Source organism: Chenopodium quinoa, unplaced genomic scaffold, assembly GCF_001683475.1.
Source record: "Chenopodium quinoa cultivar QQ74 unplaced genomic scaffold, ASM168347v1, whole genome shotgun sequence".
NCBI classification, from domain to species: Eukaryota; Viridiplantae; Streptophyta; class Magnoliopsida; order Caryophyllales; family Amaranthaceae; genus Chenopodium; species Chenopodium quinoa.
This window is the reverse complement of record NW_018742418.1, coordinates 6,390,096-6,461,549: the sequence shown is the minus strand read 5'-3', so window position 1 is coordinate 6,461,549 and position 71,454 is coordinate 6,390,096. Positions and strand designations below refer to the sequence as shown.

At 34.0% G+C, this 71,454-nt stretch overlaps 7 protein-coding genes across 8 annotated transcripts; 1 reads left to right on the top strand and 6 right to left on the bottom strand.

Annotated features, from left to right (window-relative positions):
• Positions 1–15,856: 15,856 nt before the first annotated feature.
• Positions 15,857–17,852, bottom strand: LOC110711575 (NAC domain-containing protein 41-like). The gene is made up of 3 exons (XM_021889987.1): positions 17,258–17,852; positions 16,827–17,155; positions 15,857–16,541 (listed from the first exon to the last, which is right to left on the bottom strand). The coding sequence occupies exons 1-3, from the start codon at positions 17,436–17,438 to the stop codon at positions 16,164–16,166; spliced, it is 888 nt and encodes a 295-aa protein (XP_021745679.1). The 5' UTR covers positions 17,439–17,852; the 3' UTR covers positions 15,857–16,163.
• A 9,654-nt stretch (positions 17,853–27,506) lies between these two features.
• Positions 27,507–28,346, top strand: LOC110714013. Its single transcript, XM_021892472.1, has one exon. The coding sequence runs from the start codon at positions 27,507–27,509 to the stop codon at positions 28,344–28,346; it is 840 nt and encodes a 279-aa protein (XP_021748164.1).
• Positions 28,347–47,832: 19,486 nt separating this feature from the next.
• On the bottom strand, positions 47,833–50,208 carry LOC110707240 (cysteine-rich receptor-like protein kinase 8). Its single transcript, XM_021885259.1, has 5 exons — positions 49,651–50,208; positions 49,126–49,336; positions 48,806–49,043; positions 48,576–48,726; positions 47,833–48,246 (listed from the first exon to the last, which is right to left on the bottom strand). Exons 1-5 carry the CDS (start codon positions 49,768–49,770, stop codon positions 47,932–47,934), a joined length of 1,035 nt encoding a protein of 344 aa, XP_021740951.1. The 5' UTR covers positions 49,771–50,208; the 3' UTR covers positions 47,833–47,931.
• On the bottom strand, positions 50,058–51,527 carry LOC110714002 (putative cysteine-rich receptor-like protein kinase 9). Its single transcript, XM_021892461.1, has 2 exons — positions 50,324–51,527; positions 50,058–50,230 (listed from the first exon to the last, which is right to left on the bottom strand). The coding sequence occupies exons 1-2, from the start codon at positions 51,183–51,185 to the stop codon at positions 50,058–50,060; spliced, it is 1,035 nt and encodes a 344-aa protein (XP_021748153.1). The 5' UTR covers positions 51,186–51,527.
• Positions 51,528–52,587: 1,060 nt separating this feature from the next.
• On the bottom strand, positions 52,588–55,559 carry LOC110713991 (putative receptor-like protein kinase At4g00960). The gene is made up of 6 exons (XM_021892449.1): positions 55,531–55,559; positions 54,413–55,134; positions 53,860–54,066; positions 53,516–53,753; positions 53,238–53,388; positions 52,588–52,902 (listed from the first exon to the last, which is right to left on the bottom strand). Exons 1-6 carry the CDS (start codon positions 55,557–55,559, stop codon positions 52,588–52,590), a joined length of 1,662 nt encoding a protein of 553 aa, XP_021748141.1.
• Positions 55,560–60,856: 5,297 nt separating this feature from the next.
• LOC110711524 (putative receptor-like protein kinase At4g00960) lies at positions 60,857–64,426 on the bottom strand. The gene is made up of 7 exons (XM_021889935.1): positions 63,404–64,426; positions 63,149–63,310; positions 62,723–62,847; positions 62,161–62,371; positions 61,816–62,053; positions 61,562–61,712; positions 60,857–61,300 (listed from the first exon to the last, which is right to left on the bottom strand). Exons 1-7 carry the CDS (start codon positions 64,236–64,238, stop codon positions 60,992–60,994), a joined length of 2,031 nt encoding a protein of 676 aa, XP_021745627.1. The 5' UTR covers positions 64,239–64,426; the 3' UTR covers positions 60,857–60,991.
• Positions 64,427–64,811: 385 nt separating this feature from the next.
• LOC110711542 (glycerophosphodiester phosphodiesterase GDPD1, chloroplastic-like) lies at positions 64,812–70,630 on the bottom strand. 2 transcript variants are annotated; one of them, XM_021889963.1, is made up of 8 exons: positions 70,052–70,630; positions 67,940–68,151; positions 66,467–66,526; positions 66,268–66,348; positions 65,972–66,172; positions 65,764–65,862; positions 65,469–65,665; positions 64,812–65,370 (listed from the first exon to the last, which is right to left on the bottom strand). In XM_021889963.1, the coding sequence occupies exons 1-8, from the start codon at positions 70,080–70,082 to the stop codon at positions 65,124–65,126; spliced, it is 1,128 nt and encodes a 375-aa protein (XP_021745655.1). In that variant the 5' UTR covers positions 70,083–70,630; the 3' UTR covers positions 64,812–65,123. The 2 variants fall into 2 exon arrangements, with proteins under 2 accessions (XP_021745655.1, XP_021745649.1); XM_021889957.1 differs by lacking the exon at positions 70,052–70,630 and adding an exon at positions 68,245–69,188.
• Positions 70,631–71,454: the final 824 nt, after the last annotated feature.

Sequence of the window (71,454 nt, the reverse complement as noted above, 5' to 3'; positions counted from 1 at the left end):
TTTCGTCTCATTGTAAAAATAAATTGCCCACTTTTCAGTCCACTCGTTATACACATGTCATGGTTTTTATCCTACAAAGCCCAATTTATAATATGACCCATAGGCCTGAACAACCAAAGTCCACTCATGTTGCTAACCATAAAACACATGGACTTTAATGTATCTTTCTTGGGGGTTAAGGTAAGGGAAGACTACACTTCCAATGGCAATGGTCACACTTCAACACTCTCTCTACTCCACTCTGGCTAACTCATTTTGGTTATTGATCTGAATGTCGAATTCTATGCCTGGCGACCACTCCACGACCCGTAGTTCATTTGCAAATTTGCAAGTGCATCATTTAGATCCGATACCTGATGGACCTGCAATTATATCAGAATTGTTCGGGTATTGAGAAATGGTTTACAATTTACATTAAATGTTTATGTGACATGCTTAAAGTGTTTCATGTAGGTACTATAGAGACTTTATGGTGCTTGTTATGCAAATGCATAAGCTAGTAGTGATTGAGACAGGGATGCTTCATTGCTTTGTTCCCTAGCAACTATAAGATTTTATTTTAGATTGTTACGTTGCTTTGTTTTGTTGTATTCATGGTCATACACTCGTTCTAGATATGTTGAAGTAAGGAAAGTAATTTGGCATATGGTGGGATCAAGACTTAAATGTATCAAGCATGTTAGACTGCTAATTGAAGGAACCATGATTCCCAATGAGCTGTCGCGAGTGTATATCAAGGTTTCCAAAAGAGAAAGAGAAGGCCAAAGATGATTATAGGAAGTCGACTTGCTCATTTGATCTCATCAAGAAAATGACCATTGACACAAATTTGTGACTTTTTTTGGGATTCTTGTAGCATTCTGCAAATAGGGTCTGTTGTTTGTAGCTTTTGTGCATTCAAATTACTCTTGAACATGATAACTATTCTCTACTGGCAGTTCTTAGTTCTTACTTATGTTAGTAAATTGCTTTGTGATGCCCATTTCTTTCCTAGTCTCTCTATGACTGCCATTTTTTATTTTACTTTTTTGCTATTAATGCTACTTTTTAACCTACTTTCTACTCACTTTTATTATAATTATTATACATTTATTGTCTTAAAATATTACTGTATTATCTTCACTGCTATTACAGTATATATAATCTTATCAATCTAATTTATTTGTTTCGTGGATCTATTGAAATTAATGTCTGCTTGTTAGAGGGAAGATCACCACTGACGATGACCATTATTCACTGCTATTACTCCCATTGTCTCAGTATAATTGACATGTTGGACTTTTTTTCACTATTCACATTTTAACTTTGACCATAATTCTTTTTAGTAACGTATTGAAAGCAAATTTATCATGAAATATGTAGTTAAATAGGTATTAATATAAAGTTTCATAATATTAACTTTAATATATTTTTTACTAATAATTAATTATATATATTTAAGGTCTAATTAATGTATTGGCATGTGTGCCATGTTTGACCGTGTCAATTATTCTGGGATGGGGGAGTACTATGGAGTATTTTGTGTTTACTCTTTCACTACATATTTTTTGAGGAAATTTTATAAGTAGCTTACCTGCTTGTTAGAGGTATGATCACCACCTAATAGTGGCAAGTTTACAACTTCACACTGTTTATGCTTGTACTACTTCAGTGTCTTTTTTGTTCAAATCACTTTCAGTTTGGGTTCGTGTTTTTTTTTTTTTTTTTTTTTTTCCTTTTCTTTCCCCCCCTACTCCTACGATATTTAAATTTAGGCAAACCCCCTTTACTATCGTTTCCTTCTCACCCCACAATACTTACACCTTTCTACTCACATCCTTACTTTATCTACCTTTTCCGTACACCCACCCACCTTTTTGCTCTATCTCTTACTTTATCCGTTTCTTACAGTCACGCTTTTTAAATTTTCTTACTCTATGTATCTACAACTAATTAGAATTCTCACCCCTTCCTCTCCCTGCGTCCACCAAAAGACATATTATCAATCATATTCTATGTATCTTTCCTGAAAGTTCTCAACAACCTGCAATTAAAAAGAACTTCAACGGCAAATCTTTTGATGAGAGAATCTTCTATTTGTGCTTTATCAATAGGAGTATTTTGTAGAGTGTATAGTCAACTAAATTGCTGCTATATAAGTTAACAGTCTTGTCTTCAATCATGTGCATTAATCATTTGCTTATTTAGGTGGGCCATAGTTTAAACTGCATATATTGCTTGGTAACAATTGGTGGTTGCTGACAGTCAGTTGCTATTGTATTCTGGAAATGTCCTTTTGGCAGATTTTCTTGATGGTACAATGCTATCAATAAAAACAACCCTGCAGCCACTGCCTTGAATGCTTGTCTGCATGTACTGTTTTATTTTCTACAAATATAAGTGTTATGCTATGTGGAGCCTGTGGTGTATCTAGTTATAGAATTTGGATGTTTGGCACTGTTTTGTTCATATTGAATTGGGTAGTCTGGATGATTTTAACCTATATATCTATCTGACTTTGTTGACACACATAACTGTGTTTTACTCACAAATAATTTTCACAGAACGAAGCAGTGCTTAAGGCTTGTTCGGATCAACCTCCTGCAAAATTAAATGGTCTAGACGATGGCATAGCAAGCAATGGGGAGACCAGGCAAGATTCTTGAACAAATTTGAGGAATAGAGGATGATCTTAAGGGTGCACAATAGTTATTGTTTTTGTATCTTTATGAATGTCTTTCCTGCTTGAATATTCTTAAATATTTACTGTGAAATTAGACCCCTAGTTCTTGAAAACTATGATTGCTTGACCAGAATAATCTTATTATTAGGTAGCCCTGTCAAAATCATAGTATATTTAAACTTTACCTGAAAGGTTAAGCCTTTTGCGTCAAAGCTCTCAGTTTTCACTTTGACTAGTAATGTTTCAGTTCTAACTTCAGTAGGCTGGTCAAAATAGTAACAGCTTGACGATTCATCCAGATGTCTTTTTTTGTATTTGCATCACTAGATGAAATATAATTGGTATCATTTGTGAATTCTTACCTGACCGTCTAGCATCGAGGGGTTGTTATTGTACATGGTTACGGCGTGGTAATTTTTAGGAGATGAACTGATTTGTTGGTTTGAATTAAAGATCATGCTGTTAATACTGGTGCTCTAGAACTAGTTTCTACTATCCATTTTGAGTTGTTAGAAGGGCTGAGGATTCTTTATGGGGATGTGAAAGAGATTTATTGCTTAAACATCGTTATAATCTGTTGTGAGCGGAAAACCTGACCGCATCTGGAGTATAAGGTATACTGGTGGTTGGATTGCCCTGTTACTTTTTGCTGAACTTGAGGTGTAATGTCCTGTAAAGGCTAATTGGAAATTCCACTATGAAGTGTTGGGGAATAGAATTTATATATTCCTATGTCTTTGCTTGTTTGGCTCAGAATCAAATGAGTGCTTTTTTGTCAAGTTGAAAGGCTGAGGTTTTCATTTCAAAATTTGGTATTTGTTGGTAGTTGGTCATGGGACGATGCCCCTTCCTAGTTCAAAAGGGTGTTGGAAGTTTGGGTCTACTTGGTGGAGTATTTGCCGTTTCAGCTTGTCTTTATGATGTGCATCAACTGATGTAAATTGGTGGTCCATATCGATATGAAATCGACTTTAAGGTTAGCCATAAACCTAAGAGACAATTCTCTTTAGACTAGGACAATTCCCTTTGAGGTTATTCTTGGAATTGGGGGGATTGATTTTGATATCTAAGATGTTCAAAGACGTGAAACAAGATTTTCTATTTCCCTTTATTCCAGCCATATAGATCTTTAGACGTAATCTATGATACCGATAGGTGTTAGGAGAACAATAAGTATGAAGGAAAAAGTATCTTTTTTCACAAAGAAAGCTATTATCTTTCATGTTTAAGTCTTTGTTGCTTCCACAATTCATATTATTTTTTCTGAGAAACTTTCATTACGGCACCCTTACGTTTGGCTTACTTATTAAGCAGATTTGTCCAATTTTGACTTTTGGTTTTGTTGTATTTTAAGGTTTATTGTTATCTCAAAGTTGTGGAAGCAGACCATATATAGTAATTACTTAATAATGATGGCTGATCACTATACTAGAGTTAGTGAAGGGAACATTAATAATATCCTAATCATGCAAATAATATGGTTGGTAAATTTGAGTGTTTTCTTTAATATTTAGATATATATTTGGGAGCTTTTTTGTATTCTAAAAGGAAAGAAGTATAATGCCATTATTTATATGCATTATTGCCCTAAGTTTTGTTTAACAAAATCTATCTTCACTTGTGCACAAGTGACACTTTATCAAAAGATCTATAATATGGTTTCTTAACCATATTCCAAGAAAGAGTAGAAGGCAAAGTTATGCAAACATCTACAGTAATCCCTTCGTTCATCAACCCCCCTTTTCATAGTATCAACAAAGATTAACCGAAGGAAAAATGTTAGCGGAAGTGGATTCCTTTTTGGAGTATTTAGTTAAGAGAGAGAAAATTGTTTAGAGACTTGGTATTATTGAATATTATTAGTGGACCAATGTGGTGGGTTAAGGGAGAAATGGAGAATTTGCTATAAAATAATATGCAAAAAAGAATTTGCTGTAAAAGAAATAAAGCAAAAATAAGAAGATTAATAACAAACACACCTCAACAACAACAAAACCTTTGTCCCAAAATGATAATAATGAACTTACCTAAAATAGGAAAATGCAAAATACAGACGAATGGATGGAGGGTAATTCATTGAGACCCCTTTGATTGGGAACTTGTCCAAAAACGACGAACCATTATGGTTGGGCTCTTCCTTAGGGTCCTTGCCATGCCTATGGACAGTAATGCTGGTAGTAGGGCTTGTTTCTTCTAGTAGATTTAATCAAATAGAGTTTTAAGTTCTAACCCATCCCCCATAACTTGTGGAAGTAGGCCCTGGTCACTAAGTTAAGTCGCTTGAACCTTGATAGTTGGAATTATTTGCCCTTTTGTGTTACAATGTGGTCCTATATCTCTATTTTACTGTGTATTCTATTAGGACTAATAGAAGTGGTAAAGAGTCTAAGGACTTGGGGAGTGAAACTGTAGGTGAACTATATTTCCTTTGTGAGATTAGAAACTTATAATGAATTATCTGTCTATTTCCAACTGTGTCATAATATTTTCTCTAATTAGTTTTGGATATTAATGAACTGAATTAGAATCTATTTGTCATTTAAGGGTCAATTAGAAATGACTCTTTTTGTTATCGTACGGATTAGGAAGTGTGCATCTATCCAACTCCCTTTATCTTGCATTATGATGCTAGAGCTCTTAGCATTAGAGTGACGTTAATGTTAACGTAGGTTAGAAACTTTCTTGATCAGCTAAATTTCTTTGAGTTTTGTTGGAAACTGCTCGAATAACCATAATTACTAAGTACACGAGTTTCTTTGATCTCGTTTCTCTTCCTACCCCGACTTCCCGATCAAAATATGGAAATTTTAGTTTCTTACATGTATGTACTACTCACTAGTCACTAATACCCTCTTCCCTTTTCCACCCTATTTCAATGACTTGGTATTCCTTCCCTTGCACCCACTTCCTTTGTCCAAAAGAAGTGTTAAGTAGTCTGTATACACTTCTCTCTAAAAATGACAATTTGCATGTGCACTTCCCTTGCTTAAAATGGTTTAGTATGTGCTGTATTTTCCGATTGCTGAGTGCAAAGTTTTGGTTCTTGCTTACATATAAAAATGTCACCTTTTTTAGGGCAGATGCAAAATATAGGTATACATTTTTATCCATATTATTATTCCATTTAATCATCAGACTTGGTTGTTGCCGACTTTGCCAGCTCCCATGTGCGAATCTTATTGATGAATTCATTTGCTTCACTTCTTCTATTTTTGTTTTTGATTGATTTGGAAGTAGAATTTTTCATTATGTCATTTGTTTGGTCTCAATTTTAAATAACTTTGTAATATAGTGAAGAATCTGATTTACTGAGGTGTTAGGAAAGAGTAATTTGGACTTTGAATAGTGAAGTAAATTCTTTTTTAACTCTTTTGAGTCTCTTCATCTTTTTTAAGATAGTTTCTACTCCGTACATTTATTTTTGAGCCGTTCCTTTTTATCTAGTGATATTATTTACTCTTTCCGTTTTATTGCTTTGGCAATTACCTTTATTAGGTATCCTATATTTACTCTTTCTATTCTATTCTATATTACGGTATAACCTCATCACTTACCTTTTATTAGGTATCTCAATTTCATCAAGTTGGTCTATCAATAACTTCATATATATGCTAATTGTTGAACAAGGTCATAACTAGGCCAATAAACTTAAATGGTAATAGAATATTTGAAATTTGGGATTGATATGCTTAGTTCGTGATCAACATGATGGGTAATATATCTTAAGTATCTGTACATTGACTTTGGCCCCATATCAAGGACTTAGTACGAGCTCTTGGTTAGTTATGACTACGAACACTAATGAAGGTAATGAAGGTTGAGAATTAAAGAGGGTCTTAGACTTAGACCTAGACCATATGTTGGCTTGTAGTGCACGATTGAACTACTATCACAAACTAACAAGTCACGACCATGGGAAGGGGCTATCCTTAGACGTTGTCGTTGGTGCTTTTGCTTCTTTTTCCGTTGAATTATTTTTTTTTTCTCTAATTTAATTGCAGATGAACTCTATAGTGACTTAAGGCTTTGCTCTATCCATTTGAATAGTGACTTATTTGAAACTTATTTTGATTGCTTGAATTTGGGTAAATGGATTACAGATAATACTCTCTCCGTCTCATAATATAAAATCTATTTTCCGTTCTGGGTACACACTAAATACAATGCCTGCTTCTATTTAGAGGTTGTACTTTTTGACATTATTTACCTTCTTTTTGATGAGTTGTTTTTTTTTTTTTGGTATTTTTGACATCAATTTTCAACACTTCCTCTTTCTATCTCTTTAATTATTCCCAACTACTTTTTCTTTCTCTCTATTACTCTCTAACCCCACATGCATATATGTACTTCTAATCGGGGGCTATTTGGTTCGCAAAGTGGAATCAGAATGGAATGGTGAAAGGGTATGGAGGGGAATGGAATGAAACCCTTGAAATTTGCTATGTTGTTTGTTTAATAACAAAGGGAAACAAATTCCACCACCACACCACCACCTAATTCCACCTTTTCCAGCCACCATCCATTCACCAAACCACTCACCGCACCTCCCCCCATCATTCGCTGCCCTACGCCACCCCTCCCCCAAAAAACCGCCCTTAGCCCAGAAAAACCCAAAAACCCACCCCCCTCACCGTAAACCTCATCGGCCGACCTTCCCCCACCCTCGAAACCCTAGCACCTAGGGTTTCGATGGTGGGGGAGGGCCGGCCAATGAGTTTTACGGTGAGGGGGATGGGTTTTTTTTAGGTTTGTTAGGTTTTTCGATGGTGGGTTTCGAGAGTGAGGATGGTCGACGAAGGGAGGGGAGAGGTGGCGAGTGATGACGAGGCTGGCCGTGGTGCGGCGAGGGGTGGGGGAGAGGCGGCCGACGGATCTAAGTGGAGGGGAGGGTTATGCGTGGGTGAGGGAATGATTTTCCGGTGAGAGAAGGGGCGGCGAGGTTTTGGTGAGGGGCGGCGAGGGTTGGGGGATGGCGGCGAGATTCCGGTGAAGGGCAGCGAAGTTCCGGCGAGAAGTGGCCTGGGTGAGGGTGGTTGATGTGGGTACGGTGGTTGTTGGGGAAAGGGAATGGGAAAGGCTAGGGGGGTGGGGAATGGGAGTAGAAGCTTTTTGGGTAATCAAAGGGGAAAGGGAATGATAGAAATGCAAAAAAAAAAAACAACAAAAGGAATGATTCCTATGGAATCTCATTCCCTTTGATTATAACCGTGAACCAAACGGCCCCTCATTAGTTTTAAGGAATCTACAATTTTCTTAATTCTTATGAATAAACCCAAATAGGCTTTGTACTGTGATATGGAGGGAGCGTATACACTGGTGTTGGTACTCTTGTATGGATCTAAATATAAATTATAGAAAATGACATATCACTGTTGAAGAAATACTGGGCAAATAAATAAAATTTGTCTAATCAAGTAGGCAATTTAAAGTGGGGTAAATTTAATGGAGCCAGTCAACCTACACCATTTGATGAATCAATTCCCTGTCTGCTAGGTTAACACAGTTGTAGAAATCTCAAACCTGCCCTTCTTTTGTCCAAGATACCCATTATTAGTAATCCCTTTTAGCCTTCCTCTGAAAAATTAAATATTGCTGGACCCTTTGTGGGCCCCCCTTTCTCGCTCAGCTCCTCTTCAGTGTAATTGACCTAATCACTTATTAATCAGGTTGATGCTTATGCCTAAACTCTAAAAGCTCATAGTATTACAGATATCTTATGCGTCTGTTGTATATCATACATTGCGCAATCAGATTATCCTTAATCAAATCAAATAGGTTTAGAGCATGTTTGGTTAGTGTATTTTATGGATTGGAAACGGATTCGATTATGCCAATACTGTTACCGAATGTTTTGTTAGAAGGTTTGGTAACAATTATCATAACCTAAGAATAATGGTTACCTCTCATTTGTTACATCTCAAAAACTTAGGGTAACAAATACCCTTACTCTCTTCAAACACAAACAATGGGAGTAAATTAAATGATTTCTTTCCATGGTTAAACCAAATAAATGAAAAGTTAAATGATTCCTTTCTATAGTTAAATGATTCTTTTCCCTCCTTTTATATGTTTCCTTTTCATTCCGTTTCTATTATTCTAACCAAACGCCCTCTTAATATTTATTGTAAATTATGGGGGTTGTAGCAAGGTTGTATAGTCACGTAGCATAACTGTTATCTAAGTTTTTTACATTTACGACGAGTAGTGTTTTTTTTGTGGTCTACCATGACGGCCCTGCCCACGACCCACGTGATTGACAATTGCACCCTTGCTAATCTCTATTCTCTATCTTTCTTTCTCTCTCTCCTATTGTCATGAAAATGAAATATGATTATAGTGTGGGTGACGTGAAGAACTCCAACATCCATATTAGATGACTCAAATCCATTGTCGCAAGTAACCTTGGTCGGCAAATTAAATTTCCTTTCTCCTCTTCCCTCCCACCCTCCCAATTCTTGCCTCTTGAACTCCACTTATTAATCTTGTTAAAATTAATTATTAATTAGTGTGATAAAGTGCTCTTAATTAACCCATAATTAAACACTTAATCGAGTCGTTTATTGCCGTCCTTCCTATGTCCCACATCCACTTGGCGCGTTCCCATTGGCTATTACTCCACTTTCATTCATAACCTTGTCTAATTAATTAGCTCTCTTAACATATACTAGTACTATGATGTTGAGATTTTATGTGCTAAGCATCATGTTCCAGCTTGATTATGATGAGTTAATTATACTTGATAATGTATAAACTATAAAGAATGGGATAGTCGTGATCATTTGATAATCTGATAAGTTATTAAATTTCTTAGGTTATGCACTAACACTAGGGGCAAGTCAACCAAAGCATTTTTTGATGCGTGTTAAGGGCATATACGCCACCACTTTAGGGTTAATTTTGGTACTAATTTACATGATACGGTGTTGTACACTTTGATTAGGGAATGGTTTTCCCTTAATTCAAGTCAAAGTTTTTATGTAGTTGGAAGATGGTGGGAGAATCTTCGTTCTCCCCACCAATTTCTACAATTTAATGTCCAAGGCTTAAAATTTGGCTTATATAGTAGTGCTTTATTAATATTATTATTATTGTGAGATTAATATCTATCATTTCCTTCCTGTTTTCACAAGGAACTGACGTCTATTAGCTATCTAAAGTCAGATGCAACATAAATAGGATATATTGGCTTTGTTTTGTGGGGTCGGACCATACAATTTTATGAATTTTGTTCATTTATACAAGAAATTGCATACTTATACGTGATGACTTTTTAGACCCAATTAGTTTAGGTTATTCCTTGTTTTATTTGACATACCTTAAATCAATTGTAAATTAGTGTAACTAACATTGTACAACACTCAACCTATTTTTGAGTTCCAAACTCGACTAAGTCTTGTGAATTTCAACCCTCCGTATTTTTCCCTCTTTCTTTTGTTTAAAACTTGGGACCCTACTTTGTATTGGTTTCTTGTGTTTGATGCTATGAATATGACAATTGTAACAGATGTTGAAAATTTGTCCTTAGAATGTTTGCTTCTGTAACTGAGATTCTCTAAAACAAAATTGCCCCTTCTTGTAAACGTAGAAGGTAGGTGAAATTGATGTTGGATTTCTTGTTATATGGGTGATAATTGTGTGCACCCTTGCATGTTTTGATCCTTTTCGCTCTACGAGGCATTGGCATTTTGAATGCTGTAGTGGTTGTTTGGTTGAGCACTAGAGTTGGGTTTGAGAGAGGAATCTCTAGGCATCAAGAAAAATAGGGGCCTTATATGGGATATACGCATGTTTGATGTCTTGGAAACAAAATTTTCCTCTCTAGAGGAAGTGGAGGGATGTGAAGTGAAAGATCGTTTTGTTTTTGGAAAAGTATAATGTTATCCGAATTCTTCAAGTTAAGTACAAAGTATTTACCGTTGGAAAAGGGTACGTTATGGTAATTGTGGAGTTATAATAGAAATAAATACATCTTCCAAGTGGTAGGCAATTCAATCAAAGCAACATGTCCTATCACGATATGTTCCGAAATGGCCAAATAACCTTTAGTTGTGAAATTGTGATTGTGTTAAATTCATCGCCACTTTATGCCGCACCATTTGTTACTTCTTTGGACACACAAGATGCTTACCATGGTAGTGTAGATAACAAGAATGGTACTTTGATATTGTACTACTGGCCCAGGAGCTTCATCGGATTCCAACCATTTAGCCTATACTTCAAGGAACCCGGTTCGATTCCGGTAAATGTTGACTTCTTTACTTTTCCTTTCTCTTTAAAGACCAAAAGATGCAAAAATGCAAAGCGTACCTCGTGGAAGGTATTAAGATCTTTGCAAAAAATTATGTTCTTATTCATAGACCATTTCCATTGGTGAGACTCAATTTTAAGTATTGAAATACAAAATGAGTTGTGTTTTACTTTTAATGATGATATCCAACCCACTTTTCAATTTAGCAATTCATGTGAAGTCAAATTTCCTAATGGTGAGACTCTCTAAAGTATAGTAATAGAGGTGTCCACCGTGCGAGTCGTGCGAGCTGGGTTAGGGTTAGGTGGGTCGCGGGTTGGGGTTTCATGACACACGGCACGACACACGTAGGGTAGGGTGGGCCGGGTCGTGGGTTGGGTCAGAGAAGTTGGACACACCAGGGTTAGGTTCGTGGGTTAGACGAGTCGTGGGTGGGTCGAGCTGGGCTTGTGGGTTAGACGGATCGTGGGTGGGTCGAGCTGGGTTTGTGGGTTAGACGGGTCATGGGTGGGTCGAGCTAGGTTCGTGGGTCAGACGGGTCAAGGTGGGTTAGTGAGTTAGGGTGGGTCGAAGGGTGGGTTAGTGGGTTAGGGTCGGGTGGGTTTGTGGGTTAGGTGGGTTAGGGTCGGGTGGGTTAGTGGGTTAGGGTCGGGTGGGTTAGTGGGTTAGGGTCGGGTGGGTTTGTGGGTTAGGTGGGTTAGGGTCGGGTGGGTTTGTGGGTTAGGGTCGGGTGGGTTCGTGGGTTAGGGTCGGGTGGGTTGTGTGGTGTTTTAATTTTTACAAAATTAACAATTTGATGGCTTGCTCTTAATTAAGATGCCTACGTATCCTTATATTATAAAATAAGGAATCAAAGCCAGCGTAGTTCTTATATTGTACTTCTTTTGAAATTTGGGGGGGGGGGCTTGGACCTATCTTTAGAAAACTAAAATTTAATTTTGCAATTAAATTGTAATTTTCGAAAAATAAGTTGCCTACGTATCCCGAAAGAATCAAAGCCCACGTAGTTCTTAGCGTACCTGATTTAGACTTTTCTAGCCACCCATGTTTGTTGCATCATCATCCCCGGAAGCTGCATCATCCGTTGACGACTCCAATATCATCACAGGATCATCTTCATCGTCTTCGTCTTCCTTTAAACCTTGAGTTCTTCTTTCAGCTTGATCCCAATCTTTCTTACAAACACAAATTTGAATGCTTTCCGGAGTTAAGCGAGATCTTTTTTCATCTAACACTCTTCTACCTGCACTAAAAGCAGACTCGGAAGCAACAGATGAAGCGGGAACTGCAAGTATATCTTTTGCAATTCTCGCCAATATAGGAAAACTTTTTTTATGTTCTTGCCACCATTTTATAATTTGAAAGTTGTTGTTGGTCTCATGTTGATATGACAAATAATCATTAATAGCAAGTGTTGAAGAAGATGATGATGAGAATGATGTAGATGCTTTGTGTTTTTTTTTCATAACTTTATCAAGAAAACCAAATCTAGAATCGGAAGTGCTAGTAGTAGTTGGTGTTGCCAAATCAAAACCATAAATAGATGCATAATGATCATAAAGGTCTCCCAAAACAGATTTGCATTTGTTAATATATTCACTAACATCATAATCGATACTTAAACTTGTATAATAAAATTCTAAAAGATTTTCCAAACCTTCAGCTTTGACACCGGGGTCAAGAATAGCAGCAATTCCATAAATGATTGGAAATTCACTAAAATAAGTATGCCACTTACGTTTCATGCTATCAAGAACGGGACGAAGTCCATCAATCTTCATATGCTCTTCGATGGTGTGAACAACTTTAACACACTCAATTATGACTAAATGAACGTTAGGCTCATAAATATAAGAGAAAATATGAGTTGCACTATCAAAAGCATTTAAAACATCACGAACAAAAGAAGCATTAGTCCAATGACTTTCGGTTATTAACTCAGTAGGATCAACACGAGTCTCATTGTAAAGTTGGGTCAAAATATCACGATACTTTATAGCATCACTCAACAACTTGAAAGTAGAATTCCAACGTGTAGGGGTATCAATAGACCATTGTCTTTTCTTAAGACCTCTCTCTTTACACATAGCTATGTACTTTCTTCTAACTGACTGAGTAATCCTAATCCATTTTATAACTGTTCTAATTGGGTTTAGCAATGGTTGCAACTCAGCGAGACCCTCTTGAACAGACAAATTCAAAATATGAGCACAACATCTAACATGCAAGAGACTACCACCCAACAACAAATTCAACTCGGAGTCATTTTTCAAATAGTCAATACACTTTGTGTTTGCAGTTGCATTATCAAGAGACAAAGAAAAAACTTTATTATTCAAGTGAAATTCTTTTAAACAATCCAAAATACGAACTTTGATGTTAAAACCGGTATGCCTTTCTTCCATAGCTTGAAAACATAGTATACGTTTTTGAATAAACCAATCATCATCCACCCAATGAGCAGTAATGCAAAGAAAAGGTTCGCCAAAACTAGAAGTCCATGTATCACTTGTAAAACTAACACGACCATCAAAAGTACGAAATAATTCAATCAAACCACTCCTATACTTATAATAAGAAGTTTGTGTATAACGTCTTAGGGTATTTCGGGGGACACGAGTAAATGCAGGTTGTAATGCAACTTTATTAAAATGCTCAACGTTTGCATTTTCACCGTAACTAAAAGGGTATTCATTAGCAATAACTAAAGTACTCATTTCATCAATCATTCTATCTTTATTATAAATGAAAGGTGTACCTCCGCCGGGTTGGTTCATGTATCCACCCAATTGTGTTTGGACGCCACCCCCCGAAGGACGGGGGCCATTTTCGAACAAGTCGTGTTTATTTTGCAAATGCCGACTCAAGGTTCCGGTTCCATCTCCCGTTTTCCAATTATATGACTTGACATTTGCACCTAGCGCCTTGCAAACTAGGCATGTACACGTGAACCTCTTTGGTTGACCAGGTTGCCATCCCGGGGGTGTGACCTCAACTCGTTCAAAATGTTTCCACACCCAAGAAAAATGTGCTCGACCTCTACTTTCACCGCCACCACCTTTCATAAATCAAATTATTAAAATTAATTTTTAAATGCTATTCATGAAAATAAGCTTTTAAATTTTAAATATTTTAATTATACTTATTTAAACGCATTTTTCATGGTAATTAACTAATTGTAAATCATAGAAAATTGGAAACTAAACTAACTTTATAATCATTAATAATAGTTTTTTTAAATATTCATAACAATAAAAATTTAATTAGAAATTACCTTGAGATGAAGGTTGAGATGTTGGTTGCGATGGAGGTGGCATAGTTGAACTTGATGATTGGTGGGACTCGTGGGAGAAATGTTGTGGTGGAGACGTTTGAATATTTTGCCTATCTCCTAAACCATAATCTCCATATTCATTGACAAATTGGTTTAAATTTTCCGTATTAATTTCATACGAAAAATTTGCACCACCACTCCTTTGGCTACCACTTCGACCACCACTTTGACTCCTTCCCATTCCTCCTCTTGAGCTCATTTTTTTTTGTATGATTACTAATTATAATATGGAGAAAAACTTTTTTTTTTTAGAATCTTAAGAATACTAATAATAATATTAAGGAGATTTTTTTTAACAAAAATATAACTCTATATAACACTTGAGAATTTGAGAACAATAAGAATTTTTAAGTAAGAGAGAAAGAAAGCTTGAATTTGTGTGGAAATTTGAGTGAAATGGAATTGGTATTTATAGGAAAAATAGAATGGATGATCATACACTTAAAAAACTAGCCATTAGATACAAAAAACTAGCCGTTAGATACAAAAAACTAGCCGTTTTTTTTTTTAAAATGGATGTTAGGCCGTGCGGGCCGTGCGGGTCGTGCGAATTGTGCGGGCCGTGCGGGCCGTGCGGGTTGTGCGGGCCGTGCGGGTTGTGCCGGCCGTGCGGGCCGTGCGGGTCGTGCGAATTGTGCGGGCTGTGCGGGCCGTGCGGGTTGTGCGGGTTGTGCCGGCCGTGCGGGTTGGGTGGGTCATGCGTGCGGGTTGGGTGGGTCATGCGTGCGGGTTAGGTGGGTTGGCTCGTGCGGGTTGGGTGGGTCATTCGTGCGGGTGGGCCGTGCGGGCTGGGTTGTGCCAGGTGGGTCGGGTTAGGTGGGTTCACGGGCTAGGTGTGTCGAATTAAATGAGTCAAAACGGGTTGTGCGATTTGGGTCGAATCAAACGGGTTAAACTGAGCTGGGTTGAAATGGGTTGTGTCGAAAATTTTGGACCCACGACACAACCCGGATTAAATCCGAGCTGTGCCGGGCTGTGCCGGATTGAAACCGGGTCGGACCCACGTGACCCACCAGCCGTGCGAGTTAGGGTGGGCTGGGTCCAACCCGGCCCACTGGCCACCTCTATATAGTAATATCACTTTCAATTTATGGCCCACCAAATACATATTGTAAGTTTTTTTAAAAAAAAAAACTTAAATATTATAATATTATAAGAAGCCCACACTTTTTGTCAAATGAGACTCAAATTGGGTATCTAAACTTAGCAACTTTTTTTTGGAGTTGCTAAGTTTAGATGCCAACTTATTGATATCCTTTGCAAAAAAATACTTTCGCTCTCCTAAAAAAAACTCCCTCAAATTTCATCATCGGAGATGGTTATGCTTCCTCACAAGAGAAAGCGAAGAAAAAAAAAACCACTCACAAACATACACGCATACAAGAAGTTTATAAAATAAAAGTGATTCACTTTGAGCAAAGTTTCTTTGTTACACACATGTATTCCATTCTTTTATAAAACCCTTTAGCCATAAAACTATTCCACTCGTGCCAAAACTTTCAATCTTTTAGAGCCGTAAGAATTGAGAATCACTCCCCTTTTTGCATGGACTTGGAAGCATCTCTAAAGTTGTGACAATACTGTACAACAGTCGTAAATTACAAGCAACAAATTTCAATTCAATTTAATTGACATTGCCACATCTTTTCTCTTACAACTGCCCATTACTTATGAAATTTGCCAATTGCCAATAATATCCATACATCTTTTTAACCATTAATTTCTTCTCTTCTTGTAAGTTTGGTTCTCTTTGTTGGACATTCATGACATTAAAAAAACTCTAAAACTTGGTTAATTGAAATAAAATTAAAAAAGAACATGAAACTTTTGAACTTAAAAGATTGGTTATTTTACTAGTACTAGTTGTTACTTGAAACTTGATACATCATTAAAATAAAAAACTGCTAATTTAGGGGGGGTTAAAGTTCTCTTCTAAGATATGAGATGCTATTGCAGCTACTGCTGCTGTCATCGCGTTCTTCCGATGAATCGATATCATTAATTCGATGGTGTTTAGCGTTGTCGTGACCGTCATCATCAGTGACTGCACTCGATCCCGAAGACGATGAACACGGAGCAGGGAGGTTCAAGTCTGCTGCAGCAGCAACACCTCCACTGTCTCTTGCCAAGAAATCATAGAAAACTGGGTTTCCAATCCGTTTGTTTTTAACAATGGCTTCCTCTTCCTCACAAATAACCCCTTCTTCTTCCTCCTGATCATTCTTGGTTGCTGCATTGTTCCTTTTCTTCAGGAAAATTCTGCATAACACCCAATCTCCTGTTGCTTCCCCTGTTTTCTGCAACACCCAAAAAAAAAAAAAAAGTCAATCACTTGGAAAAGGAGAAAGATTTGTTTAATGATGTCTGCTCAAAATGTGGGGACAATATCAAAACTCTAAAGATTCCCACTAATAATTTGCTTATAATTAATATCCTTAGTTTAGTTTATTAAGGTTCTATGATTTTTATAATCATTTTCATATTTTAGTGTGTCTGTTTCATTAACCCTTAATAACAATTGTATAAAATATAGTGGAGTGATAATAGACGCTTTCGTTTAACAAATTTGCATCCAATTTTACCTGCACTAGACCCCTTTTGAGAGGGGAATTCAGTGCTTGTGGATTGGTTTGAGTTTGATTCGAGTCTACGAGGCGATACTCGTGCATAATCCAATCAGTTCTTGAACCATTTGGAGGTTTTCCCCTGTAAAAAACCAGTGTTTTCTTCATCCCAACTATAAGTGGGCTGTTGTTGATGTTGTGGTGGTTGTTCTTAGCACCAGCAACAACAGCCTTGTCTTTGCCAGTAGCTTTCCAATACCCTGACATAGTTGCCCTGTTTGATCTGTTCCCATTTGGGTACTTAGCTTCCCTTGTGCTGAAAAAGTACCTCTCTTGCCCTTTATCGCCTGCAAATTCAAAAACCGAAAAGACCTGAGATCAAATCCCGTCTATTTTTACAAAATGCAGGGAGCGGAAATGAATGAGTATAAAGAAATGAAAAATTATACCAGGCAAATCCCAAGGATCAGACTTGCAAACATCAACTTCAGGAATAATGGAAGCAGGCAAAGGACAAGCAAAAACCTTCCTTTTCAAGTATTGTACAACCAACTCTTCATCTGTTGGATGAAATCTGAAACCTGGTGGCAATCTCAGCACCCCATTTTTCACAAAATTCATCCTTTCCATTCCTCAAAAATTGAGTCTTTTTTTTTTTTTTTTTTTTGTAACAGTAAACTCAAAGGAATTTGAATTTACTGTTATAAAAAACAAAAACTGAATAAGAAAGAGTTTGCTTGCTCAATATTTATAGGGGTTTGTTGGTTGTTTTGAAAAGTTACAAGTTCCTAGAAACACATGTTTAGTACATCTTGTTATAATTTTTTCATCAGAAAACAAGAAAGAAGAGTGAGAAACAGAAAAAGAGGAGAAAAAAAGAAGTGTTTGAGGTTTGAGGAGAGAGAGAAGAGGGAAAAGGGTGGCTTCTTTATAGTAATGGGAGAAGTTTGATGTTTGATAAAAAAAACCAGAGAAAGAAAGAAAGAAGAGAGTTTGGCGTAAACCAGACTCAACCTCTTTTCTCTTTGACGCGAACTATATTATACTTGCATATTAGTATACTCTTTTATTTATTTATTTATTTAATTATTTAATGGTTATATTTAAATTCAGAAAGATTTGTTTATTTAGGCAGTGTTTGGAGTCTCCTGGTAACCCCATTTACGTAGTATTTTGTTTATTTCTTTGACGAGGAAATTTTATATTATTATTTAATTATTAGCTGTTGGATCATTTGAGACGAAACTGATCATTTTGCATCTCAATAGACTCAATTCCCCTCCTTATTAAACGTATGTGAATTGATAGGTTCTACAGTGTACAGTCAGACAACTTCTATCTGGTTGGAGTTGTGGTTAAAAATTGAATTTAACCTGTTTGAATGATTGCCGGTTAATATATTACTCTCTTCCGTTTTTAAACAAGTGTTTCGGATTAATATTTACGGAATTTTAGGAGAAAGAGATGAATGCATTGGATTATTATTTAAGTGAGGGTGTGTTAACACTCCTATCACTTCTTTTGTGCCAATTAAGGTGTAACACTTAAAAAAAACTAGAGGGAGTTTCGTGTCACTTTTATCGGTTATTTCTTTTGTCCCTTATTTTTTGCTCTTTCAAGGTAAGGTTATTGATGAGGAAAAAAAAAAGTGGTGGGACCAAATGCATTATTTCAGTGGTTGTTAGAATAAAGGTGTGATCTCATATAAGTCTATAACTAAAAGTAACATGCTATTTAAAACAAACTTAGAAACAACGGGGTAAGTATTAATTAACTAATTATGGAGTAACCCTAGTATTTTTAATAGCAAGGACAAGGATGGATTAAGACTTGGCTTAGACCTCAACTCTCACGAAATTTTTTTGTCCAATATCTACGAGGTAGACACTTTGAAGTAGATTTGTGTTATAAAAACACTTGTAAATCAGTATATTTGCGTTACAAAGTAGTACATACTCTGTATAAAGAAAGTGTATCTAATTTACGATATATATAGGCATCGGCATCAAGACATATACATTACAGTAGCAAAGTGTAAATTGAACCCGCAACCACAAGGCAAAAAAGTGTATCTAATTTACCATATATATAGGTATTAAGACATACTTCCTCCGTTCTAGTAATATTGTAACAACTGGGCTTTTGCACTTTCATCATCTTTGTTTGACCACAAATTATAATTTATACGTAAAGTAAAATATAGTTATGTGGGGTCTTGTTAGACTCGTCTCATAAAATACTTTCACAATATTAACTTTTTATAATTTTTACTATTATATAATTATAAATATTTAACATATAAAATGTATTTTGAGATGCGTAATTTTATCTTGTTATAATATTTATGAAACAGAAAAAATATACAGGACACAATACACTATTACAATAGCAAAAGTGTAAATTGAATCCGCAACCACCAGGCTGGAATGAAGGGAATAAACACTTAGATAGGAGTTGAAAGTAAATGAAGCTGTAAAAAGTGTTTTGTTAAAAGGTTCCTTTAATTTAATTTTGTTTGCTGCCATTAAAAATACCCTTTGTGCCCTTTTCCCTCTGCTTCACGCCTCGTATCAAGTTGAAGGAAAGTGATATGTCGGAAATCTTATTGCATTATTCTCTAATTTATTTATGTCCTAAATTGTTTGATGGTTGGAAGGGTATATTAGTCTTTTAACAGTATAAGAGTTTTGGAAGAATGAAAGGGGTATTTTAGTTCCAGAAGAAAAATGCACGCTTCTTAATCTATCCCTGTAAGCCTGAAGTCACCTTATGTCATTACCCATAATTGGAGCATACAAAAGCTCTGTATCACATAATACATGAATATACATGAATAATAATATTTCCCTAAATATATGCCTTATAAAAAGGTCACATATAATTTTTGGCAGTGCTTTTGTTGGTGCATCTGCTACTATCATTTGATAAACTTTGAGGCTGTTAATGGGGAGGTTGCATCAATTTGATTGGGTTTATGTAGTGTAGCGTTCTTTTTGTTTTTGAAAAGGTATTTAACATGATTGAAGGATTTTAAAGTTTTCTTTACCTACTCCAATCTAAGCTCGATTTTGGTCAAATTATCATACTTTTCCCGACTTATCTTTACTCCAAATTTGGCGGAGCAAGATCTTTTCGATGTTTCAGACAAGTGTTTTTCCTCATGTTGTTATTGTATATTTAGGGTTTCAGTTTTCTTTACCTACTCCAATTCAAGCTGGATTTAGGTCAAATTATCATACTTTTTCGGACTCATCTTTACTCCAAATTTGGCGGAGCAAGATTTTTTCGGAGTCTCAGACGCGTGTTTTTTCTCGTGCTGTTATTATATATCTAGGTTTTTGAGTTTTCTTTACCTACTCCAATCAAAGCACGATTTTGGTTAAATCATCATACCTTTTCCAACTTATCTTTACTCCAAATTTGGCGGAACAAGATTTTTTTGGAGTTTCAGACACGTGTTTTTCCCTGTGCTCTTATTAAACCTTGGCTTTTTTAATAACGTACTACCAAAAACAAATCTATTTATACTTTGCGTGTAAGATGTATGGTATTTGGATATATGGATATGATCTTGATATGTTGTTGGAGTATTTAGAGTAATTTTGAGAATTTAGTAGCACATCTCAAACAAAAGATAGGTTTAAATTAATTTAAATACTATATTGTCAGTATCATATGCTTTAACATGTTTACAAAATCTAATACATTCATTTCTAGCCGTCTGTCCCATTCAAATGGCACTAACATGATATTTTTTTTGGATCTTCTCATCTTCATTAGCTCATTGAATGTCTTTATTATAGCCAATATATATAGAAATAATGCTCAAAGTGTCTACTCTATGTAACAAATATATGCATATATCACATTATATTTCCTTAATAACCAAAAGGTTTGGATATGTATGAATATAAAGAATGTATAATCCCTAATAGTAACATAATGTAATCTTCATCATTTGCTAAAACTTACATAATGTAAACAACAGCTAGTCTTTATCCCTTTTTTCATAAGAATCATATAAATTTGGAAACAATAGCTAATATCAGTCATCTTGTTGCTTATAATTACTAAATAAACTGTTCGTTGAGGCTACAATACGAGAAATGTATCATTAATAATACACTCAATAACGAAGAAAAAGAAAACAAAATTAATTAGGAGGAGAAGGAAGAGTGAAGACTAAGAAGCATCAAGAAAGTAGGCTTTAAGAGAAGGGACCTTTTCTCTTTAGATATTGACTATGTAATGGTGATTCTTTTTTCCCACACTTTAATTAGGAAAAGCCTCCTTTCTTATCCTTAAATTAATTTTAGTGAAAAAGAAGAATACTTCGTACATTGGGAGCATGTATACTTAAAAAGAAAAATTAAAGGGTAAAAATGTCATTTAACACTATGAGGGGCCTCAAGTTGAAAAAGAAAGGGTAAGGGACCTTCAAAACGACAGGCAATCACGTCGGATTGAAGGGGTAAGTGACAAAAAAGGGCACATTCAAGGTGATGCCCCATTTCAAGATTTCTTACGATCTTGTTGTCTCACTAATTTGGATCAGATAGCAATTTGTAAGAAATCATTTAAAGGTTCGCCTTCTCTTTGAAAATGACTAACATAGCCCTTCGTTTAAAGTTTATAACGATGTGCGTTGACATTTTTGGTGCTTTTCATAGTTCGACTTCCCTTCCTTTAACTCTTTTCATTTCTTTAAATTTAAATTATGTATTCTCCCTTTTAGCACGTACATATAGTATATGCTAAAGAGCTTACTTGTATTAGTTATTACTATCTCCGATCTAGTTTGCCTCGGTTTTCTTTTTGGTTTGTCTCTTTTTATTTTGCCGATTGCCCTTCATTACATGCTGACTCTATCAATTATTTTCTCTCATCAACTTCATCCAACTGAAAAACAAAAAAAAAAAAAAATTCCTATTTGAGGTATGCTAAACTGCTAAAGCGGATAAAAGGGGTACACTACTATATGAATTCATTTCTTATCATCTACTTCCTTCGTTTCAAATCATATGACACAATTTGACTTTGTGCACTATTTACAAAACTTAGCTTGTTTTGACTTTGTTTTGTGACTTCATGTTGAGAAAAAGTATAGTCATGTAATATTTTGTTAGATTCGTCACAAAATCTATATGTTAAATATCAAATAATTATAATTTTTGCTACTATATTATTAAGGATATTTGTATTAGAAAGTATGTATTGACAAACATGTCATCTAATAATGGAGGAAGTATTTCGAATAAGGGTTTTACAACATGCACTATTGTAATATGCAAGTAATTGCCGGCTCATTGAGTTGATCAAAGTTTTGGAGGGCTTGGTACTAAGACCCGAGACAATATCATTTGCCATTTGGGATTTAAAGAAAACTCAAAATTTGTAGTTGTAATGATTGATTAAATTGGAATTAGATATTTCATGCTCTATATAATAATCTATATTAGTAGAATACTAGGATGTAACCGTGCTATTGTACTAAATATATATTTTTGTGACGAAAAACAATCTTGCGAAAAAGCTTAGGACCTATTTTGTTCGCCTTGTTTTCACTTATTTTATTTCAAATAGTTTAGTAAGTTCAAATAAGATAAGTTATGAAGAATAAATTTTGATAAGTGATACCTAATCTCAAATTACAACTAAAATAATTTTAATAAGGTCTAATTAATTTAGATAAATTTAAATAAAATAAGGTAAGTTCAGATAAGTGAAAATTAAATTAGGTGTATAAACACATCCTTAATTATTAATATTTTATCTAAAATTTATATAAATAAAATAAATAAATAAATAAAAACTAGGTTGTTTGGAATTTGAGAATTTAGGGTTTGAAGTGTTGCGGATATTAGGAGTCCCTTGCTTAGGGTTTCGTAAAGTAAGGTAAATTTTGAGAATTTTCGTGATTTTCATCACCTTTTTCGAAGGTGATCCTATGAAAGTCAAGGATGGATGAAGAGTTATTGAATGATTGGAAAAAACTCCGATTGACAGATGAGGAAGAAGTGGTTCTAGGTGGTGATTACGTAGAAACGGTGACTGATGATACAAAAAAACAAATTCAACTCACTCTAGTCGGGAAGCTATGGGCTGTTAAACCTTATAATTTAGAAGCAATGAAACGTACCCTGACGAATGTATGGAGGTTAAAGGAGAAATTTGCGGTTAGGGTTGTGGAGACGAATTTGTTTGTTTTTCAATTTTTTGGTATTGAAGACAAGGAACGTGTTATGGAAGGAAGGCCGTGGTTTTTCGATGAAAAATTACTCCTTCTACAGGAGGTGCAGGGGGATGAGCAACCCTCGGAAATTACCTTCAAAAACACCCCTATGTGGGTGAGGCTGATGGATGTGCCATTTAATAAAAGATTGGTGGCTGTGATGTATGATGTAGGAGAGTTCCTAGGAGGTTTCATGGAGATGGATGAGTCGGATCCCATTGGATGGGGCGAGTGTATGCGAATAAAAATCCTGGTGGATATAAATAAACCCCTACGTAGGGGGTTGTTCCTTGCAATGGGACAAAAGAAATCGAGGTGGATCGATATAAAGTATGAGAGGCTAGCAGATTTCTGTTTCTTTTGTGGTAGGCTTGACCATACAGAAAAAGAATGTAACCAGAAAGAGTAAGAGAAAGATGAAGAATTAAGGATGGTTTTTCAATACGGGCCATGGCTTCGTGCTTCACCAAAGAAGAGGAGTAAGACTGAGGCAGGGGAAAGAGAGATAGAAAGAGCTTGGGTGGATAGACTAAGGTCCACGTGCAATGCAACAAAAAAAGCAAGCTATAATGACCCAGAAGTGATAAAATTGGGGCCTGTAAGTGCTGCGAGAAGACTTATCTTCCCATCAGCGAATAAAAAGGGGAATGTTACTAAAGAGTGGCCTGCACAGAGCAGGGAAGCAAAGGTTATGAGGGTGCGTAAAGGTGAGGGAGAGATGGTGGTGTTGCGGACAATAAGACTGAGAAGGGGGGAGGGTGATGATGCTGTAGAGGAAGAGAGAGTGACAGTAAACAAAAAAGAAGGCCAAGCAGGAGAGGAGAAGGAAGGGGACATGGAAAAAAAGGAGGAGATTAGTGTAGGGGAGGGAGAAGTAGAGTTACTGATGACGGAAACTATCTTTAAAGCAGTGCAGGAGGTGAAGGTTAATGACTTAACAGAGGGGAATGCTGAGGTATAGGGGGTAAAAAAGGAAAGTGATGGTAGGAACTTAAGGACGGTTAAAATATTGAATAGGGAAAGAAATGTAGGGGGAGGGGATAATAGCTTGATAGGAAACAAAAGAGAAAGCTGGGAAGATGAAGGGGCTGGAGAGGACGAAATGCAGATGGATGTTGATATAACTATTGATGAGACAAATAAAAGGAGAAAGGTGGCGGGCCCCACACCATGGGCTCTCAGTGAACAATGAATTACGTTCTCTCATGGAATTATAGAGGTTTGGGGAATACCTCGGCGGTGACTGCTCTTAAAAATGTTGTTTTCCTAGAAAACCCCCAATTGTTGTTTTTATCTGAAACGCGGTTGAAGAGTAATAAGATGGAGAAAATAAAAGTAAATATGAAATTCAATAATATGTTGGTTGTTTGCTGTGATGGGGAGGGTAGGAAGCGTAGTGGAGGAGTCGCTTTGTTATGGAAGGACACTAGATGTTGAGATCAAATCCTTCTCTTTAAACCATAATGATGCTTGGGTGGAGTGGGGGAGTAATATAAGATGGAGGTTTACAGGAATATATGGACATCCCGAGGAGGAAAATAAGCATAAAACGGGTCGTATTCTGGAAAACCTTTACAACAATCACAGTGGTCCGTGGATTTGTGGGGGTGATCTAAACCTTATGCTCACATCTGATGAAAAAAAAGGAGGGAGGGAATTCAATTTGATGGAGGCTGAAATTTTGAGGAATGTTGTTAATGTGTGTGAGCTGGAGGATTTGGGATACTTAGGACACCCATTCACGTGGACTAATAATAGAGGTGGCGAGCAGAATGTCCAAGAGTGGCTTGATAGTTTCCTTGCAAACAAGGAATGGAGGCAACTGTAATCTGGTGCTTTTGTAACACATCTCTCAAAGCGAAAATCTGATCATGTTCCTATACTGTTATGTATCAGCAAAGGGGTGGGAAAGGCGAAGAAGAAAAAATTCAAAAAAAGATTCAAGTTCGAGGAGATGTGGCTACGGGAGGAAATGTGTGCTGACATTATGGGAAATGCGTGGAGTCGAAGAGGTGACATATGCTCAAAAATCGCCCATACATCCATAAGTTTGAGTGCCTGGAGTCGAAACAAGTTTGGTGATTTTTTGAAGGAATTAAAAGACTGCCGAATCCAAATGGAGGAGCTACTGAAAATGGACCAAACTGATGACATTATAGCTAATATGTATGCGAACACTTGATGACAGAATGGATGAGCTTGAATATAGAGAAGATTTATACTGGAGACAGCGCAGCAGGCAAAATTGGCTTCGTGAAGGAGACAAAAACACAAAAAAAAATTCATCAAAAGGCGAGCCAGAGAAGAGCTAGAAATGAAATTCGGATGATAAAAGATGCGGTTGGAAATTGTTACAAGGATGAATCTCAAATTTCAGAAGTGTTGGCAAAACATTTTGAAGACCTGTTCACTTCGGGTGGGCAGCGAGAAGCGTAGGCAGTCATTGACAAGGTGGACTAAAAAATCATAGAAGAACGGTATGCGGAGTTAATAGCTCCGTTTACGGGAGAGGAAGTCTGAGAAGCCCTCTTTCAAATGCACCCTACGAAAGCTCCGGGCCCAGATGGTATGTCAGCAATTTTCTATCAAAAATTCTGGAATATTGTTGGCGGTGATGTGATTAATAATTCCTTGAGTATCTTAAATAGTGTAGGAGATATAGGTCATATTAATCAGACTCATGTAGATTTAATTCCGAAAAAAGATGTGTGCGAGTCTCCTGCTGATTATAGGCCTATCAGTCTATGCAATGTATTGTATAGAGTAATAGCAAAAACTCTAGAAAATAGACTAAAAAAAGTACTACCTACAATTATTTGTGAAACTCAAAGTGGTTTTGTCCCGGGCAGATTAATCACTGACAATATTCTTGTTGCCTATGAGTGCTTTCATTATATGAGAAAAAAGAAGACTGGAAAGAAAAGGTATTTAGGCTTGAAGCTTGATATGAGTAAAGCGTATGACAGAGTAGAATGGGATTTTTTGAGGAAAATGATGGAAAAATTTGGTTTTCTGGACACTTTTGTGATGAATATTATGAAATGTGTGTCATCGGCTTCTTTTGAGGTCTTGGTAAATGGGCAACCATCTCAGAAGTTTCAGTCAAGCAGGGGACTTCGACAGGGTGACCCCCTATCCCCTTTCCTTTTTATCATGTGTGCGGAGGGATTATCCGCACTTCTAAGAGATGCAGAAAAAAAGAAAATCATTCATGGGGTGAAAATTGGGAGGCATGTAGAACCAATCTCTCACTTGTTTTTTGCAGATGATAGCTTGCTGTTTGTCCGGGAAAATGAAGATGAAACTGACAAGGTCCTTGAGATCCTATCAACCTATGAAGTGGCTTCGGGTCAAATGCTGAATATGGAAAAGTCGGAAGTGTCCTTTAGCCGAAATTTAGAATGTGTGAAGAAAAATATGCTTCAGATGAAGTTGGCATTTAAGGCCATTGATGGACATGAAAAATATTTAGGGCTTCCAACGTATATTGGAGGGTCTAAAAAAATTGTTTCCAGAGTATTCAGGATCGGGTCTAGAAGAAGCTTAAAGGTTGGAAGGAAAAATTTCTATCTCAAGCTGGAAGAGAGATTCTTATAAAAGCGGTGGCCCAAGCTATCCCTACGTTTGCAATGCAGTGTTTCTCCATTCCGGAAAGTACTTTAAAGGAGGTTGAAAGAATGTGTAAGAATTTCTTTTGGGGCCAGCGTGGGGAGGAAAGAAAAAGTTGCTGGGTGGCGTGGCACAAAATGTACAGGGCCAAAAACTGTGGTGGCATGGGGTTCCGGAATATGCAAATATTCAACAAGGCAATGTTAGCGAAGCAGGCTTGGAGGATCCTAACAAACGAACAATCCTTTATGACTCGTGTGTTAAAGGGAAAATATTTCCCAAAGTCGACCTTTCTGGATGCTCAATGTGCCTCGAATTCAAGCTTCACATGGAGATCTATACTGAGTGTGAAGGATGTGATTGAGAAGGGGGCAAGGAAGATGGTGGGAAGGGGAAGTAGTATAAACATATGGGATGATCCTTGGGTGGCAAAAATTCCTGATTTTCGGATAAGAACTCAAAAACCTGAGAATGAGAATACTCCAACACATGTTAATGAGTTATGGGTGGAATGGAGCTGGGATATGAGTATATTGCAGGATCTGTTTTCCCAGAGAGAGGTCCTAGATATTTGCAGCATCCCAATCCCCGTATTTGATGAAGAAGATGGATGGACATGGCACTTCTCAAAGGATGGTAATTACATGGTCAAAAGTGCGTACAATATGATGATTGAGGGTGAAGAAAGGGAGTCAGCATCAACATCAAGTAGGAGGCAGGAGATTAAATGGAAGAAGATATGGCAGTATCACATTCCACAAAAAATCAAATTTTTTGCGTGGAGATGCATGAGAAACAACATTCCTATGTGAAGCAACCTGGCTGCTAGAGGTATGTGTCATGATCAAAAGTGTCCTATGTGTGGAGAGGAAGACGAAACAGTCATGCATATGTTGCTAGGCTGTTCTAGTGTTCACTCGATATGGAGATTTTCTGCCTTGAGATTGGAATTAAAAATTGATGGAACGAGGGGGCTTGTGGAATGGTATAATGATATGATGGAAATAGTTAAAGAAACAAAGTGGTGGGAGTTATTCTGGTGTTTGGCGTGGGGGATTTGGTTGAGAAGGAATGGATGGGTCTTTGAAGGGAGGAGGAAGAATGTTGGGGATATCATCCACAAAGCGTCCAACCTTGTTGGGGAGTTTGAAGAGGCTAGGCTAAAAGATGTAATAGAACAACCAATTCAGAAGTTAGCATCAATTTGGAAAGCCCCGAATGCAGGGCTCTATAAGCTGAATACGGATGCCTCCTGTGTTGATCAACAAACGCTGGGAATTGGAGGTGTGCTGCGAGACAGAGTGGGGGATGTGCTGCTAGCATGCTGCTCATGCTTGAAGGGGACGTTTGAAGTGGATGTAGGGGAAGCATTAGCCATGAGGCACTGCCTACGGATAGTTATAGAAGCTGGGTTCAGGGAGATCATGATTGAAACGGACAATATGAAATTATTCCAGCATCTGCAGAAGGGTTGCATAACTCCAAATGCTTTCGGCAAAGTGGTGATGGATGTGCTAAAGATTATTAGAGAATGTAGACGAGTAGTGTTTTCTTTTGTTAAAAAGACGGGCAATGGAGTAGCGGATAAATTAGCTAGATTAAGTTGCAATTACAGTGAGAGTCGTGTTTGGCTTGAAAAGTACCCTCTTGAACTTCAAGAAGCTATTTGTAAGGACTTAACAAACTTGATGCTTTAATAAATATTTAAGTGTTGGGTTTGTGTCAAAAAAAAAAAAAAATACGAAGTAATTTATTGAAAAATTTATATAGCTTACAACATATACTCCGCAGTCAACATATTTCTCAAAAAAAAAAAAATGCTGACTTTGGCTAGCAAATATTGGGCTACTAGGTCAATGCAACAGAGATACCCAATTGCTTACACTAGGTTAAATTCTTAAAACAGCAAGCTACAAACTCTTTGAAGTATACGCATTTTCTTACATAAATAAATATGTAAATAGTAGACTAAATAAATTAAGCATAATTAAGAAGTAATCAAAAGAAAGGTTAAGCAGAAACGTGCATTAATGATCATCTAAGAGACTAAGACGTTTGTTTTTGGGGCCACACAAGCTTGAACGTAACTTAAGAAGCTTATCCAAAATAACAGTTTGCAAATGTTTTTGGTACACCACTATCATTTCCCAATTATCATGTTTATTAATGAGTAATGGATCCCATGTCAAGGATGCGCTCTCTCTCTCGACCCAAATTTTAAAAATCGTTATTAAAATATTATATTAAATTAAGTGAAAAATAAAGGTTACTCAAGTTCAATTAAAAGATTTTTTTTATAAAAAAAAAAAACGAAAAAAGTTTTATTTTAGGATTGAATAAATCTAGCTAATCTACATGAAGAGTATAATATCTTTTTCTTTAGTAGTGAGAAAATAAATGGAGAAAAGTTGATGATCTTTGACCTCGAAAAAAAAAAAAATTAAATAGAGACAAAGGTAATAAATTTATTATTTGAGTATAATTAACAATTTTTTTTTTTTATTTTGGCTAACTTTCAATACGTTACTAAAAGTTTTGTTTTGTTTTTAAAAAAACAAAGGAGTTTTGAGTTACTTTTTTTTTTTTTTTCCACTAAGATATACGACGTATATAAGTAAAATGAGAATATTTGTATTGTTGGAGTAGGTAAATCTCTTGATAAATGAGAATATATGTTTTGTGAGTAGGTAAATATTTTGGTATAATGAGAATACTCTATAGTTGTTTTAGGATTATGTAAATATATATAGGTAAATGAGAATTGAAAATAGTTGCATTACTAGAACTTTAGAAGTATGTATATATAAGGGTAAGTATGTAAAATAATCATTTACAGTAGACGTAACTCGAGAAAGAAAACGCTTAAAAGGGAGTGTAGTAACTTTTTTTGTAATCAAAGTACGGAGTAAATAAAACTTTGTAAGAGAAAATTTTGTTTATTTGCATGATACTATGAGTAGACCTCACAATTATGTCGTGTCGTATCGTGTTCGTTTTCGTGTCAGAAATTAAACAGGTTAGGAAAGTTCAACACTAACCCGACTCATTTAATAAACGTGTCGTGTCGTGTTGACCCAATTAATTAATCGTGTCGAAAATCCTTAACAATAACCCGCTTTTTTCGTGTTCGGTTCGTCGTGTCGAATTGAAAAGTATTGGTTGTATTCAATATATTTATGAATAATTCCATAAATTATTGGATTTTTATATTAAGCGGGTTGGGTTGTATTAATTTCGTGTTGAGAATCTCAATACTAACCCAACATTTTTAATTAAACGTGTCGTGTCGTGTTGACTTATTTAATTAAACGTGTTAAAAACCCTTGACACTAACCCATTTTTTTCGTGTTCGGTTCGTGTCGCGTTGTCGTGTTGTGTCAATTTTTACCAGCTCAAACTATGAGTTACCACAATTATTCGTAAGAATAATCCTAATATATATTCATTAAAGTAACCTAAATTCATTATATGAACAATATCAATTAATTATAAAAAAAGTAAGTGATCAATTTGGTCATTCGATGAGTACCAACCCCTATTATATATTTAGTTTTAAGTCTTTTAATTAATAAAAGAATAATTTCAATTATTCATGAGAATAACCTCATGCGTCAGGTAATTTCATTTGCTCATTACAATAACCTCAGTTGCTCAATTAATTACCTTATATGTGAAGTGGTCACACCATGTGACTAGCTATATATTACGTATAATAATTTGTGTAAAATCAAATAGTGATTAAAAATAAAAATAAGATTTATACTAAGTGGAATTGAAGAAATAATCCTAGATTCCTTTTTTTTTTTGAAAAAAAATAAAAAAGGAGGAGAGTGGGGCTAACGTGGGAAGATGGTAGAGATTGTAGTTAAACAGGAAGCCTAAAAGATTGACAAAAACAATTACTCAAGCTACTCTTGCTTGCTTCCGTATTCAGAAGGGAAAACTCATTTCTCTTATACAACTGTTTTTTTTCTATTCATTATTCTTATTTATGTCGTTCTCTCTCTGAAAAGACTTGAATATGACTTACCAATATTTATTTTAAGGGACTCGAAAATGACTTTATTATAAGAGCTTGTTAATTTTTAGTTGGCTATTTGGTTTAACTAAACGTACCTGTTACTCTCTCTCAATATGTTGTACTGTACCAAGTATATATGGTACGTACATCTACATACCCTTATTTATTATTACTTGAGAAATTTAGTTGGAAATTCGGTTATTCAATCCTTCTTCTCTCTTTCACTTGGGGAGAGTTGGGCCTTGGTCCTCCCTCGTACTACGTTCTTAATTAGGGTAAAGTTGTACCAAGATTTTGTATGGATGTTGATCTGAATCAAATTTTAGGTACCACCCACAACACTATAATCAACGACTAAGTTAAGCCTTGTTCTTTTGAGTTTCTGGACAAAACAGAGCAGAGCAGGGCTCAACAAAACAGATTGCGTCAGCAGAGCAAGACTCAGTAGAGCAAAGCAGAGCGGAGCAGCTAAAAAGAACCGGGCTTTAGTTCCTCTAGTTAATATCTACAAATAGATATTTTAATATAACTGCTTACATACAACTCTATTTCAAACGAGGATCTCTAGCTTGTCGGATAATTAGTAATTTAACTTGAAATTGTATTTCTACCAATTCAAGTAATGATAATTAAATCAACTAGTGAAGAGTAGAAGGAACGGTAAAGCTTACTTATGAGAAGAATAAATGTCGATTGTATCAACTATCATTCCAATTAAATAGCTGGCATAGGGTCATATACTAATATTCGTCAGCTTAAGGAAATGGTAACCAAATGTGATTAGCATTATTAGCATATTTTAATATAAATATAAGTATGTTTATCATTATAAATGTCTTTTCTTTATACATTAATATTGTTTAATCATTTAATCAAGGAACAGGAAGTTGGATATGAGTGCAAATCATTGTATTTATAAATCCGTCACATACATTACGGAGTATGTCAATCATTTAATTAGAACAAGTGCCCTACATGTTAAGGAATCGTTTCCTAATTTGCGATGAACTTTTTCATTTATTTTATGCTTAGAGTAGCGCGGACAAGTTTACATGGTCATGATTATGTCAATTGACATAAAAAAATTAGATTGAAATTTAAAATCTTCAAAAAATATATATAAATAATTACTAGTGTACAACTTTTATATCTTTTGACAATTTTGGATGGTCGATTTTATACTCCTTAATAAATTAAGTTATTGTCGGTGTTTTTATTATGTAACTCATTAATTTGATAGCATCAATAACATCATCAATAAATTCATTTATTCAAATCACACGGAAAAAAAAGAATATGAAAAAAGGTGTCAAATATAACAGATTTTATTTTATAAGGTTATGTTGTAATTACATCACATTTATCTATAAAAAGGTTGTAACTTGTAAGTGACGAATTTTCACAATTGACATGCACAAACAAAATATTACGACTATTCCTTATATTCCCTTGAGTTTCAAGCATTCAATACATGTAGTTCAATTCATAATTTTTTTTTGTGTGAAATAGCTTGAACATTAGTTCATTTGACACGAATTTAATTTGACACTATAAAGATATAGGACTAAAACTTGCCCAATACAAAGAAATAGAAACAAACCTATAAAAAAACAAAAAAAATTAACGTGGTGTTTATTTTTCAATAATGAAACATTGTTCAATGTATCGAAACAAATGGATCTAGTTTATAATATAAAGTGATTGATATTTTGAGTTAACAAGCAAGGATGGATCCATTTGTAATTACGTAGAAAGCTGAACAAGAAACAAACAATCAAGATAAACATAGAAAAATAAATTGAGAAATGATGATGGATGATGGATTGATGGGTGAACAATTGCTCAAAAATATGCATGATTGTATAGTTGACCACTTTATATTTAATAATGGTAAAGATGGGCACGACCAATGTAATCGGTTCCTCAATCTAGTTGCTCTTATGCTTGTTCACCGGCCTCCAAATTATAAACCAAACAAAACTTGAGCATTATATATATTTTATTGCATTGCCTTATGGGCTGGTTCAAATCTAGCTAGCATATGTTAATCTTTCCTATCGTTCTATTTGGTTTTTCACAGTTTTTAACACATGCTTTAAAATATAAATATCAATATTAGCTCGTATAATTTTAAAAAGTTGACATTTTCAAAATATAGTACGTATATTAAAACAAATTCAACAATATTTCACACAATGTATCATACTAGAAGTTTTAAACTTTGATTCTAAAAAATATAGTGAAGCAATCTTTTGGGAAATGGAGGAAATGTGAGCTATAGGCTAATAGGCCAAGCAATCAAGTCAAGTTTATTGTTCACTCCATATTACAAGTATAATTCTATTTGCTACATAGATATTATTTCTTTTGAAATGTCCCATTTTAGTTGCAACATTTTTTTAAATTTAATTATGCATAAATAAGGTCTTGAATAAGCAATGAATTTAATGTTTTGAATGAGGGCCTGTTCTGTTCATTTTATTTTCACTTTGAAATAAGTGAAAATAAGGTGAACAAAACATGCCCTAAGTTCAGATAAGATATGATAAGTTCAATTCCTTCCGTCCCAAAATAACTGAGACGTTGGACTTTTTTTCACTATTCATATATTAGTTTTGACTATGATTTTTTTACTAACAAAATAAAAACATATTTTGTTATAAAATATGTTGTTAGATAGATATTAATATAAAGTTTCATAATATAATTTTTTTTATTATAATTTTCATTAACATTTAATTATATAAAAATAAGGTCAAAATAATGCATTGGCATGTGTGTAAAAGTTGACTGTGTTATATTTTGGGACATAGGGAGTATAAGTGAAAATCAGGTGAATATATAGAATACACCATGAGATTATAGCAATTCATGTATATATGGGATAATGACCATACATAAATGAGATTTTTTTTTTTTTTTAGAGAAATATGCATAAATGAGGCTATTGATATAAAATATGATTACAAGGAATGCATAGTCTTGAACTAACTTTGATTATAATCACTCATTCACTATATATGATGGAGTACTACCTAAATATCTAAAATATTATATTAGGTCATGTTCACTTCACCTTATAATAATACGAAGTAGTATTCAGTAAAAATAAGTCCAATTAATTATATATAATTTCAGTTCAATAAAAATAGTTTTAGTTCAGTAAAAATCAGTAAATTTAAAGAAGAAATATAATAGAGAATCTGTAAAAATAAGTTAAGTTCAGCAATAATAATTTTAATTAAAATTAATTTAAATTTAGTAAAATTTAAATTTATACAAAATAATTTTGGTTTAGCAAAAATAATTTCAGTTTGGTAAAAATAATTTCAATTTAGTAAAAACAAGGTGAAGTTAATGGTCAAAATTTTACAATGGCAAGCTTAAAAAGGTAATGTCTAATTGCAATTTCAAAACATAAGTGGTAATATATTATTATGGATAACTAGGTTAGTTCCGTGTGATGCATGGTTTTAACATAAAAAATGAATTATAGCTTTTTAGCATATATTGAAAGAAAATAACTACTTCCTCCATTTTTCTAATTACTTCATAATTAAATATGAAAATAAAATTCCCAAAATCCATCATTTTCATATTTAATTAGGAAAAAATCAATCAAAATATATTATTAACTACTTTTAACAACTACTCGCAAAAATCATAATATGCATAGAAAACCCAATATTTAAAATTCAATTTAAAACTCTGTTAAAAAAAAAAGGAGATAATCAAATAAATTCTCACAAAATTAAGCAATCAATAAACACTCAAATTATAGTACATAAAAACACTTTTCTAAAAAAATACATGAAAACACAATCAAATTACCATACCATACTCGATCGACAATCGTACGGTGAAATAAAAAAAAAACGTTGTGTAACATTTTTCAAATAGTATAAGAAGGAAAAAAGATCTAGAAGAAGAAGAAGAAACCATCTTTTAACAAAAAAAAATAAAAAATAAAAAATAAAAGACGAAACCAATAAAAATGAAAAAAAAAGGAATAAAATCAAATCAAATTTTAACAAACACTTGATTAAAGGGTAAAAAAACCAATAAATTTCACACACAAAACCCACATAATCGAAAACATTGTTACATCTTATTATTCTAAAATGACAGCACAATAAACAATTCAAGAATAATTATAAAGAAGATAAAGATAGAAGAAGATCAGATATACTAACGCAAGAGAAATATTAAACAATTTAAAACTGAAATTAAATCAAAATACAGTACGTAAAGGAAAATTGAAAAAACAAAATTATGGCTAAGAATTGAGTAAATGGGATAGATTTAAAATACAAAGTAAAATTAAGGAGATGAAAGAATGAAAATCTTTGTTGTCCAAGGGAAGATGAAACAATAGTGTGGAAGATGGGAGTAGGAGGTCATTTATTATTGTGACAGTCAAAATTGTTTCAATTTCATAGGATAAGATGATAAGTTGTATTCGTAAAATCTTACTATAGAAGCTTGGAATATAATTTTCAAAACAATGTCATGTTAAATAGGATAGCTCAAAAAAGGGGGGGAAACACACACACATTATCCTTGCATTTAGGCGCGAAAAAAATAATAATAAAAAGGTGACACGTAGACATAGATGACATCAGCAGTTGTTGCTTTAGTATTATTTATAGAATAGATTTGTCAAAAAGTACCTTATTTGTAAAAAAAATAAAATAAAAAATAAAATAAAAAAAGAAACCCTTATATGGATAGTTTTGTGAAAAAAACACCTTATATCATAACATTAACTTTTGGAAAATTGTCAGAATTAATCCAACTTTACTCCGTCCGCTGAAATTAATCCCAACTTTTGTTTATTTTTATTAATCCCAACTTTATACTCAATTCGCTCCCATTGCACCCAACCGATCATCCAACTTGACGCAGCAAGTTACCAAACACGTGTCAACACGTGATTGTTTTTTTTTTTAAAAAATTTAACCTTAACCCAGGCGGCGACCCTGCCTAACTCCGACCAACCCCTCCCTTCCTCCTCCGTTTCCGCCCTCTTCCCAACCGGATTCCGGCCACCATAGCCTTCCCTTCCCCCGATTCCGGCAACCACAGCCTTCCCCTCCCTCGACTCCGACCATCACAACTCAAATCTGGCCACTCCTTCCTTTCCCTTCCTCGATTCCGGCCACTCTCTCTTCCCTTCCCCGATTTCGGCAACACTCACACTTCCTCTTCTCGAATTTGCCACACTCACACTTCTTTTTCCCGAATCCGGCCACCACTCTTTTTCTCTCTCCTCGAATCCGGCCACCCACTCCCATCCTCTCCCCATTCTAGCGGCCAGTGGCTGCCGTTTAGGGTTTATGGTGGCTGCCAATGTTTTTTTGTTTTTTTTTTAAAAAAAAATTTTGGTTATTATTTTTTTTTAATAATTGACCAATCATGTGGTGACACGGGTGCAAAAAAAAAAAATCCAACTTACAAATGTTAACCTGCTTAGCCGGTTGCAAGTCACTAGGGAGTGTTTTGGGCGGATATGGTGTAAAGTTGAGATTAATAAAAAAAATAAACGAAAGTTGGGATTAATTTCAATGGACGGAGCAAAGTTGGGATTAATCATGACAATTTGTCCTTATTTTTTTCTATATATACAAGCACCACTCTTCTTTGAAATTAAAAACGAAGTAGTACTTAGTTGGCACTAGCCATATACCACCTTATTTATACAAATTACGGAGTATAATTTAGGTTTTGTTGGTAATAAAAATAAAGTTCTTTTTTGATACTCAGTTGGTACCAAATTAAAAAACAATGTTTAGATATAAAGCGATTTTTCACAAATTGTACTTGGTACATATAACGTATTTTTATACAAAATTTTGAGCACACAAGGTACTTTTTTCACAAAAAGTCGTGCTCCGTGTAATTATACATGATTATTGAGTCTTTTTTAGAAGTGTGACCTGTGGAGAGAGGTGGTATGGGGAATGTTTGTTTGAATTCGCAAGGTAGTTATGACATTTACATCTTGAATTTAGTTCGACATTTAATAAGTACAAAAAAGAAAGAAAAGAGAAGGATGAGGCTTGTATAGTTTCCTAGAAGTAAGATATCAATTAATCAACGTACAAAAGAGTTAAATTAGTACATTACTATAATATAGCTAGAGTACTATGTACTTGCATTTGTGATTTGTGAAGATAGAAATTACTTGATGGACAAAAAAATCAGAATAGCTATTACGTGTTGTTTTCGTTACTCTTTGGCAACCTATGTTTTTTGTGGTCGATTATTATTTCCTATACACTAACGTATATCACTACAAATCTAATTATACTTGTATGTTTCTTTTAAGCTACCAAATTTTAATTCATTTTGGTCAGTTTGAATGCGATGAAATACTAAATCAACAGGCAATTAACACTATTGCGTGCATTTACCATCACTTAAAAGTTGCATCCATCGGAATGAGTTTAGAATATTTTGAATAAGAGAAATTGAGAAACTATTTATTAGCTGGTGATACCATACATTTTTCCTCGTTCCTCGTCATTGTAGTATGATATTAAGATTGTTAACCTAATATAAAAGTGAACATATTCTTCATTATAGATTGATTAATGAAATAGGGATTAGAAGAGAAGTAAAATTATAACCGATACTTCGTTAGTATGTAGATTAAAATGGAAAACAACGACAGATTATTAGTACATATATATTTTGAATAAAATTATTTATCGTTATTATATTATCTATTGGTTGCTTTTCTTTTTTAGAAACTATCTCTCTTATATTTAAATACAAAATAGTAACAATTAAGGTATATAAATAACCACAAAAATAGTATTCCTTAGATAATTTATATTCTACACAATAATGTAAGCAATTGCATATCAATATGTATTGTATATGATAGAGTATAAAATATATTTTCGGGCCTCAACCATCAATTTAGCTTTTGGTTGAATTGGTTCACTAACAAGGTATCAGAGCCAACGTATCAAAGGGCTCTCATGTGAGAGAAAGTGATACAGTATAAAATATATTCGTGGGCTCGCTGATGGTTGAGTTGGTCCTTTAATAGTATAACTAAATTATGGACGTCAGCAATTATTGCGAACCCAGTAAATACAAGAATATCATCCAACTTTACCGAGTGTATTTCTTTAGTATGTATATGATGACCCAATATTATACTTTTTACATGCAAGTTATTACGATATTCCGTACAAAGTAACGTACAAGTGTTTTGTTAAATATGGGATACCAACAAACTCTCTACTCTCCAATGAGATATTGGTCATGTAACCCATAGTATAAGACTAGGGGTGGGACTTTAGTCTGGCAGTTCGATTTGACCTCGGTTTGAGTCGGTTTCGGTTTGGAGCGGTTCGGATTGAAAAGGTTTAGTTTAGCTGGCGGGTCGGTTTGGTTCGGTTTGGGTTAGTCACGGCTCGGTTTGGTTTCGGTTTATTTCTTTGCGGTTTAAATTCGGTTTGGGTCATAAGCGGGTCGGTTTATAAACGATTCGGATTATGTCGGTTCGGTTTGATACGGGTCGGTTTAAGGGGCGGGTTTACCCGGGTCAATGTCAGTTCGGTTTACAAACGGTTTGGATCAAGCCGGTTTGGTTTGAAATGGGTCGGTTTAGGGGCGGATTTACCCGGGTCAATATCGGTTCGGTTTATAAACGGTGCGAATCATGTCGGTTCAGTTTGAAATGGGCCGGTTTAGTAGAGGGTTTACACAGTTCAATTGGTTCGGTTTATGAACGGTTTGGATCATGTCGGTTCGGTTTATAAGCGGTTTGGGTCATGAATTGAATTCATGATTGTTTTAAAGATCGCGTCATGACCATGATTTAATGAGTTGATACTTATAATACGATAAATCGATAATTAAGAATGTACAAATATTCAATTAGATTGATCAACAAGTGTTTTAAACTTTTAAGTTTTAATAATCAGATATGTAAATATGTTTATCGATTGTAGATTTGTAGTACATACCAATAATTCAATGAGGTAATGATACTTATGATAGTATGATAATGATACCAACCATACATTCGTACGATATGATATACATAATAATTAATCTATAATTACATATACATTAACAATATCGTATTGAATCAATTTCCATTTCCAAACATTGCATTTCTTATAAATTATAACTTACACGAGATTAAATGGATTCGTTATTTAGTTTGTTACTTTATTTAGATTACTAACTCAAACAACTTAATAAGTTAAATGGACGAAATCACGAAATCATGACCATGATTTAATGAGTTGATACTTATAATACGATAAATCGATAATTAAGAATGTACAAGTATTCAATTAGATTGATCAACAAGTGTTTTAAACTTTTAAGTTTTAATGATCAGATATGTAAATAACTAAATATGTTTATCGATTATAGTACATACCAATAATTCAATGAGGCAATGATACTTATGATAGTATGATAATGATACCAACCGTACATTCGTACGATATGGTATACATCATATACATAATAATATAATTACATATACATTAACAATATCGTATTGAATCAATTTTCATTTCCAAACATTGCATTTCTTATAAATTATAACTTACACGAGATTAAATGGATTCGTTATTTAGTTTGTTACTTTATTTAGATTACTAACTCAAACAACTTAATAAGTTAAATGGACGAAATCACGAAATCACTAATTAAAGTGGTGATGAAAGCATTATGCAATACTAATGTACGAATAGTCAAATATACAACGGTTAGATTGAATGCCCATGAAAAACAATGGTTAGATTTTCATTACTTTATTAGTTATTAGTATTATTACTTATTAAGTTATTATTAGTTTTATAATTTATTATATATACTGATATACAATCACAGACTCACAGATGTCAGATATTGTCATATTGATGAGCATTAAGCCATTAACTCATTAAGTCATTAACTATGTCGTATTGAATCAATTTCAATTTTGAAACATTTGCGTTTCTTACAATTTATAACTTATAAGTAATAAACTAATAATAATAATAATAATAATAATAATAGTAATAATAATAATAATAATTATAATAATATTATAATAATAGTAGTAGTAAACTAGTAATAATAATAATATTAACAAATAATTATACTAACAATAATAATAATAATAATAATAATAATAATAAATAATTAAAAAAACGGTCAAAAAGACCTAGAAAAGCACAAATAAAATCTAGACCGTTAGATCTAGATGAATATTCTAGAATCTACAAAAAAAAAAATGAACGGTTAGATCTAACTTAGATGTTGAGATTGAATATGGACGGTTAGATCAACTGAAGTAAAACCTAAACCTAGAAAAAAAAACCCACTCTCACTCTCTCAGCCATTCTCATTCACTCGTTCAGCCGTTTCTCTCTCAATCTCACAATCTGTCATAGTTTCTCTCTCTAACTTCTCAGTTTCTCACTCTTTCGTTCTGAAATTCTCAAGAATCTCAAGCTCAATTTCGTTTCATTTGTGTTTTGGATCTACATTTCTGATTTCTAGCTTTACATTCTCGTTTTTTTGTTAATTTTTGTTGTTTTCGTTTTGATTTTTTTTTCGTTTTTGTTCCGGTTTGTTTATTTAGGGTTTTTGTTTTCGTTTCATTTGTGTTTTGGATCTACATTTCTGATTTCTCGCTTTACATTCTCGTTTTTTGTTAATTTTTGTTGTTTTCGTTTTGATTTTTTTCGTTTTTGTTTCGGTTTGTTTATTTAGGGTTTTTGTTTTCGTTTCATTTTTGTTTTGGATCTAAGTTCTGATTTCTGATTTCTGATTTCAAATCTTCCTCTCCTTCAAGCCGTCAAACCCTAAGGTAATTTTTTTGTCAATTTATTCGATTTTTTTCGTTTTCGTTTCGGTTTTTTTTTTTTATTTCAAGTTCTGATAATCTACATTCTTGATTTTTTCTTTTGATCTCCAGTTCAGGTAGTTCTCCATCTTCAAATCTCCTTCAAGCCGTCAAAGGTAATTACTTTTTCCTTTTTGTTTTTTTTAATACAGTTTTTCTGTTTTTGTATTTGATTATTGTTGTTGTTCTTGCTTGAATATAGTCGAAATATGCCTAAAATGAGTAAAATCTGTTGTTGATTGTATTTTTGTTTTTTACGGGAAAATGGTAGATTTGTGCTGTTTTGTTGTTTATTATGCTCGATTTAAAAGTAAAGATGATGGGTTGTTTAGATTATGTGATTATTATTGTTGGAATACATGCATTGTTTATTTATTGGGATTTTAGCTTTATATTTTTAACCCATATTGTTGGAATACAAGCATTGTATATGATTGGCTTAAAGTAGTACTTAAAATGTACACATATGTGACTGTATCGTATATAACTTTCTATATTCTGTTAGGATATATGTTGTAATCACGTTTGTTGTATAATTCTGAATTTTGAAACATTGACTAGTGCAAATAAAATTCTGAAATATGAACTATCTATTTAGTTGAATTTTGGTATTGAGTGAATAAGATTCACTGTCGTGACTTCAGTGTCAGTCACATGAGACAATGCATGCTAAATTGCTCACTATTAGTAGAATCTGTCACTTAATTTGGTACTTATAAGTTATAAATGCTGTTTTTTTTTGTTTCAGTCATGTCTCGCGAGTATGATGAATTTGACTATGAGAGGCAATCAAATTTTGATACTGTTAGCTCTCAAGCTGCCTCTGTCTCGGTTGATGATGCTAGTAATACAGGCACTATCAATCCTTCTGTTAATAAACGTCAAAGAACCGCAGGTATATGGAAGCATTACACTTTTTTTGTAAAGACGATAGGTAATGAAAATGTAGATTATGCTCGTTGTAATTTGTGTGGCAAAGAATATAAAGCACCTGGTAAAGCGGGTACTTCAACTTGTAGAGCTCATATTAATGCATGTTTGGAAAAGCATGGTCTCCAGTCCGGTAACGAATCACAATTTGATCAAAAAACTCATTTACAAAAGTTTGCTAAAGCTATAATCTGCCATGCATATCCTTTAAATATTGTAGAGCATGAATATCTTAGGGAACTTCATGCATATTTGAATCCTAAGGTGCAGCATGTTTGTAGAAAAACTATGTTAAAGTATGTTATTGCTGAGCATGATAAATATAAATCCTTGTTGCTTGAGTCTTTGGCTAATGTTTCTGGTAGAGTTAGCTTTACATGTGACTTGTGGACTGCATGTACTAACCGAGGCTATCTCACTTTGACTGCTCATTATGTTGATAACAGTTTTGGCCATTCCTATTACATCGGTGGCCTCTGAATCTTCTTTTAGTTTGGGTGGTCGTATTTTGAACAAATATAGGGGTAAACTTTTGCCAAAGAATGTTGAGGCATTGGTTACCACCCAAAATTGGTGCCGTGGTTATCAAGCGGATGTTGAGGAAGACGTCCTCCTTATTGGTAAAGAGATTGAAGCCGAAAGTGCTTCATCTGCATAACTGGTATTTGTGTCTCATTGTGGTTTATTTTATCTTGAAAAATCGTTGCCCTTGTCATTTATTTTCAGACTTGCTGGCAGCATTTTTCTAGACTTTTAAAATCGTTGCCCTTGTCATTTATTTTCAGACTTGCTGGCAGCATTTCTTAAGTTTTTGTTAAAATAACCATTGCTCGGTGATGTAAATCTGAGAGCAATTTTAAAAAACAAAAGCTATAATTTTGAAGTTACTTGAACTTGTTATGAGCTGCTGCCTGCTGGTAGTGCTTTTGCCTTTTGGTTGTTGTCTCTGCTAAGTTGTTATTGCCTATATTGTTGCCTGCATGAGCTGGTTCCTGCCTCCTGCCAGCTTGAGGTGCTGTGTTGCTGCCTTTTGTGTTATGAATTTATGATAAGTTTTGTTGCTGCTGTTTCTTATGCTTGCTGTTTTAATTTTTCTTGAATCATCGTTGCCCTTGTCATTTATGTTGAGACTTCAATGTATATGTACTTGCTGGCAGCATTTTTCAAGTTTTAAGTTAAAACAGCCATTGCTCAGTGATGATACGATAAACGTAAATCTGAGAGCAATTTTGAAAAACAAAAATAAGTTCCTGCTGAGTCCCTCCTGCTTATATTATTCCTTGCTTCGGATAAGTTGCTGATCTGTTATTGCGTGAGCTGGTTCCTGCTTGTTGCTGCTATTTCCTCTGCTCTTGGGTGCTGGGCTGCTGCTTCAAGATTCTGCTCCCAAATCACTCACATTCTCACTCCTCCCTTCATCTTATCATGTATCATTTTTTGCAACCCTAAACTTGATGATGTTTCAGTTGATAAATCTGAAATCTAATCTGGGTAGTAGTGATAGTAGTTTCATTATGTATTGGTATATGTATTGTGAATTTTAATCAATGAAAATGGTGACTTTTTTTAATTGCTTGTTGATATTACTCTAATTTTAATGTTATTTATCTCCAATCTTATGTTATCTTATTGGATGATCATGAATATCAAGGAACAATGAAGATAATTTGGGTGGACTTTATTACTAGAATGAAAAGATACAAATGATATATCTTGTAATTAAAATAAATAAGTAATCTAAAACGATATTAATAATGTCGTTGGCCTAGATCTAGGTGATATAAACCTTTGTATAAACCTAAACCGTTTGATTAGATCTACATTTATTAACATTAATTATTTAATTGTATTTACTATTTAGCCATTTAGGTTGTAAATAATTCAATTTGAATTAAGCAGTTTGTAATTGGATAAGTTTAAACAGGTTGCGATTCGAAAACAGTTCGATTTTAACGGTTTAACGGGTTATGGCAGTTCTGTTTAGACGGTTAGCGGATTATAACGGTTCGGTTTATACGTGCGGTTTAAACGGTTTCGGTTCATAAACGGGTCGGTTTAAACGGTTAGCGGGTTACAAATGGTTCGGTTTAAACGGTTTTTTTTTTCGGTTTAAACGGTTTCGGTTTATAAACGGTTCGGGTCATTAACGGGTTTATAAACCATTCGGTTCGGTTTCGTTTCGGTTCGGATTTGCGCAGTTTGGTTTGTTATCGATTTACGGTCCGTAACGGGTTGACATTGAGCGGTTCAATTCGGTTTCGGTTTGATATTGAATGGTTCAGTTCGGTTTACATTTATCGGTTTATAAACGGATCGGTCCGTGATGGTTCGGTTCGATTCGATAACGGGCGGTTTCACGGTTCGGTTTGAAAAGTCCCACCCCTATATAAGACCAATCCTTTGCTCCTATATCTTTCGTGACCACCTACGACAAGCTTTCTATGCTTGTACGTATAGACAAAATATTTGTACGTACAATTGTACTTTTGTATGTCATCTTCTACCCATGCATTATATTTCATGGGGAGAGACCGAGAGTAGGGAAGGTATTCTTATAAAATAAAAATTTTAACTATGTACTTTTGTCATTTTTAAATTTACTTGTCTCATTTTTTAAGATCAGATGTACTTATTTACCAATCTCGATTCTTTTAAGGAAATAATTTTTACAGTTGAGTTGGGTCTCATACTCATCCATTCAATTTTTTTCCTTTACTTTTTCACTTACATAAAATTACTCGTAAATATAGTAGTTACGGCACAAGTAAGTTCATTAAGTTGCGACGGACATGGGAGTATCTAGAATGCTTGTGTAATCAGAAACTTGTTTATAAAGCGTCATAAATTCAACAAATGACAACCCAAACACAAGAAGAGCTTTGCAAATTTGGGCATGTGAAGTGTGAAAGTTAACTGTTCCGCCGAAAAATGTCATATTTTCGCTTGCTTTAAAGGTAAAAAGTAAGGATTTTCCCTTAAAATCCTCACTTCTGTAGTTCTGTTACAAAATCTCCTTTAAATTCCAAAAGAAAAATTACCACTCAATTTTTCTTTTGACCCTAACAAATTTTACACGTGACAAGGGTGTGTTTAGACTCAACAGCTAGATAAGTACGGCATGTAATTATTAAGGTTTAGGAATTAGGACTACAGTGTAGCTGGCAGAATTATGGGAACACATTTTTATTCAATGTGAATTTGGTGAACTTTGTCTTTGTAGTCTAGAGTCTTAAACCTCAAGATACATATAAATGTGATACTGCTAATTAAATTGAATTATCGCTTTCTAAATTTAGATGCAGTCGTAATCTTGGAAGACTTATGTTTGATGGATTATTTCACATCTTTTCAAAAGTGTGTCTGGACACTTGAGGTGGTTTTAATTTGGCCGATTCTAGTCCGTCTTTGAGTTTGAGGTGTACTCGTATTATTTTGTATCGAAAATCCTTTACTACTTGTGCTTGTCGTACGACTTAGATATTTTTATGTCCCCTTAAAAAAAAAAAGAAAAAAAAAGAAGATGTTTTTATGTACTATTAAAAGGTTTTATAATATCATCATACGACTATTAAGCACTGTATAGTGGTAATTCTAATAATAGGAGACACATTAAGAGTGCCTCCTCTAAAAGGAAATTAAAAGCTTAATAGAGGAGTTATTTAAGCTTAGCTCATTTTCTTATTGAGTTGAACGTGAATTTTTGTTCATGCTTGCCTCATGTACTTTGCAACTTTGCAAGCTTAAGATTTTGTTCAAGCTTGTTTATTAGGTTCACATTCAATTTTAGACCGAATTAATTCGTAAACAAATTACATCATTTGCACCCCTACATATTACGGAATATAAACTTATATTAATGCTACGGTTGCTACCTCAGCGGGCTGCGGTCATTTGCTATTTTGCTGCATGTAGATTTGTTTGACTTTCCTGAATTATACAAGTGGAACAAAAGAACAACATTGCGTGACAGTTTAATTTGTCTCAAGTAAATTAGACAGTTAGGCTAGACATGAAAATGGTTTAATTTGAGCATAAGTCTATGATAAAGTACAATATATTAAACAATTCACCAACTAAATTAAATGAAATTTGCTAATGCCTGTTTCTCTAATATTTGACCAATTGCAACTTGCATCTCATGCTTGCATGCCGACATTCTTTGTTTCCATCTCGAAATGGTATTGTAAAATTATACTGTAATTGGTTATTTTAATAAATAATTTAATTTTAAGGAAATAGTAATAGGAGATTTATATTTGGTACGATAAGTACAAATTCGAGTAACATATGGTAAAACGAAATTGAACACGTTTGAAGTTTCGGGCTTGTCCGATACATGAATATTTCCTGAATCATACTCTAAAATAGAAAATTGATCCAATATCAATATCATATTGCAGAAAGTAATGTTAGTTACTGATGCTTTTCAATTTGGCTATTCCATTGGCTTGGCCCAAACACAATATGACCACACCAAAGAGCTAGGTCCTCAAATTAAACGTTGGTCTTGTAGGACTTTGAAATCCAAATTTTTATTTTTTTTTTGGCCCAAGCTTGGGCTTGATCCTAAGCGTTGTCCTGCAATGGGCCAACTTTGTTTTGCCAAGGTCCAACCTGCCCGGCCCATAACACCTACATGCTTAACTTGTTTATTCAAATGATAAAATTGACCTAAACAAATTCAAATCTTCAATAAAACAATTGTTAGAATGATGTCTACTACAAGAGGGGGGAGGGGGGTGAATTGTAGTTTATAAAAATTTATGAACTTTATGCGGAAATTAAGCTAAGTATAAAAGGAGAGAACACACGAGATGGCTTTTCGAATTATTTCACTATGCAAAAACTCATTTACAACTGTGAATATTCATCCTACACTTAAGTTCCTCTAGGAACTCAAGCGGTCCCTCAACCGTAGCTTTCCACTCTCTGTGATTCGACTCTGAATCACTTATACTTTGTGATAGACTCACTCAAGCCTCACAATTACAACTCTCACAAACCCCTAAAATTGACAAGACTAAAATCAACAAACTAATATCTCCACTAGTCTATACAGAACTTCCAGCCGAATATGCGACTAGCACCACTAAGCACTAACCAGTCCACACTGTAATCTAATTATAAATTTATAATCCTCCTTACACTAATAGTCTAATTGTTGTCTTATACAATGTCCGGCATCACGTCCCAATTACAAATGTAATTACAGACTTTCCTAATGCACTTAGAAGGATTAAAGGATTAAAGCAGGAAGAAACTCAGCTCTAACACTTAAAAACTTAACGCTCAGAAAACTGAATTGTTTTTCCTCACTTAAATCAGATTCGTTGATAGCTTTTTATAGAGAGAAGGAAAGTCTCAATCTTTCTTCCCACTCCTCTCATTACCCACGTTCAACCTTAACTTTGGAAGTTAAGAACGTTGGATAGGAAGTGGGAAGTGGATCTCCCTGACTTTCCTCTCAATGCATCAACGTTGTTTCCTTGAAAATAGGCAGCCGAATTTACTGGGTCAAAAATCAGTTAGAAGGATAATTATTAAAAATATTTATTTTGAAAAAGATAAAACATTTAAATAATTATTTAATTTAAAAATAATAAACTTATCTTTTAAATTAAAGAATTATTTATCTTATATTTATTTGCAATATATATCTTTTCAAAATTGATTTTATTCTATCTTTATTTCAAGGACTTTAAAACTGATTTAAACTTACGTTAAAACTTTTTCTGATTAAGACATTAAGTTCCTTAAGAAACATAAGGTTCCTTACTGAGTTCCTCTGCACATTAATACTCTAGTGCTTACAGAGAATCTAAAACTGGACTTTGATCTTTTTCTTGAAAGCTTGCATATTCATCATCAAGACTTCCAATCCCTTTGCTCCTACTCCGGAACATGTTGTTTGTACCTGAATCCTTTTGTTCTACCAAGACTTAACACACAACATTAGTCGAATTTTGTTTTGTTATGTCAATCATCAAAATACTAAGAGGGTCAACAACAATCAAACATAAAATTGTTCGAAAAACTAAATGAAGAATTGGTGGACATATCAATTCTGTTCAGGTGAAAATTTGGTAGACAAGATAGACATTATAAAATGGATGTACTGGTACTAGTCTACTATTGCTGTAAGAAAAGTTGGAAACTACTTTTAATTAGTCAACACTGTCATTTCTCCGATTAATTAGTTTGTCAATATTCTTAATTATCAAAGTAGTTAGTGATGCTTCTGCTGTTGAAAGTGACCATTTTCCAAAACAGGTTCTACATTATTATAAGCCAATTGTTCACTCTTCTTGTATAGAGTTTAATGCATGAAAATCAGAAATGAGGTTAGTCGAAACTCGAAAGAGGTGAAGACAACTATATAGAAGAAGGTACTGTCATTAATCATATGAAACAAGGTACTGTCTTTAACAATTTGTGTTTTGTAAGTTAAATACTGCATTTTGAGGCATTATCTAGGACAGAGTTCTGTGATATTCTCAGATCCCGTATATACATCAACGGTATGACCATGAATGATTTGCTGGTCTTCATCAGTTTCAACATTAGCTGTGAGGAAGTGGGGAGTGCAAGGCAAAGGTAGAGTAACAGACTGCCCGTTCAATGCAGCAACAACCGAGGTCATTCGAGGCCTTTTAGTTGCATCTTCTTGTATGCAAAGTAGACCTACGTGGATGCAGATTTTCACTTCTTCAATGGAAAAGTTGTTCTTTAATAAAGGGTCTACCAACTCCAGTGCAGCATTCTCATTCCAAAGCCTCCATGCCTGTGTAATGATTTTGGCACGATTATGACTTTCGTTACCAAAAGTATATAATGAGCACTTGCTTGGATACATAAAGCAATCAGTTAGTTACATTTCTCTTAACTTTGCAGTTTCCTAATATTCTGTAGTACTATCAAACTATTTAGCTGACTATAAAACGTCCGGAGTATCTTCCTATGTGAAGTTCCACGTACCTGGGGAACTAAGCAATAAGCATACAAGCAACATTTTTTGTTTTGTAAAATTATAGCAGTGTTTTCATAGCCAAACAACTCTTGCTATCCTGATTCCTAAAAGGAAGAAGTTGAATGGTTTGATTAGAAACTTACACGGTGTAGTAATCTCTCTTCATGTTTTTGTCGGCAGAAGAAATTGTTCCTCTGGCCACAAACCACCTCCAAGACGATGACCCCGAAACTATAAACATCAGATTTTACAGAAAATTGACCTGCCAATGCATACTCTGGAGCCATATATCCACTGCATCATCACAACTAGGACATTATTAAAATGTTTATATGCTGCTACACAAAAGTACTAAATTGGTACAAGTACTTACTATGTTCCTACAATTCTCTTGGTGTCCCCTTGGGTTTGATCCACGCTGAAAAGCTTAGCAAGGCCAAAGTCAGCAATTTTTGGATTCATTGCCTCATCAATTAGTACGTTACTGGATTTTAGATCCCGATGTATTATCTTGAGTCGCGAGTCTTCATGTAGATATAATAGCCCCCTTGCTATTCCGGTGATAATGCTAAACCTTGTTTTCCAATCCAATGATGCACGCTTCAGTGGGTCTGTGAGTGAATACTATGTCAGATGCATGCAGTATAGAGGAATAATAACATTCATAGTATTTTAAAGCTGCTTATGATGTACCATATAAGAAGCGATCAAGACTTGAATTAGGCAGGTACTCGTAGATCAGTATCTTTTCCTTTTCTGATAAGCAGAATCCCAGTAATTTAACTAAGTTTCGATGTTGGAGCTTTGCAACTAAAAGAACTTCATTCTTGAACTCTAAGGTGCCCTGTTCAGAATATTCTGAGAGTCTCTTCACAGCTATTTCTTTCCCATTAACAAGCCTTCCCTGATAGAAATACAAGTGAACTGCATTCTTTTAAGAATTATCGTACAATAAACTACCTAATCAACAATGAAAACACCAGAAGACCTACTGTTTGCTGAATGCTCCAATTTCCAAGGCTAAAATTTAGGCTCGTTCGTTATTGTTGTGAATTGTTTTTAGGCCTTTTATAAACTCTAAATATGTTGTAACAATTTTGTTTTAAATTTTTTGAATTAACATAGTAGTTTGTAGTTGCGCTCACATCCAATTGGTTTGGATCAACATAAGACTGATAGACTGACAAAGATTGTAAGAGTTCACACCTTCACAATTACCTTATAGACTACGCCAAATCCACCCTTTCCAAGTTTGTTATCCTGGGAGAAGTTGTCAGTTGCAAGTTTTATAGTGCTGAGCTCATATTGCAACGATTCTATGTTCCTAATGTCTTCCATATCATCTGCAAACACATATATATAAAATGACTTCTGAAGTTAAGCATTACCTATGGAACACTTTTAGAAATTTACTTCTATCAGTCTAAAGGAGCTACTGGAAATATATCGTGTCTAGCTAACAACAAACACCGTTGTCAAATAACAGGTAACAACAATAACAACTACATAGGAAATTCAAATTGGGGTATAAAACTTACAAAATTACAACTTACAAGTAACATGTGTATGAGGAAGATATCTTGATTAAACAAACCTGCTAGAACAAAAATAAAGGTTTAATTGATTTAAATGTTACCATAAAAGGATTTAGTATTCGATGTTTCTTTAAGCACGTCCTGAAATCTCATTTTCATTTTCCTCCTTCGCAAACAAAACCAAGTAGTGGAAAGAAATAATATTGCTCCAATTACAGAGCTTGCTGCTATGCCACCAATATATGAGGCTGCCAAGGGCTTCCCTGGAACCAAAGATTATAACACAACATAAGAAAATTCTAAGATATTAAGCTAGTTACTAATCAGAGTCAATATGTAAAGAGTGTAAAATAAACCTCTGGACTTGATTTTGATTGAAGGTAGTGAGGCTGAGTTAGGGGAAGGCGTCGACAGGTAATTCACATTATAGAATAAACTTGTGTTATACATCAATCGACAGCCTGGAAGAAAGGTTGCTTGAGCTGATCTATAGAATTTATGTGCAGAGGTATTAAGGGCTTGTTTTAAGCAGATAGCACACTCAGACCCATCTAGAATACGTGCACACTCTGCAAGACAGTAAAGTCTAGCAGACGATGATGGAAAGATTGCTTCCTTCATAGCAATATGAGCGGAAGATGAATCATTAGCCGCAACCTTGATCATGGCATCAAATGTTTTTGTCAGTAATGCCTTCACCTGACTTGGATTCGCAATATCCACAGATGAGCCCCAAAACAAAGTATGTTTTGTTACGTCCTCTAAAGATATGGAACGATTGCAGAGCCATAAAGAGCATTCCATATACCATAGAATAGCGGATTCATAAAGAGGACACTTTTCATTCATATACTTAGCTGCAGCACTAACGCATTCACTGCAAACTTGTAGGCTTAGGTCCTCCCGGCATTGAAACAGGCCGCATACTTGGGTAGGCGTATCTCCCACTGTGGAATTATAAAACTTGACATCTGAGGCTTTCGAGGACAGATCAGACAATAGCTTATTGACATTTTCGGTGTATCCTCTATCCACAGTTACCTTACCAGAATCGCCGTTACTATCACAATTATCAGCTAACAGGGTGACATCAGCATTGATACTAAAGAAGTAGATGTGTAAAAAGCAGAATATCAAAGGCAAGATTTTCCTATGAGGATGCAGCAGGATATCATTCAGAATCATGAGAAAGCCTTTTGCAAAAGCTTCAGAATGCATAAAATTTAGTTCGACTGATCAGCTGAAAATATTGGTCGTTATTTTATAAGTGATTTCGTAGCCTGGGACATACCATATGAAATTGCATACTTTGCAATTTTCAGCAATAAAAGTGATGGATAAGAATCCAATATAATAATTTCCTACCCACTTCCTTGTGTTTCAGACATTATTTTAAAGTGTGCAATGCTTTTGACTATGGGCCCGTAGATTAGATGTGTGATACACTGGTGCATAGTGCTCATGGTGCAACCTGTCAAAAAAAAAAAAACAACAAATTATGTTCTTTGAGGTTCAAGTAACTCTGAATGACATTTTCATTTACTTCATGTTATTTTCAATACCGAGCATGTTCATTAAATTATGAACTACTTTTAATTCCTGTATATACATTAATAATGCGGTCACGAAGGTTTTGTTGGTCTTCTACTGTCAACATTAGATGTGAGGAAGAAGGGTAGGGAGTTGGGCAGAGCTAGTAACAAATTATCCGTTCCATCCGAGGCTTTATAGTTACATTTTGTGTTGTGGCTTGGTTGAACTTTGTTTTGCCAAGGTCTGACTCTTTTCCACCCATAATCAGGTCTATACCTATGTTAAATATTTAGGTTTATTAGATAGGATATATATTCAAAAGGGAGCCCCAATTCCTCGTTATGAGAAACACTTTTGTTTCTCATAATGACATTTTGGAAAATAATGTGATGTTTTTCACTGGTGGGGACCGCGTATGTGTCATGGGTGGGAGCCCCAGATCTTGACACACACCCCATGAGAAACAAAACTTGTTTCTCACAATGAGAAACAGAGAATTACCCTATATTCAACCCGAAACCAACACGTTTACTTGTTTATTCGAATAAACAAATTCAAATCTTCAATGAAATAATCAAACATCAAATTGTTTGAAGAACAAAAAGAAGAATTGGTGGACATTTCATTGGCAATTCTGTTTTAGTAAAATTTGGTAGACAAGATAGGCATAATAAATGGATGTACTAGTACTAGTCTACTACTGCCAAGAAAAATTGGAAACTACTTTTAATTAGTCAACACTATCATTCCTCCAACTAATTACTTAGTCAATACTTCTAATTATCCAAGTAGCTAGTGATGTATGTACTACTTCTGCTGAAGGAAGGTTTAATCATGAATGACTTTTGGGAGAAGTTGAAAGTGATCATTTTTTACAACAGGTTCTACATGATTATAAGCCAATTGTTCACTCTTCTTGTATAGAGTTCAATGCATGAAAATCGAAAATGTGGTTAGTTCAAAGAGGAAAAGACAACTATATAAAAGAAAAGCTCATTTGTCATTATTCATACGAAACAAGGTACTGTCTTTAACAATTTGTGTTTTGCAAGTTCCACAGGATTGATAAATACTGCATTTTGTGGCATTATCTAGGACAGAGTTCTGTGATATTCTTGGATCCTGTATATACATGAACAATATGATCATGAAGGATTTGCTGGTCTTCATCAGTGTCAACATTAGCTACGAGGAAGTGCGGAGTGCTAGGCAAAGGTAGAGTAACAGACTGTCCGTTCAATGCAGCAACAACCGAGGTCATTCTAGGCCTTTTAGTTGCATCTTCTTGGATGCAGAGTAAACCTATGTGGATGCAGATTTTCACTTCTTCAATGGAAAATTCGTTCTTTAGTGAAGGGTCTACTAGCACTAGTGCAGCCTTCTCGTTCCAAAGCCTCCATGCCTGTGTAATGATTTTGGTATGTTTATGACTTATGTTATAAAACTATAATGAGCACTATTTGCTTGGATGTATATAGTAATTAGTTAATTACATTTCCCGTAACTTTGCAATTTCCCTAATACTCTTTAGTACTATCAAATTATTTAGCTGACTATAAAACGTATTTTCCTATATAAATGTTCCACTTACCTGAGGAACTAAGCTAAGCAATAAGCATACAAGCAACATCTTTTGTTTTGTAAAAGTATAGCAGTGTTTTAAAAACCAAAGAACTCCTAGTATCTTAATTCCTAAAGGGAAGAAGTTAAGTGGTTTATATTTGATTAGGAACTTACTCGGTGTAGTAATCCTTCTTCATGTTGTGACCGATGAAAGAAATTGTTCCTCTGGCCAGTGACCACCTCCAAGATTATGACCCCGAAACTATAAACATCAGATTTTACAGAAAATTGACCTGCCAATGCATACTCTGGAGCCATATATCCACTGCATCATGATAACTATGACATTATTAAAATGTTTATATAGAGATTATAGACGTGGTACAAGAAGAGTGCCCAATCCCTATAAACTGCTAGACATAAGTAGTTGCGAGTAATTGACTAATACTTACTATGTTCCTACAATTCTCTTGGTGTCCCCTTGGGTTTGATCCACTGTAAAAAGCTTAGCAAGGCCAAAGTCAGCAATTTTTGCATTCATTGCCTCATCAAGTAGTACGTTGCTGGATTTTAGATCCCGATGTATTATCTTCAATCGCGAGTCTTCATGAAGATATAATAGTCCCCTTGCTATTCCGGTGATGATTTTAAGCCTTGTTTCCCAGTCCAATGATGCACACTTCAATGGGTCTGTGATTGATTTGTTAAACGCAGTATTGAGGGAAATTTAACATGCATAAACTATATAGCTGTTAAAAATGGATACTCTAAACAAGAATGGATATGATGCATGTACCATATAAGAATCGATCAAGACTTAAATTTCGCAGGAACTCGTAGACAATTATTTTTTCCTTTTCTGATATGCAGAACCCCAGTAATTTAACTAAGTTTCGATGTTGAAGCTTTGCAACTAAAAGAACTTCATTCTTGAATTCTAAGGTTTCCTGTTCAGAGTATTCTGAGAGCCTCTTTACAGCTATCTCTTGCCCATTTTCGAGTGCTCACTGTATGATTTATGAAGAAAATACACCCATTAATTATTTTTTCTTACAGTTAACACTATGTTTGACTGCAAATCTGATTACAGCTATTTTGTGCCACCATCATTTCCAGTAAGATGCTTGTTCAGACATATTGTATCAAACAATAGAGTCAAGTACAAAGAGTGGAAGATTTCCTATACAACTGTTGCATTGGATAATTTCTATTCTCCTAATACTTGCCTACTTGGGGCCATTGGGGGAGTAAAAAGATTCTGAGCGAACATGTTAAAAGAAACAATAAGCTACTTGTTTCTAATTACCAACACAGTATGAGAAAATAATCGGGATCAATATTTGTAAGACCTTTTGGTGTGGTTGACCTTGGCCAAGGCGACGACAAATAACTCACATCATAGAAAGGAACTATGTCATACATCAACTGACAGCTCGGCATAAACATATATAAAGCTGTTACATTACCGAAAGGATTAACTACAGTTGTAGTATTCACAGCTTGTTTTAGACAAAAGGCACACTGAGATCCGTTTAGGTCAGAAGTGCACTGTGCAAGACAGTACAACCTCTCAGATAAAGAGGGCAAGGGTGCATTTCTGATAGCGAAATGAGATGTACCGTTAATTGCATCCTTGATCACATCATTGATTGTAGTCGCTAATACTGCAGCAAACTCACTATGGTTTGAGGGCTTTGATAAGTACGTAAAATAAGAGTATAGTTCTGTGTCATTCAAGAAAGAGATGGGACTGTTTTCAAACCGCAAACTACATTGCATATACCACACCACAGCTTGTTTATAAAGGGGACACTTTACATACATCCAATTAACTGCTTCATCAACACATTCGCTGCAAACTTGTAGGCTTAAATCCTCCCGGCATTGAAACGTCCCATATACTTTGTTAGGTGTTTCACCAACTGTGGATTTGTAAAACTTGACATCTGAGGCTTTTGAGGAAAGATTAGACAATAGTAGATGGACATTTCCCGCGTATTCTCTATCAAGAGTTACATTTCCAAATTCTCCGTGACATGTTTCAATGACCCGTTGAACAGCAGCACTTATACTATTCAATTGAATGAACAACAATGTCAACAAAGGCAAGACTTCCAAATATTGAATCTGGGGTGCAGCTGGATGTCTTTCAGAGTCATGATAAATGTAACTTCTCTAAACTTCCATAAAATTTATGTTAATTTAGCCTGTATGGAGATCTTATAATCTACCCCAGTAAGTCTAAAGTTCGACAAAATTAACAAACGCAAATAAATGATTGATCAATTTTTGGTCTACTCTGTATACAATATGATGTAGAAGGGTATGACTGGTTGTTTCTAATTTTTTTTCATTCATTCTTCAAGTGTTCCAGCAGAATTAGTCTGTAAACAAAGTTTAGTAGCAGTCACGACTCGAAGATTTCTCATTGACCGTGTGCTCAACATACCTTCAAAAGTGTTCTGACTCCTTCTCAGATACAGTGATGATCCACATTAAAACGTCCCCAAATATGTACTTTGGACGAATCAATGGCCTTAATTAGTTAATTATATATATATATATATATATATAGGGGAGGGATCCGGTAAGAACCCATAGTTATATAAGAATCTTAGTTATATAAGAACCAATCACATCCGTAGGATTAGATTAGGATGAGCGGTCAAGATTAAAACAAAAAACCTACCCCTAAACCCTCCCCAACCGTCCAATATTTTCTCTCTCCTCAAACTTTCAACCCTCTTTACTTTCTCTCTCCACAAATCCCAAAATCTAGCCCAAATTGCTGCTAAAACAACCTAAATTGCTCAAATCAGGTACATTTTCTTCGATTTTGTTCTAATTTTATGAATTTCGCATGATTTTCATTACTGATTTTGTTCGATTTTTGCGATTTCTATACTCGATTTTGTTCGTTTGATGTTTGATTTATGTTCGATTTTACTATTTATATACATTTTGTTCGAATTTTCCTGATTTTGTTCGAATTTTATGATTTATCATTTTTCATTGTTGATTTTGTTCGATTTTCGCGATTCATCAATTTGACTTTTTTTTTTTTTCCCCGATATCAGTTTTCAATTTTCTTTTATTTTCGATTTCATCAGTTTGATTTATCAATTGCGGTTTTTTCGTATTTGTGCAATTAGTTTAATGTCTATTAATGAATGTTAATGGTTTTATGTTTATTATTTGTCTTCTTGTCAAGTATTATATGTCTTATAATCAACTGTTGCATTTCCCATTAGCGGTAGTGTGATTTGTGATGATCATGAAATGAAATGCTGCTTTACTGGTTGATAGTGAAATGGTGGTTTTACGTGAATTATTTTGTTCGATTTTTATTTTTTATTTATGTTCGAATTATTTTGTTCGATTTTTTGCATATTAATTAGTTCGATTTATGTTCGAATTATTTCACCGCTGCTCTTGATTATTGTATATCAGACTATTAGTGCAAAATGTATTATACTTCTCTGATTTGTAAATAAGCTTAGCATGTTCCAAATTATTTCTCAGCATGTTCGGAACTCTTTCTCAGCATGTTCGAAACTCTTGTTTATGATACACCATTCTTTTATATATGTTTATGAAAAGATGCTATTTGCAAAATGCTGACAAGTATCTAGCCAGCTTGAGACTTGTAGCTTCATTCTCTTACTCTGAAGTCTGAACTGATGTACTTTCCACTAATGAGGTTTGTGATCTGATATCAGTGTATAGCTAAAGTTGCTTTGGTGCCAATAGTTACTGATCTTGACTGAGATCTGATTCCCAACTGTCAGAATAAATGCTTGAATCTTGCAAAAATGCTAGCTCTTTTCTATTCAAGGTGGTTTTGTATTCATATTGGAACAAGTCTCGTTTCCTTTTTTATTTTTATATGAGGTCTCTTCCCTTAATTGGGAATAATTTGAGGAAGTTGGTGATTATTGGTTTAGAAAGTCTCTTTCCTTAATTGGGAATAATTTGAGGAAGTTGGTGATTATTGGTTTAGAAATTGCTTGAATCTTGAAAGACCTTTAAATGCATTGGACTTGAATGAATCTTTCAAATAGTTAAAACTATATAATGTCTACAAAGACAACTTTTGTAGTACTTCTTGTGCGGATCAGTTAGACTTTCATCCTTAGTGACATTCCTGAACAACTTGTTTTTGTGATGCCCTTGATAAATGATGTCCATTGCAAAGGTATATTCATTTATTACGAAGTACTAATGAAGCTTCCATTCAAATAGTACTAATGAAGTACTATTTGGATAATGTATACCTAGATTTAGTGCAACAAGAGAACAAAAATTAAATCTACCTCTTGCTAGTGATACCTCTTGTTGTGTTCTTAATTGTTAGTGATATAATTATGATATCATGTTCTAAACTATTTTCAGCATGTTCTAAACTATATTCAGCATTTTCTAAACTATTCTTATGTTTAAAATATATTACTAATGTTGGAATGTTACTAATATTTTTTATTTCTTAAAATTACAGCAAAATGCAAGGCTAAAATGAAGAAAAATCAGATGAAGAAATTACTATTATACCAGATAAAAAAATTACTTATGGAAGAAAAAGGTAATTAAAGTTTATGTATTATTTTTCCCTCATGTTCTAAAGTTTTCCCTTATTTTCTAAACTTTTTCCCTATGTTCTAAAGTTTTCCCTTATGTTCTAAACTTTTCCCCTTATGTTCTAAATTTTTTCGCCTTATGTTCTAAAGTTTTCCCTTATGTTCTAAAATTTAGTACATAGGGAAAAAGTTTAGAACATAAGGCGAAAAAAGTTTACAACACAAGAAAAAGTTTAGAACATTGGGTGAAAAAATTTAGTATAAAGGAAAAAAAGTTTAGAACATAGGGTGAAAAATTTAGAACATAGGAAAAAAAGTTTAGAACATAGGGTGAAAAAAATTAGAATATAGGGAAAAAAATTTAGAACATAGGGTGAAAAAATTTAAAACATAGGGAAAAAAGTTTAGAATACAGGGTGAAAAAATTTAGAACATAGGGAAAAAAGTTTAGAACATAGGGTGAAAAAATATAGAATTGAGAAATTTTAAGATTATAGATAGAAAAAATTTAGAATATTGGGTGAAAATTTTCATAATATAAAAAAAATTCAAAGCATAGACGGAAAAATTTAAAGTAATGGATGAAAAAGATAATAGGAAAATAATTTAGAACATATAAAAAGGCGTAGGTATTTGTTCGGGTTTTTTTTGGCAGTTTCTAGGCGTTGGTGTTTTGGTTTCTATTTGTTATTTTATCTTTGGCCTTTTCTTTTGTTCCCCATTTCTGGCAATAATAAAGAGTATAGTTCATTCTATATTATGGGACTGCTTTAGCCTTCATTTTTGTGTTGTCGATATTCTTCGCATTCAACTGTCTTGTTTTGGTAGGACAATAAGCTGGTGCATTCGAAAGTCTGAGCCTCTTATTGGAATTCCAATGGTTAAGGTGATGACTTCCCGTCTTGGGTCAGTAAACACAATGAACTGTCAATTAAACTTTCAGTTGTGTGTTGCAGGGATTATGCTCATTCAGGAGCGGCATGTTTAATTATGCTTAACTAAACCTAGATTATGTAACGGTAATGACACGATTGGAGCATTGTCTCATATTAGGGAAAGGTTAATTCACAGCTAACCTTTGATTCAAATACACCTAATTCCTACATTGAGTGCCGTTACTTACTCGTTACATTCTACTATCCCAAATTTTGCACAAATTATTGACATTGTTACTAATAAAACTTTAGAACATAGCTAGTAAAAATTTAGAACATAGAAAAGAAAAACAACTTTAGAACATAAGTAGACTAAATTTAGAATATAGGCAAAAGAATTTAGAACATAGGTAAAAGAATATTTAGAACATAGGAAAAAAAAAACTTTAGAACATAGGTAGAAAAAACTTTAGAACATAGGAAAGAAAAAAAAACTTTAGAACATAAGTAGACTAAATTTAGAATATAGGCAAAAGAATTTAGAACATAAGTAAAAGAATATTTAGAACATAGGGAAAAAAAAAACTTTAGAACATAGGTAGAAAAAATTTAGAACATAGGAAAAAAAAAACTTTAGAACATAGGTAGAAAAAACTTTAGAACATAAGTAGAAAAAACTTTAGAACATAGGTGTAGAATATACGAACAACTTTAGAACATAGGAAAAATTTGGGACATGAGAAAATGATTTACAACATAGTAAAAATTTAGAACATTGGGAAAAAAATTAGATCATAGGAAAAAAAATTGGAAATTTAGAATATTGGGAAAAAAAAATAAGGGCATAGAAAATAAGTTTAGAACATATACTAAAAATTTAGAACATAGTGTGAAAAAATTTAGAACATAAGGTGAAAAAATTTAGAACATAGATAGAAAAAATTTAGAACGTACAGAAAAAAAAAATTAGAAAATAGGTAGAAAAGATTTTGAACATAGGATAAAATTTAGAGCATACGGAAAAAATTTAGAGCATACGGAAAAAATTTAGAACATAGGAAATAAATTTAGAACATAGACAAAAAAATTTGAATATAAGATATATATGTAGAACATGGACAAAAAACTTTAAAACATAAACAATAAAATGTAGAACATAGGAAAATAGTTTAGAACATATATATATTTAGAGCTTAGATTGAAAAATTTAGAGCTTAAGCAATAAATTATAGAACATATGCAAATAATATTTAGAACATATGATAAAACCTATTAGCTCAATTGGAAGAGCACTATGCAAATGCATAGAGGATGTAGGTTCAATTCCTACATAGGTTATCTTTATAAATAACTAAAAAAACTTCAAATGTTTTTTTTTTAAAAAAAAAAATCCAATAAAACAAATTAAATTAGCACTAAGTTATATGAGCAGAAAATAAGTAGACTAAATTTAGAATATAGGAAAAAAAACTTTAGAATATAAGTAGACTAAATTTAGAACATAGGAAAAAAAAAATTAGAACATAGGTAAAAGAATATTTAGAACATAGGAAAAAAAAAACTTTTAAACATAGGTAGTAAAAATTTAGAACATAGGAAAAAAAAAACTTTAGAACATAAGTAGACTGAATTTAGAACATAGGCAAAAGGTAAAAGAATATTTAGAACATAGGAAAAAAAAACTTTAGAACATAGGTAGAAAAAATTTAGAACATAGGAAACAAAACTTTAGAACATAAGTAGACTAAATTTAGAACATAGGAAAAAAAAAATTAGAACATAAATAGACTAAATTTAGAACATAGGAGTAGGCAAAAAAATTTAGAACATAAAAGAAGAATTACAGAAATGCCATTACTAAAGAATCATTTTAGGTGGTTAGATCAAAACTAATAAAGGGCTGAGATTGGTTCTTATATAAGATTGGGTTCTTATATAGAGGAGGGTTCTTACATGAGCCTTCCTCTATATATATATATATATATATATATATATATATATATATATATATATATATATATATATATATATATATATATATATATATTACCAACTTGCTTTAGTAAGGAATTAGGTGAACAAGTCTACTATATTGCAATTTGTTTGTAATTTGCTAGACCTTATCTCTTTAATTTGGGTGGGATACTTCAACCCGAAACTGACACGCTTAACTGGTTTATTCAAATTAAATGAGAACATTGAACCCTTTAAACAAATTCAAATTGTTAATTAAAAAAATCAAACGTCAAATTATTTGAAAACAAAATTAAAAATTCGTAGACATTTCATTGGCAATCTTGTTCCAAGTAAAAGAGGTCAAGAAAATATATATAATAGGAGTAAATGAAGAAAAGATCACTATTTATTAATCATAGGAAACAAGGTGTCGTCCTCAACAATTTGTGTCTTGCTAGCTCCACATTAATAGATATAATATTTGCAAGGTGATAAGAATTGACAAATACTGCATTTTGTTACATTATCTGGGACAGAATTCTGTGATATTCCTGGTTCCTGTATATTCATTAATAATATGATTATCAAAGAGTGGTTCATCAGTGTCAACATTAGCTGTGAGGAAGTGGGGAGTGTTGGGTAAAGGTAGAATAACAGACTGCCCGTTCAATGCAGCAACAACCGAGGTCATTCGAGGCCTTTTGGTTGCATCTTCTTGTACACAGAGTAGACCTATGTGGATGCACATATTCACTTCTTCAACGGAAAAGTTGTTTTCTAATGAAGGGTCTACCAGCTCTAGCACAGCCTCGTCGTTCCAAAGCCTCCACGCCTGTGTAATGATTTTGGCACGTTTATGACTTAAGTTCCAAAATTTTATATAATTACTTGGTGTTTGGATATAAAAAGTTACGTTTCCCATAATTTTATTTGCAACTCCCTAGTAGTACTATCATCTCTTAAGAGATATAGAAACTAGTCGTGGGGTACTAAGCATGCAAGCAACTTTTTCTGTTTTGTACTAAACAACCACTGCTAGTATCTTAATTCCTAATAGAAAGATGTTAAATGATTTTATATGTATGAAACTTACTCGGTGTAGTAATCCCTCTTCATGTTGTTGTCGACCGAATATATTATTCCTCTGGCCAGTGACCACCTCCAAGACTATGACCCCAAAACTATAAACATCAGATTTTACAGAAAATTGACCTGCTATTGCATACTCAGGAGCCATATATCCACTGCATCAGCATAATTAACACATTAATAAAATGTATGTATAGACATGGTTCAAGAGGATATAATAGTGCTACACAAAAGTACTTAATTGGTGCTACTACTTACTATGTTCCTATAATTCTCTTGGTGTCCCCTTGGGTTTGATCCACTTTGAAAAGCTTAGCAAGGCCAAAGTCGGAAATTTTTGCATCCATTGCCTTGTCAAGTAGTACGTTACTGGATTTTAGATCACGGTGTATTATTTTCAGTCGCGAGTCTTCATGAAGATATAATAGCCCCCTTGCTATTCCGATGATAATTTTAAACCTTGTATTCCAATCCAATGATGCGCGCTTCAGTGGGTCTGTGTGAGACTAATTTGTCAAATAGATGCAGTAATAAAGGGATGATAACATTCATAATATTTAGAGCTACTTAAATGGGATAACAAGTAAAATGCTTATGATGTACCATATAAGAAGCGATCAAGACTCAAATTAGGTAAGAACTCATAGATCAGTATCTTTTCCTTTTCTGATAAGCAGAATCCCAGTAATTTAACCAGGTTTCGATGTTGAAGCTTAGCAACTAAAAGAACTTCATTCTTGAACTCTAAGGTTCCCTGTTCAGAAGATTCTGAGAGTCTCTTCACAGCTATTTCTTTCCCATTTTCGAGCCTTCCCTGATAGAGATACAAGTGAACAACATCCATTAAGAATTATCTTACAATATACTACCTAATCAACCATTACAACAATAGAAGTCCTACTGTTTGCTGAGTGTTCCGAGGCCATTTACAAAACATTTGGGCTCATCATTATTGTTGTGAATTTTTAGTTTTTAGCTCTTTTATGAAACTGTAAATATGTAACAATTTTGTTTTAGTGAACTTTCTGTTTTTAGCCCTTTTATGAAACTGTAAATATGCTAACAATTGTGTTCTAAAGTTTTGAATTAACAAGTTTGTAGTAGTGTTCACATCTATTTGGCTTGGATCACTGAGACTGATAAGATTGTTACAGTTCATGGTTACCTTATAGACTTCACCAAATCCACCCATTCCAAGTTTGCTATCCTTGGAGAAGTTGTCAGTTGCAGTTTTTATCGTGCTGAACTCATATCGTAACGATTCTATGTTCCTAATGTCTTCCATATCATCTGCAAACACAATTATAAAAAAATTGACTTCTGAAGTAAAGCACTACCTGTGTAATACTTGTGAAAAACTACTTATAAGGTCCAAAGTATCAGCCTTTAGGAACCGCTGTAGACAACAATAGCTTACAACAAGCAAGAAATACCGTTGCCAAATAATTAGTAACAACAATAACAACTACATAGGAAATAAAAATTGGGGAAGATAACCTACAAATTTAAAGTAACAAGTGTATGAGTAAAATTTCTTGCTTAAACTAACCTACCAGAACAAAAATAAAGTTTTAATTGACTGAAATGTTACCATAAAATGTTCTACTATTGGATGTTTCTTTAAGCATGTCCTGAAATCTCATTTTCATCTTCCTCCTTCGCAAACAAAACCAAGTAGCAGAGAGAAATAGTATTGCTCCGATTGCAGCGCTTGCTGCTATTCCACCAATATAAAAGGCTACCAATGGCCTCCCTGAAACCAAATATTATAACAATTCATAAGATAATTTTAGGATACTAAGCTAGTTTCAAATCAAATTCAAAATGTAAAGAGTGTATAGTTAACCTCTGGACTTGATTTTTATTGAAGATGGTGAGGTTGAGCTTGGGGAAGGTGACGACAGGTAGCTCACATTATAAAATAAACTTGTGTTATACATCAACCGACAGCCTGGAAGAAAGATTTCTTGAGCTGATCTATTGAATTGATTTGCAGAGGTATTAAGAGCTTTTTTGAGGCAGAAAGCACACTCAGATCCATCTAGAATACGCGCACACTGTGTAAGACAGTAAAGTCTAGCAGACGATGATGGAAAGGTTGCTTCCTTCATAGCAATATGAGCGGGAGATGAATCATTAGCAGCATCCTTGATCATGGAATCAAATGTTTTTGTCAATACTGCATTAACCTGACTTGGATTCGCAACCTCCACTGATGATCCCCAAAACAAAGTATGTTTTGTTACGTCCTCTAAAGATATGGAACTGTTGCAAAGCCATACAGAGCATTCCATATACCACAAAATAGCAGATTCATAAAGAGGACACTTTTCATTTACATACTTAGCAGCAACATCAATGCATTCACGGCATACTTGTAGGCTCAGGTCCTCCCGGCATTGAAACAGGCCATGAACTTTGTTAGGCGTATCTCCAACCGTAGAATTATAAAACTTGACATCTGAGGCTTTCGAGGACAGATCAGACAATAACTTATTGACATTTTCAGCATATCCTCTATCATCAATTACCTTACTAGGGTCGCCTTTACTGTCACATTTATCAGCTAACAGGGTAACATCAGCAGTGATACTAAAGAAGTGGATGTTCAAAAGGAAGAATATCAAAGGCAAGATTTCCCTAATGAAGCCAGGAAACAGCAGTATATCATTCAGCATCATTAGAAAGCCTTTTGCAAAAGCTTTAGAATGTATAAAATTTACTTTGACACAAGTGATTTCGTAGCCTGGGAATTACAATATGAAATTGCATTACTTTGCAATTTCAGCAAGACAGTTAGGAATCAAATATAATAATTTCCTCCCCACTTCCTCGCGATTAAGACTAATTTAAAAGCAGTTGGTTTTATATTTTTTTTACTATGGGCTAGCAAAAGTGCTCATTATCTCTAAAATTTCTACATGCTTTGACCTTTTCATCTTTTATTTAGGATCATCTTTTATTAAGGATGTCAACGGGGCGGGTAAGACGAATATTGATCCTATTCCCACCTCAATCTCTATCTCCAGCGGCGGCGAATTCATAATCCATTTGAATTATTAAATATACATGGGGACATGGCTCTAAAGTAAAGTTAGGCAAAGTTCAAGTAACCAAAGTGATTATCATCATTTTTATTCTTTTTTTATTTCAAAGAATGGAAGTGATCATGTACCACTAGAAGTTGAGCATAATTAGCGATTTTCTTATCAATTTCTAATTGCAACTTAAGTTTATGCTCCTTAATACAGTAGTTAGTACAATGATTGACATACTTACTACAATGGGTACACAACAACAACCAAGACTTTAACTATGCAAAGCCTTACCCCAAATCAGTCAAGGCTAATAAGATACAAACATACAGTGTCCAAAGACGCGAATAAAATCATATCATACCCTAAATCAATCATGATATATACTCCACACTTCGTATATAAATCTAAGATGACTGATTGGGAGACTTAAATTCTTCTGAGAAGGTTACACAATATAAACCAACCAACCATGGTATGAAGTACATTTGAACATAAATTACAACAGAAAATTAAATGTATTACGAGCATTCAAGTTTGTACCAATTCCGGTATGAGCTTCAGAAGAAAAGAGAGCTCACGATCTGAGAACTTTACAGGTGACCTCTCTCTCTTTTCTTCCATATCTTTACCGTTAATTAAGGAATTCTCTTCATCAGTCTCCTCAGCAGATGTCTCGCTAAAATCTGATACTGCTTCTTTTATCTCTTGAACACAGTCGACGATCACACCTTCAACACCCATTAGATGCTGCATGTATACTGCCTCTGGCACGTTACTGATCATGTAAAAACAAAGAATTAATTCCAATTAGTATGATTCAGATTACAAATTAACCGATGCAAAATACTGAAAACATATCAAATTTAGGCTTACTTTAATTGGCCATAAGAAATAAGGGAGAGCTTGGATTCTTTGATCCTAGCAACCATTGCAGGGTGTCTAAAAATCGCCCTTACTTGAGAGACGATCCCTTGTAAGCCAGCTTCAAGACAAAGCTTGATGGCTTCCTCTAGAGAATTCCTTCTAGGATCAGTGTATATTTCACATCCTCCATTGGTAAGAAAGAAAACCTGAATCAATCATACATAATCTCGTCAAAAAAATTATATAAAATGCAGGATTTTTAGAATTTTAGAGAGCATAAAGAATAGGAATATAGTGAGATTACAGGGTGATTATCCTGCAGTTTTCTCATCAACTGCACAACATCAGGTTGAAAGCTTGAAAAAAGTATGGGCCTCCTTTGATCAGCATGATTATCGACAATCTGCAGTATCACAACTCAAGCAAATCAGAACAATCAAAACAACAACGAGCCTATGCATGAAAATAAAGCTGAGTTATATGAATTTTCATCAAATTACGCTTTTAAATACCTTTAAAACTGATTGAAGGATGCGTTTGAGCTCCACTTCATCATAAATTTTGCTATCATCGAGTTTCAACTCAATATTAAAACCCAAGGAATTATCAACATTTTCAAAAGCCTCTTGCAATGTGCATAAAGGAGCATCATTCTCAACTTTCCACTCAAATATACTCCCATCTTTTGCTTTTCGAAGCATAGGCTTTCCAACCTGAAATAGACAATTTACATAACAAAATGCTTATGTTTCCAAAAATGCACCTGCTTGGTAAAATTATTCAAGTTTTCCTTTGCAAAGAGGTATACCTTTCCTGGCTCTTTTTGAGGTCCATAACTCAGATATTCTTCTAAGGTAATCTCTGTCACTCTTTTCTCTATAATGACTCCCTAAGGTCATTCGACATCGATTGAGAGATCAGCAATCATTAGTTCAAGTGGTTAGAACACATCATATATTCATATGCGAAGATAAAACAAGCGGCTGGAAAAATAGAATCGTACTAACCTCGTCTTGGGTAAGGATATGTATGTCATGAAAAATGACAGGGCAGTCATCTCTGGTGACCTACAAACATAGGTTTTTGGTTTACAGATCCTAATGAGGATCATCTCTCATGCACCCAATACTAATAAGAAAAGAAAGAAATTTGCAAACCACACAGAATTAAACCAAATCAGTACCTTATTTGTAGCTAAAACGACATTCTTAATCGGAGATTTTAAACTATTTCTTACGCAAAAATCAAAATGGCTAGTTTAATTCATGAAATGAAGTAACTATCTTAGTGAAACAGTCTTGTGATTAAAAGTGCACCAATTACAACAATCTTTACTGTACTTCGTAGTACTGTCACAATTACAAAATTCTGCAGTCTCTATCCCTAAATGTCCGCTACAAGTTTATAACAAAGGTACAAAGTAGGAAAGAAAGAACAAACAAACAACAACGAAATCGATATACGTAGTATATTTATGTGGTTCCCTAACAAGACTTTGTATGTCAATGTGTATAGGGGTATGTAATCTCTGTCACTCTTTTTTTATAAGACTGAAAAACGTCAATCTGCAACTCGATTTCCTTCTCTATATGCTATATTGGACTAGGTATGTATTTTATTGCAAAAGTGCAAGTTTGGTCTCACTAGTAAGATATTTAAATCTTTGGATCATTAAGGAAAATGAAAAATCATAAGGCCCATCCATGATCCAAGAAGACACTCATGTAATCTCTTTGGATAAGCCCATACAATAGTCCAGCCCATTATAATTTTAAACAGACAGGAAAAAAATAAAATTAAAACCAAGAGACACGTGTAAGATTTCCATGCATCTGGGTAAACAACTAGAAATCGCGGCGAACATCCTGTGACTCTTTCCCCAAGTTTTGCCATTCGTCAAATTCACCACTTTCTCGTAATCCCATTTCCCACCCACACAAACAACGATTATAATACTCCATAGTCCATAAGCATATACTCCATCTGTCCTATAATACTTATGCAATTATCATTTTTGTCTGTCCTAAAATACTTGACACGTTACTAAATATGAAATGAAACCACTAATAAAAAAAATATTTTCCTATAACCACAAAGTCTACAATCCAATTAAATCCTATATTTTTTCTCTACTCACTATCCCCACCTCTCTTACTTTTTATTTTCTTACAATATAAAAATACAAAAGAGATTCCTTTATATAATAAACAAATTCTCGTAATTTAAATGGATCAGCTTAAATTTATAGTTTTCTTAAATTACGTGTTCACCCCAAACGTCTCAAGTATTATAGAACGGAGGGAGTAATCAAACATTGGTAACACCAATAACGCGTAATTATGTCATACATTTTCAAATTAATAATTGTAAGTTGTAACATATTATTGACTATTGAGTATTGACGTATCATAAGCAAAGAAAAATACACCAAGAACATGAAATTAAATTTAAAAAAAGTTGGGAAAAATAGAAAAAATTACCTGAACATCAAACTCAATGAAGTCGAGATTAAATTGAGCAGCATGATTAAAAGAGCGAATAGAATTCTCCTTAAAAGTTTTCATTTTAGGATCTGAAGATTGCAGAATATTCATACCACTTCCTCTGTGTCCCATTACCACAAATTTCCCAACTTTATATGATTTCTTCTTCTTTCCTTCTTTTTCCTCTTCCACCAAACATTCTGTATGAACTGCAACAATAAATTAATTATAATCATAAGCATTCATATATTTTTGTGAAAAGATTTTAATTAAAGAATCAATCAAAAAATTAAGAAAAATACCGGAAGGAAAAGAAGTGGGAGAAAAAATGGTGGCATTTTCTGAGATATAATTGGTGTGATCGAAATTTGGTAAGTTTGCGACATGAATTGCTTTCAGAGCCATTGGAAATGTGAAGATGGAGAAAGATGAAGATTTTGGGAGATTAATAATATTTCACGACTATATTTTATAGGAGTATTGTCTAATGCAGAATAACGATATTTTAGGCTACTCTTTTTATATCTAAGGAGGGGTTTACAGCTTACTTCGTATATATACCTTGTAGGAAATTTTATTAACGAATATTCCGTTATTATTCTTTTTTTTTTTCTTGTTAATGTATATTGTATTTCTTGTCTAAATATGACTATAAGTTTATAACATGTACGATAATAACATCAATCGTCACATGTTAGTTATAAAAAAATCCTCAAACTAACACTGATCATAAAATATATTTTACAGATTACTCCGTATATTTAATGCTTGTACTTCATGTGACAAGTTTATAATATGGTCATACATTGTATATGTTGAAACGAAAACAATCCAATATAGAGGAACAACTTTCCCATTAGGCCATTAGTGACAATGTTAGGTGATCTTTAAAGACTTTTCGGTTCCGTAAAACCCTTCATCTTTATCACAATTAATTAAATAAATACGGAGTACATAAAGAGGAGCAACATTATTGTTGACCTTCCCTAAACCCCGCTGAATCCTGCCATCGGACCACAAAATATTCCATCACAAACGGGCTCCACATTTTCTACAACTCTGTCAGCTAAAATAACTCAAGATAGAATCTCTCTAAATTTTTTAATATGAATTCCTTAATGGTTGTATTTACAAATGGTTAGATTTTTGATGGATCATCGATTCGCTGCACCTTTTTAATTATGTTTATGTCTACTTACAAGGAACTTTGACTGTAATATATACAAAATACAAGAACAAATAAATTCATTCAAATGAAGTGTCATCAAATTTGTTTCAAATAACATATATTTTATTTATCTAGACTTATTAAAATTCATAAAAACTTATTTTAATTGTAATTAAAATTTGATAACCCTTACTGTTGAGATCATATTTTGTCGTATGCTAATGTGGCATGTTAGTTATGAGTTTGTTATGCTTATAAGTTATAACAAACTCTCTCCTAGAAGCTTCTTGGTTTATTATATTTATTATAAATACCTGTATTTGCTCCTGTAAATCTGTAATTAAGGCTTCATAATGAAAATAAATGATTTCTTAATTCCTCTGAACTTAAACTTCATTGAGTTTGATGTACATGAAATTTTTTTCAATGATCCAAACAATAAAAGAGCAACAATTGAAACTGGTGACCTAAGTTTACCCAGGTGACATATACTTGAACATTAACGTGTCGTCCCATTCTAGATTATTTTGGAACATGGTTTAGAACCATTCCAAAATTCAGAAAAGCCAACACGTAAATTCTAGAAAATCGCCATGTATATTAAATATACTATTACATGATTGCTTCTCCATAACAAGTGGTGCCTATATATGTTGTCCAACATAATTTAATGATATTTCTAGAGTCTAACTGATTGTGGTCAGCTACCAACTCAAAGCTCATGAAACATACCGCACTTACTAGTAATTTTGCCATTTTGCTCAAATATTGTTCATCAATTACATCATAGTATGACACCATTCGTTACGAAAATGGGCAATAAATTCATATTTTATACCTTTGAAAAGCATGTTCTGCTAGACTATCAACATTCAACAATGGGCTTGAACTTTGAACAAATTGTACCACAATAACATCTTGCTAACAAGTAAAAACATAACCTGAAGTTGGAGTGCCATAACCTATTTTCATTCACCATGAACGCCTCAATCTATACCCTTCAAACTAAATTCTGATGCGGAGCACTCCAATTTATAATCCATCTATCATCTGTTAGATGTCATATTTAGGACACGGAAACATTAAGGTTTTCTGATTTTGAAATCAGTTCTCCGATAAATGTTTCTGACCTAATGGTTTTCCCTGTTAAAAGCAAACAAACAACCAATATAGAGAAGTGAAAACTACCTTTCATAAACGCAAGCAGCAGACATACCTGCTTCCACATAAGTCCCAACACATAATATTCTTATTGTCTTGCCAAAACCTCCTACTTGGGTCGCTTTTACTTTGGATGACTCATTTAGTGTTAAACATAATGTAACAACAAAAATAAATTTCATTTTCAATGGTGATACGAAATCCTGAAATTTCAAGGCTGATGTGGCCACCAAAAAAAAAACGGGTAATGAACCAAGCACTTAAAGCAAAAGATGAAGAAGATATTAAGCTCATACAATAACAAAAGTACACGTAAAAAAATCACAACTCGCTTTCAGAGATGACATCAAACAACAGACTTTTACGACAGGAATGAAGTGGCTACCACTACCAATGAATAGGATCAAAAGAAATACTTCAAAGCAACAAATGCAGATAAAGAAGAGATTCCAGTCATACGTGAATTCAATGAACAGGTAAAACAATAGCAACGCAGGTAAGGAAAAGGAAAAGAACACAAGCACTTTCTCCACTTTTTACTTGCTAATGTTAATGTGGTGGGTCTCTCTGGTCATTCTGCCAATGAATAAACCTCAGCAATGGTAAAAATTGCACTCATTGTGAAGTAATCGTATGAACAAATCAAATTCAGACAGCATTTTCTGCAAAATGAGCCTTCATAGTTGATGACCTTCCAATATTGGAATATCAATTTAGAAGGGCGTTCATCATAGTACATGAATGGGTAATTAGCATTGGACAAACAGGCCAACTTGAAATCAGAAGAAATTCCTAGAATGCTTCAGACAAAACAGTAAAGCCAAACTACTGTCTAAACTCTAACCAAAGTACCGGTAATGTTTCACGGTTTCACCTCTTGCTCAATATGAAACTCCACATCTAAATACGAGTAATGCAATGATTCCACGTATGACTGACATGTCCACAGATGGCATAAGAAGAATATAATTTTCAATTTCTAATTGAGAAGGTATTCTCATTCATACCATGAATCATGCAACTGAGTTTTAATTTAACGAACACGTTATCAAGTACTGACCAAAAAAAAAAAAAAAACACAGACACACACCTCCAATCAAGTACAATCAATGCTGGAACCATAGGAATACTAGTATCAGTGTTCTATACAACCAGATCTAGTCTGCTTCAGGAGTCTTCAAGC

Coding starts and splice junctions, on each gene's coding strand:
- LOC110711575 (XM_021889987.1), bottom strand. CDS start 17,438: ATGGAAAGGATGAATTTTGTGAAAAATGGGGTGCTGAGATTGCCACCA. Junction 17,156..17,257: donor TGATCCTTGGGATTTGCCTG/GTATAATTTTTC, acceptor TTGAATTTGCAG/GCGATAAAGGGCAAGAGAGG. Junction 16,542..16,826: donor TCAAAAGGGGTCTAGTGCAG/GTAAAATTGGAT, acceptor TGGGTGTTGCAG/AAAACAGGGGAAGCAACAGG.
- LOC110714013 (XM_021892472.1), top strand. CDS start 27,507: ATGTGTGGAGAGGAAGACGAAACAGTCATGCATATGTTGCTAGGCTGT.
- LOC110707240 (XM_021885259.1), bottom strand. CDS start 49,770: ATGGAAGACATTAGGAACATAGAATCGTTGCAATATGAGCTCAGCACT. Junction 49,044..49,125: donor TCTTGATCGCTTCTTATATG/GTACATCATAAG, acceptor ATTCACTCACAG/ACCCACTGAAGCGTGCATCA. Junction 48,727..48,805: donor AAGAGAATTGTAGGAACATA/GTAAGTACTTGT, acceptor GTGATGATGCAG/TGGATATATGGCTCCAGAGT.
- LOC110714002 (XM_021892461.1), bottom strand. CDS start 51,185: ATGCATTCTGAAGCTTTTGCAAAAGGCTTTCTCATGATTCTGAATGAT. Junction 50,231..50,323: donor AATCAAAATCAAGTCCAGAG/GTTTATTTTACA, acceptor CTTTGGTTCCAG/GGAAGCCCTTGGCAGCCTCA.
- LOC110713991 (XM_021892449.1), bottom strand. CDS start 55,559: ATGTGGATCATCACTGTATCTGAGAAGGA. Junction 55,135..55,530: donor ATCACTGTATCTGAGAAGGA/GTCAGAACACTT, acceptor TCAATTGAATAG/TATAAGTGCTGCTGTTCAAC. Junction 53,754..53,859: donor TCTTGATCGATTCTTATATG/GTACATGCATCA, acceptor AATCAATCACAG/ACCCATTGAAGTGTGCATCA.
- LOC110711524 (XM_021889935.1), bottom strand. CDS start 64,238: ATGATGCTGAATGATATACTGCTGTTTCCTGGCTTCATTAGGGAAATC. Junction 63,311..63,403: donor AATAAAAATCAAGTCCAGAG/GTTAACTATACA, acceptor ATTTGGTTTCAG/GGAGGCCATTGGTAGCCTTT. Junction 61,301..61,561: donor AAGAGGGATTACTACACCGA/GTAAGTTTCATA, acceptor ATCATTACACAG/GCGTGGAGGCTTTGGAACGA.
- LOC110711542 (XM_021889957.1), bottom strand. CDS start 68,347: ATGGCTCTGAAAGCAATTCATGTCGCAAACTTACCAAATTTCGATCAC. Junction 68,152..68,244: donor TCCCACTTCTTTTCCTTCCG/GTATTTTTCTTA, acceptor TTATTGTTGCAG/TTCATACAGAATGTTTGGTG. Junction 65,666..65,763: donor AACTGCAGGATAATCACCCT/GTAATCTCACTA, acceptor TGATTGATTCAG/GTTTTCTTTCTTACCAATGG.